Below are 60,948 nucleotides of genomic sequence, written 5' to 3'. Positions count from 1 at the left end.
TAGAAATTAACACCATCACCCTCTACTCCTCTACTAGGCGATGCCTTAGCAGGAAAATAGAAATCAACACCATCACCCTCTAACTCCTCTGCTAGGCGATACCTTAGCAGGAAAATAGAAATCAACACCATCACCCTCTAACTCCTTTGCTAGGCGATACCTTAGCAGGAAAATAGAAATCAACACCATCACCCTCTAACTCCTCTGCTAGGTCATACCTTAGCAGGAAAATAAAAATCAATACCATCACCCTCTACTCCTCTACTAGGCGATGCCTTAGCAGGAAAATAGAAATTAACACCATCACCCTCTACTCCTCTACTAGGACGATGCCTTAGCAGGAAAATAGAAATCAACACCATCACCCTCTAACTCCTCTGCTAGGTGACACCTTAGCAGGAAAATAGAAATCAACACCATCACCCTCTAACTCCTCTGCTAGGTGACACCTTAGCAGGAAAATAGAAATGTACCACCTCCACCCTCTGCTCCTCTACTAGGCGATGCCTTAGTAGGAAAATAGAAATTTTTTCTTCCTCACTCTGCTCCTCTACTAGGCGATGCCTTAGTAGGAAAATAAAATTTTTCACGTTGCTCCTCTACTAAGCGATGCCTTAGTAGGAAAATAAAATTTTTCACGCTGCTCCTCTACTAGGTGATACCTTAGTAGGAAAATAAAATTTTTCACGCTGCTCCTCTACTACGCGATACCTTAGTAGGAAAATAAAATCATGTTATCACTCTCACGATACCACAGCATTCATGAACTAAAAGGAAGAACTTGATTTTATTGAATTCCGATGGATTACACAAGAAAATTCAAGAAATAAAATACATCAATGACAGAATCAAGAATAATACTTCCTAAGGTGATGAGCATTCCAAGGCCTCTTCAAAGCTTTGCCTTGCGCATTCTCTAAGTAATAGGCTCCAGAGCTCAACCTCTCGACCACCTTGAAGGGACCCTCCCACTTTGGGTCCAATTTTCCCCTCTGCTCTTCTGGTACCTTCCTCAGGACCAAATCACCCACCTGAAAGTTTTTTTGCACGACTCTCCGATTATAAGACTGTGCAATGCGGTTCTTATAAGCTTCCAATTGAATGTTGGCAGCCTCCCTCTTTCCTTCCAAAAGATCAAGGTCAGTAGCGCGTCTCGCCCCATTGTCCTCGTCATAAAACATCACCCTTGCCGATTCCAACCCGATCTCAGCCGGGAGCACTGCTTCATTACCGTAGACCAAGCTGAAAGGAGTTTCTTTGGTTCCCTTTCTCGGAGTGGTTCGGTATGCCCATAAGACACTTGATAGCTCATCCACCCAATTGCCTTTGGCCTTGCCCAGTCGAACTTTCAGACCCTGTACTAGCGTCCGATTAGTCACCTCCACCTGACCATTACTCTGCGGGTAAGCTACAGAGGTAAAGACTTGTTGGATCTTCATCTCTTTACACCAAGCTTCGATTTTGGCTCCTTGGAGCTGTCTCCCATTATCGGATATCAGCCTCCTAGGTACCCCGTACCTGCATACTATACTTTTCCACAATAATTTCAGGACGTCGTTCTCAGCGATTCTGGCCAAAGGCTCTGCTTCCACCCACTTTGAAAAATAATCAACTGCTACCAGTAGGAATTTCTTTTGAGCTGGAGCTATAGGAAACGATCCCACAATATCCATTCCCCACTGGTCAAAGGGACATGCGGCCGTGACAGCTTTCATCATCGCGGCCAGCCGGTGATTCAAACGCGCATGACGTTGACAACTATCACAAGACATCACTAACTTTTGAGCATCATGCAGCACTGTGGGCCAAGAATAACCGGCGAGCAGCACCTTCCTCGCCAAGGCATATGCCCCCAAGTGATTTCCACAACATCCCTCATGAACTTCTCGGAGCACATAATCAGCCTCTTGGTAACTCAAACACCGAAGAAGCGGTCCTGCAAAAGATGTTCTAAACAACACTTCCCCAATCATTACATAACGCGAGCATTTCATCTTCAACTTACGAACTTCACGAGGGTTATCAGAAGCTTTCCCTCTTTCAGGTAATCAATTATTTCAGTCCTCCAATCCTCTTCTCCATGCTCAACTGCAGGTGAACTCGTGTGAGGTGTGAGCTCAACCTGAAATACCACATCTCTAGTCTTCCAACTTCCCATCGTTCCAGCCATTTTGGCTAGAGTGTCTGCCTTTTCATTTTCTTTCCTCGGAATCTGTTCAAATGTAATCTCTGTGAATTTCTCTCTGATTCTGTCCACTTCTCGAGCATACTCAATAAGCTTCTCATCTTTCACATCATACATCCCCTTCATCTGTTGCGCTACCAACTGTGAGTCAGAAAAAATAAGTACCCGGGTAGCTCCCACATTTATGGCTACTCGAAGTCCTGCCAACACAGCCTCATACTCTGCCTCATTATTGGATGCTCGAAAGTCCAACCTTACAGCCAACTTCACTTCTTTCCCAGCTGGTGAAATCAGTACTACTCCCACCCCACTTCCGTCCTTCGACGAGGAACCATCCACATACACCTTCCAAGGGTCCTCATTCTCCTGATGTACAGTTTCAGCCAGAAAATCGGCTAACGCTTGTGCTTTAATAGCTGTTCTCGGCTCATACTGGATGTCATATTCTCCCAACTCCGTAGTCCACTTAACCAGGCGGCCGGACATATCAGAATGAGTGAGAATTCTGCCTAATGGACTGTTAGTGAGCACCACAATCGGATGAGATAAGAAGTAAGGCCTCAAGCGTCTGGCTGTCATTACCAACGCCAAAGCCAATTTTTCCAACCCCGAGTATCGGATCTCTGCCCCCTTAAGTGCATGCGAAACATAGTACACCGGCTGTTGAACTGATCCATCAAGCTTGACAAGGACCGAACTCACGGCCCCTTCAGTGGCAGATAAATATACCCACAAAGGCTCCCCCGCTGCCGGTTTGGCTAGAACAGGAAGCTCGGCAAGGTACTCCTTCAGTTCTGTGAAAGCCTTCTTGCAATCCGGCCCCCACTCAAATTTTTTCGCCTTTCGCAGGGTCCGGAAAAAAGGTAAACTTCTATGGGCGGATCTCGAGATAAAACGTGCCAGCGCAGCAATCCTCCCTGCCAACTGCTGAACATCTTTGGGCCCCTGAGGAGAGACCATATTTTGGATAGCTTGAACTTTCTCAGGGTTAGCCTCAATTCCCCTCTCCGTCACCATATAACCCAGAAACTTCCCACTCTTCACCCCAAATATACACTTCTGAGGGTTCAACTTCAGCCCATAGGACCTGAGGGTGGAAAAGGTCTCCACTAAGTCAGGTATGAGCAGGGCTGAATCCTTAGACTTTACCATGATGTCATCCACATACACTTCCACATTCCTCCCCACCTGCTTAGAAAAGACTTTATCCATCAACCGCTGATACGTGGCTCCGGCATTTTTTAGTTCGAAGGGCATGACCACGTAACAGAAAGTTCCTTCAGAGGTGATGAAACTTACTTTATCTTGATCCTCTACGGCCAAGGGGATTTGATGGTACCCCTGATAAGCGTCCAGCATGCACAAATACTGGTGTCCGGCTGTGGAGTCCACCAACTGATCTATCCGCGGCAAGGGATAACAATCTTTAGGACATGCCTTGTTGAGATCTCTGAAGTCCACACACATCCTCCATTTTCCTGAACTTTTCGGAACAAGAACGACATTCGAGAGCCAAGTAGGAAATTGTACCTCTCGAATGTGCCCAGCACTGAGCAACTCTCCCACCTCCTTTTTTATAACTATATCTTTCTCGGGCCCGAAGTGTCTTTTCTTCTGCTTCACGGGACGAAAATTTGGCAAGATGTTTAACCGATGTTCTGCTACATCTAGACTCGTCCCTGTGAGCTCTTGGGCTGACCAAGAGAACCTGTTGAGATTAGATTGTAAACAAGTAATAAGTTTTTCCCTTACCTCTGGGTCAAGGTCAGGGGCTATTCTTAGAGTTTTCTTGTCAGGCCCCAATGTCACGATCTCCAGCTTCTCATCCATCACCTCATGAACCTGCCTCCTTACCACGGGCAACCCGCTTCGCCCCCTTATAATCATATTGACCTCCACACGTGCCCTCTTCCCCTCTTCTTTCACTATCCCCTCATAACACCGACGAGCGAATTTCTGGTCCCCACATAACATTCCAACCTCCCTCCCCACAGGAAACTTCAACTTCTGATGATACGTGGACGCTACAGCTCTGAAATCCTTTAGGGCTGGTCGCCCCAGAATTCCATTGTAAGCGGATGGGGTGTCCACCACAGTAAATGTCGTCATCTTGGTCACCCGCCGAGGCTCATGCCCCAAAGATAAAGGAAGGACAATTTGACCCAGCGGCGGGATGGCATGTCCTGCGAACCCATATAGAGGAGTGGAGATTGGCTCAAACTCAAATCCTTCCACCTTCATCTGATCCAGAGTACTCTTGAACAGGATATTAACAGAGCTTCCATTATCAATAAAGATTCATGCCACATCATAATTGGCAACGGTGGTCGTCACCACCAAGGCATCGTTATGAGGAGCCACAATGCCTCGGAGATCCTCTGGCCCAAAACTGATGACAGGATCATGGGGTAAGTTCGCACTCCTCGATATTTCAAAATTCTCCAACCTCCTCCCATGCGCCTTCCGCGCTCGCCCGGAATCCTCATCAGTAGCACCCCCCGAGATCATATGAATCATTCCTCTCGTCGGGTGATTATCCTCATTCGTTCTCCTCCTCGGTTCAGCGGGCTCCCGAGGGACATCCTGACCTCGACCCTCTCTCTTCGGCGCTTCGATCCTCGGATGTATCCATGGAGGGCCTCGACCCCGCCTAGAAGACGGGCGAGATCTCAGCTCACTCCCGGACGAGGACCCTTCTTGTCTACCCCGTGGCGGAGGTCGAGCACTGCTCTCAACCCTCTGCGACTTCTCCCCCATCTCCCCCGACTCCCTCACCTCCATCACCTTATCCCGACTCCTACTCAGAGGAACATGTGATGAGAATTGTCCTCTACTTTTGGTTATGTCCTCATCTCTTTCCCCTGCACTCCTCTTCTTTCCACCTCTCTCGGCTCCCTCCACCCTACTTCCTCCGGGCCGGTTTTCCATCCTCCTGTATCGTTGATCATCCTCCAAGTTTACATATTTCTCAGCTCGAGCCAACAAATCATCATAGCTCGACGGAGGCTTCTTGACCAACGACTTAAAAAACTCTCCTCCCCTTAGTCCTTGTGTAAAGGCACTTATCATGATGTAAGGGGTAGCCGCTGGTATTTCTAGCGCTGCAGTGTTGAAGCGCTGGACAAACTCCCGCAACGTTTCAGCCTCTTGCTGTTTCATCACAAATAGACTCAAATAGTTCTTTTGATGCCTCTTGCTGCTGGCAAATCGGTGCAAGAAGGCTGCAGAGAAATCCTCGAACGATTGTATGGAGTTGGGCTGCAGGGTATTAAACCATTGCTGGGCTGACCTCACCAACGTGCCCAGAAACACCCTGCACCTGACTCCGTCCGAATATTGGTGCAACAGAGCCGCATTCTCAAATCTCCCCAAGTGTTCCTCAGGGTCTGTATGTCCGTCATACTCTCCAACGTTTGATTGTCGGAAATTCGGAGGAACCCCTTCCTCCAAGATGGCTAGTGAAAAAGGGCTTCCTCTCTTGGGTACCGGCGCCCTGCTTCCCACCTTGCTCCCTCAAACTCCTTATCTCTTTCCACATCTCTCCCATCTCACTAATCTCCCGACTCTGGAGGGGTTGCGTCTCTTCAACCCTGCTATGATGGACCTCAACATTTTCCTCCCGCTCCTGATGGGCGGCCTGTTCCTCTACAAACGTAGACTCTTGATTCCTCTTCATGGCCTCATCCACTGTTCGGGTGATAAATTGGCCCAGCTGTTCCAGGGTCAAGTTTCCCACATTCTCATTGGGACGGGTTTGCTCGACCCTCGTCTCGTGGATGGGCTGCTCAGTTCTGGCCTCTTGACGAGGTTGTTCATGTCTCGTCTCAAGATGCGGTTGTTCCTGTCCCGCCTCAGCGCGAGATGGTTCGGGTCCCCTCCGAGGACGCGATGATGCTGAGGTGGCTCTTCCACTCCCTCGCCTCCCTACCATCGCTACGTCTCAACTCAGATGTTCCCACAGACGGCGCCAAGTGATACTCACGGGAAATTTAGGGTCCGATCCACGCAAGCGTCACTAATCTAGACACGGGCTCCAAAATTACCCTGGGCCTGAAATCACAAATAAGACCGTTAGGAGGGGGCCAGGAGGGTATCCTGGCGTAGCCCCTCTGACGCTCAAGTCAGAGACTGAGGATATATGGGGGTAGCAGCTAAGGGCGCTGCTGAAAATAATATAGTGAATAGCTTAACTGAACAATCAAACCTGGTATTTATAGGAGAATACCTGGGCCCTTGGTGGGCTTGTTTTCCACTTGGGCTAGGGATGAGCCAAGAGTAGTGGGCCCATCCATGTCTTCCATCTAGGCTAGGCCCATCTATGGAGTATCATGCAGTTTTCTATTAAAACTAAACGGTTAATACTTATAAATCAATCTATCAACTGAAAAGATTTTTCAGATTTGGTAGTCTTACCAAAAATCTGCATTAATGTTAATTCATAACCAATGAGCTAGCACAATGGAAATTTGGAGTCTTCATTTTTAATTAAGTAATTTCACAATTCTCAAACCAAATTTGTGATATTAATGACCAAATTTGCGATATATTAAATAAAATATATTTAAAATTTTCTTTTATTTAATAATGAAACAAACATAAGGGTTCTATTTTCATTTTTATGCTGAATTTTGTTTCACTCATGGTACATAGAGCAAATATTTACTTTTTATAATTAATTTTACCTTCAAAGACAATATACTATTTTTGAGTTAATTCACTATTTTAATTTTCAATTAATGATTTATCTTAATTTCAATATTAATGTGAAATTATTATTATTTAAAAGTTGTAACTCTTTTCATAAATTCCTTTCAATGTGATAATAATTTATCCTAATTAAATTGTCAACCTTTCATGTCACTTTTGTGTATTATATAAATCCTCCCAACCCATTTTCATTTTTCTTAAAAAGAGAGTGGAGAGACAAGCCATAAACCCTGTATTTTATCACCACCAAATTTACGAAGTACTATTTCAATTCATTTCATTTTGTTAATTTTCCACAGCCAATTTATTCACTTCCATACTAATATCTACTCATTCTTTTTATTAAATTAGAGTAGTGTAATAAGGATTGAAGTTCACTGAAAATAATCCTCTTTTATGTGGATACATTGGGTATTGTGTACTTGTGGATATTTTAGGATTTCTTTATAAAATATAATTCTTAAGCTATGCCATGAAGTTGATGATAGAAAATGATCAATAATAGTTTCTACTGTATGAAGCTGAGATCAAGTTAACTGAGATTATAATTGGTCAGGAAGCCGGTCGAGCGTGAAAGGGAAAGTTGGTCTCGGGTGGTGTCTTCTTGGGGGCTCTCGAGTGTGTGTGCCTTATGGCGTGCATGGGGCTGAGGATTGGGTTAGTTTGGTCCAGGAGGGCTAGGGAGAGTCGGTTCAGGTCTTGTCCTCGATTGTTAGGTCTAGGATCGATCAAACTCGGGTATGGATGCATCTAGGGTTTCGTGGTTTGTGCGCTGGAAATTTTCAGCAACTTTCAAGCGTGGTTCGTAGGTCCTAAGGGGTCCGGAATGAGTGGTTTAGGGGCTAGTCTAGTAGGTTCAAGTCATGTTTTAAGTTGGAAAAGATTTGATTAAGTTTCGGGTTAAAACCATGACCCTAGTCCAAGTTTTAAAATGAATCATTTAGTTTTTGAAACAGGACTCGATTTTACGTCTAAGAAAGGCTTATTATTATGTTTTGAGGTGTTTTAAGGAGTTTGGTAGGCTGGGTTGAAATTCTGAGGTCCAGGAGTAAAATGATCAATTAGGGTTTCTAGGGAAAAAATGGTCATTTTGCACACAAGTCGAGTTTTAGTCGTGGCAGCTCCCTAAACACGATTTGACATGTTTTAAATATTTATATTATTATGTATATGATTTTTTATGAAATTATGAAAAATATGTTGCATGCTTGATTTTAAGGAAAATTACGTATATGCATGATTTTGATAAGTGATGAAAATAATGACTTGTTTTGAAGGATATGATAACATGTAAGGCCAAGGCTCAGTGGATGGGTAATACTGTCGCTGATGTCCCCGCCACTGGGTACCAAGGTTACGTAGATGGATCCGTCGAATAGAGCTGATACGAAAGTCACAACTAATAAACTGAATTCAATCAAGAAAATGAACACTGTATATGATGATATGTTGAGACATGTATTGACACGTTATGACTTATTACGTTTACGTTTACGCTTTTGAGATCATGAAACATATTTTTTTTACGGTACTTTTACTGTTGCCTGCTATGTATATGTACTTGCTATAACGTTACATGTGTGTTGAGTCTTTAGACTCACTAGGTGTGAATGATATACGTGAGCCTATTGATCAGGAGACTGGAGGTGCCGAAGACTAAGTAGGCAGAGTTGGTAGTGCGCACACAAACCTGAGGACTGTAATTTTCCGCAAATCATGTTTAAGAGATAGAGTGATTTTAGATATTTTCATACTATGTCTTTTTATCATGTTGATGTTTGACAGGATTTTTACACGTTTCATACTTGTTTTATTTTTTTAAAACGTATGCCGACGGTTGACGAATTGTCTATTTTTTTTAAAATACAGTATTTTTTAATATGTTGGTTGATTACTTTTGATTTAAAATGTGAAATTTTTAGAGACTATTGCATGCATGCATAAAGGTATAATTTCGAAAATGAGCTTAAAAAAATTATAATAGTATTTTGAGTAGTAGACGTTTCATTTTCATTTTTTTTATTGAATTCAAATCATTAGTTGTGACTTTCGTATAAATTCTAGTTCGATGGATCCATCTACGTATAATCATGGTACCCGGCGGCGGGGACATCACCGACAGTTTTACCCATCCACTGAGCCTTTTCCTTACATGTTCCTGTTCGTGTTCGTGTTCGTGTTCGTCTTAGCTACAACCAACTCTCCTCCTTAAAAAACATGTCATCGTATTCATCATTTATAAAAATCATGCATTTACGTACATTTTCTTAAAACAAAGCACCCAATGTATTTTCCGTATTTTCATAAAAATTCATATTTATAATAAGCATTAACATTTTAAACATGCAATTTTAGTTATCAGGGCGCAGCCATGACATCTAACTCAAACCGGGGTTAAAATGACCATTTTTCCCCTGGAAATCCTTATTGACCATTTTGCCCCTGGACCTAACAATTTCGACCTGAAGCCAACCAAACTTATTAAAACACCTCAAAAAATATTTATAACCATTTCTTAGATGTAAACTCGAGCCCATACAAGAAGTTCTATAACTCGCTTAATACTTAGACGGGAGTCCGCGTTTTAGTCCGCACGTAACCAACTTAAACCATATTTCAAAGGCCCTAACCAAACTCTGTATGACCCAATTAAACTGTCAACAACCTTGAACACCATGCCATAACAAGACCCCAAACGAACCATGCTCATGAAAATCAAATACTCTCAAGTGCAGGAGCCGCGGCACTACAAGAGCCGAAGCTCTAGTGCTACGTCGCTGAAAGGGCAGCGCTGCGGCGCTAATCCTGCGCGAAAAAACCAAAAATTTCAAACCCAAATCCAAGCCATCCTACGCTCACCCGGTTCGGACTAGGCTCGAACCAACTCCTCCTAGACCACAACCAGACCTTCCTGCATTTCCCTAGCCATGATCCTCAAACCCACGCTCTCGAGTACACGAGACACAACCAAACATATAAAAACCGAGCCCTATCAACGTCTAGCTTCCTCGATTTGATCCTAGCCCAAAACCAGCTACTCGAAACATTCCAAGTCGTGTCCCAGATCCACCTGGGTCGAATCCACGTCCCGGAACATCCCTTGCACCACTGCACCCCTTGAAACAACCGATTGAACCAAAAACCCTAACTCGAAACATGTATTTCCGATCGATCCTTACATGAACATGAACCCGGTTAGATCTCAACCTCTAGACTGCCAAAAATCAGACGTAATTGAGTCCCCTACCAATCGTTCTAGGCGGCCCCTTCAACCAAAGCCAAAACGTGAGAATCATGAGAATAAAAATGCGTATTTTCGTGTAGAATTCACGTTAAACCGATGCATAACACCATAACCACAATATATCATGAAAATACAATTCAAATCACATATTATTATGTGATCAATGTGAGAAGAAGGGAATCGGGCGTGCCTTTGCATATTTACACTCGAAAACAAAACAACAATTACGTAAAACGGGTACCGGAAAGATGGAGAAGAGTTGCTATGATGGTTTCTTACAAAATTTGACCTCAAATACTGCTGTTGGACGTGAAAGGCTGCTGGAATTTATGAGGGGGCGACCGAGAGGAAGTGTGGTGTTTAGGGTTTGGGAGGGTAGGGTTAATTATAATATTTAGTGATGGATTGGTTCGGGCACCTTTGAAGGTGCTTCAAACACAATATTCTCAATGAGCTGCAATATCTTGTATTCTAAAAATGTAAACACCGATTAATTAGATACAGTTTGCTTTTAAACCAAGCGGAAAATACTCGAAATAATCATTCGTAAAGAAAGTTAATCACTTTAAAACTTTTAACTTCTGTAAACTAAATAACTGATATAAAGGGGATCAGTTCTTGCATATATACCAGTTCAGTTATGGTGAGAATTGAACTGATAACAGTTCGAACTGATCAAATCAGTTTTAAAACGAAATTTAAGCAGTTAAATACACAAGATATGTTTATGGATGTTCGAAGATTCAACTGCTCCTACGTCACCCTTTCTACCACCTCGGGTAGGTTTAACTAGAAAACTTTGATTTATACAATACCTTGTACAAACTCACTCAGTTTAGGACTTAACCTACTGCCTAACCTGAACTGTTAGCCTAGACTGAAGGCAACACCTTCCAGCCAACACTTGTTTAACGTCTATGTGTCAAAGGCTACATACACAAGTTTAACGTCTTTGTGCAAAACTCAATCAGCTTATGAGTAAGCTCAATTTCTGTACGTGAGTTATTGTGCGTGTGCGTGTGTGAGAACTGAACTATGAATACAACACGAAGCAGTTGGCATGCCCTTTTTTCTTCTGGACTATGCAGTTGTCATGCCCTTTTTCTCTTCTTTTCTGATCTTCACACACTTGTGTGTTTTTCCACACTTATATATTGATAATCTTGGTCTGTTTTTTATAGAGGCAATGAGATTGTACACCAAGACTCATCAAATATGTTCGTTGCAGTTGAATCTGTTGCTCGATATTTGTCTTTTAATTTTCGACATCCATTCTGGAATGTTTTGGGTTTAAGCTCTGATGCAACGTCTATTCTTGTCCTTTGATTGGACAAAAGCTTTTCATTAATGTGCACAGCTGGATTCCATTGAATGAGCTTGTCGTGTTCTGCAAAATGATTAATTCATAACTGATGTTATGAACTGGTCAGTTGAACTGATCTTATACTGGTTCGGTGAAATCAGTTGGCTCGTCAGCTCAACTGAATTCGCTGCTTCAATTGAACTGTTCAGCTAGACTCTTCATCAGTTGAGCTCTTCATCAGCTGGCCGGGTTTCTGAAGGTCTTCTGCTGAACTGCCTATCAGCTGGACAATCAATTGAACTGGTCTTTGATATAGCAGTTAAACTGGTTCAGTTTGGGTGATCAGTTGGCGCTTTCAGTTTGCGTCTTGATAGCTTTAGTTTTGGCTCGATAACTGATTAGTTTCAGTTTCTGCGAACTTAGGTAAAATCATTTGAAACAAAATAACAAGTTTTGTTAACATCAAAATCAAGATTTGGAACATGACATGTTCCAACATTTAGCCTTAATTAAAAATAATGGGGTTGAGTAAGATTTTAGGCCCAATATATCTTAAAGTAGGCCAATTAAGCCCAAAAACACCCTCGCAAAATATTTCGTTTAAGTACGTCTTTGAAAATATTGCTCGAACCCTCAAAAAGTCCTCGACTTGCTAAAATTTGCGTACTGGTTCAAAATATGACTCGATAAGTAAAAATATCCTACAAAATCTCATTTTCGAAAATCTCACATATATTCATAATATATTAAATAATTATTTTATAAAAACATTTTTCCTTACTGTCCCCGGTCTCCATTCCTCGTTCTAGCGTGAAATACTGTTAAAAGCCCTAATAAATGAAATCTTAATGAACCATGAAATAAAACACTTATTCATGTCATGATCATGCATTTAATGCAATGAAATTAATTAAATACTTATTTTAGCAATACCCTAGATTACATGCAGTCAGGTTTCGTAGTTCGAATTTTCTAGACCTTACAATACAGTATGCTTTCTAATGAGTTTCATGATCTTACGTTGAGAGACAGACCTCATATCATATATTGTATTTTCAAAGATTTTATCTATGCAGCTTGCATGAGTATACAAATAAAGTAAATGTTATAATTGGATAAAATCATAAAATATTATTTAAATAAATATTGTTTTTATATAATAGTCAATATTCCTTGAGCCGCAAGTTGCCTTATCGTACATCAACTATAACAATATCTGTTGTTTGGGATGGTGTCCTTCTCGAAAATTCTGAAACAGCAACGATTCTTTCAGTCGAGGCAAGGATAAATCCTTTATCCGCAAAACGATATTGCCCGTATACAATTTCTTCACGTTAACGGCAATCGTCATCTAAGATACAACGACTTCTATCAAGAGTAGTAGCACAACAAACTCTTGATTTCAACGAACAAAATTATGCAGCAGTTTTCAAGTATAGAAGAGAGAAAAATGCAAAAATATGAGATGATAATTTTCGAACCCCCAACAATGATGTAGTAGAGGATTATTTTTAAATGACTACCGGATTCGTAGAAGAAACGCGTCTTTCTGGACCGGATGCGTAGAAGAGTTACAACTTTAGACAAGGAACACATTGGTTGGTGCAAAATCAGTCAAGAACTGAAACTTTGATGCCAAGGGACGCGCATGATTTCAGAAACAGTGCAGCGCGCGCAGCCGCGCGACAACATGCACAGCCGCGCGCAACTTTCTGTTCGCGCTCATCAAGGTGCCAGAACAATGCGCGCACCCGCGCAAGAAGCTGCGCGCGCACCCGCGCGGGAACCTGCGCTGCCGCGCGCATTGCTCTGTTCGTTGGCCAAATGATTTTACTTGATTAATGGGAGAACTTGTGTGTACTAGCAAACGATTTGGCGTTATTTCATTTGGTGTATTTTATTTACTAGTTTGGAATGGACTGCATCACAGAATTAAATTGACTCAACCTTCTCTTCAGGCAAAAATCTCCGTAGATTCCCGTATGCGGGGCATGTGATGGCGTTGGAAAAAAAAGAACGAAGTAAAGAATATATCAACAAAACTAACGAACTAGACAAGTGTTGGTTCATCGGTTTTTCTCGTGTCCAAAATGTAGCGAAAGTTTTAAAATTTTATTGTGACGTTCAAAATTTTCTTTGGACACTCGTATGGTTTAGATAAAATAAACATACAAAGAATGTTTAAAACTTTAACATTTGGTGAAAGATTCACAAGTCTCCAACTACTCCGATATTAGCGGATATAGCTCTTGTTGTAAATCCCTATGAACTTTCTTCGAGTCTCCTTCTTTAATCTTCGAATCAGGTTCACGATCGGATTACTTGTTCCTCTTCTAATTTGCACTAGAAAATTAGAAGATATTTTGCGTAGAGATAGAACACTAAAAACCGATACAACTCTCAAACTTGGAGTGACCAAATTTTTCTTGCTTTGAAAATGGATTTCGAGAGCTTATGAAAAAAAATTTCTTTTTGATTCCTTGCATGTCTCGGAATGCATACTTGTGCAATAAGAATAAAAAATCCTTATTCATTTTCTAATCCATTCTTTACTTAATTAATTATATTAATTAAGTTACTTATGGATTCAAATTGCATACCATATATTAGCCAATCTCGAATTTTTTTTTAAATGCAAATATTTTGAGAATATCATGCACTAATATTATTTTGCTTTTGTGTGTAAGTTTTTGAAATTATGGTATCAAGAATATTTCCATATTACATAAATCGATACCATATTTTATAAAAACTTAATGGGCTTTATTTTACTCAATTAAAATATAATTTGATTATTAAAGTCCATTTGAACTTTAATAAATTAGCATGATTGGCTTATAATCTTACAAGCCCATGACGCATGCTCTCATTACATTAATCTCATCATAATCCCGATAGGCGATCAAATATCATCGATGTGACAATTTCAACTTGTTTGCTATTATGATGCACACTTTAATTTTGAGATCATCAATGTCTAAATAAGGCAGGTGCACTCCCTTTGACTGTTTTAGCAGTCATGCTATCAAAATTTCTATAAGCTTTTATAAACTTTATTTTTAAACTTATCGATTGATCATATCAAACTTATTTCTTATAAATTCAACTCATTAAATTTATTATCTCAACGGAAACAAGTAAACCAGTGCTTGTCTGACCCTCAATGATTCAGGGATACAGTTAGCCGTGGATTCACAACTCTTTGTGATTCAGGACATAATATTTTTATTCGGGCTTACCCTAATTTGCCTCATTCTATGTATCAACTATTGATCATGAGAATGTCAGAAATCATATTTCTGATTAAACTCATCAAATCATGGTAAGAACGGCTAGTAGCATCGCCCCATTATTCCCTAGGTATCACTGATAGTGCCTGCAAGAACAAGTCGATTATGATTAATGTACAGTATCTTATATATCCCGATCGAATTTGCAACCATTGGTTCATCGAGGGTTGCATAATAATTCGATAACTATGTGACACAACTTTGATAATAAATAGTGGCATCGCGTGTACAATTGAGGAACTCATTCTTTAACGTATATCTCATACTCTGGCCAGAGATTCCATACACTAATATTTCATCATATCACATAGGATATCCACACCCGTAGGTGAGCAATAAACTTCCTACTACAATGCACTGGCACCTACATGTGTCGCAACTGTACCCAATCTCGTCACCTGATGACCCTTCTGGAGTCGGCAAACAAGTCAAAACACAGCCCTAGCATATAGAGCCTCAGTGTTGTCCCGGGTCGTAAGGACTAATGGTGTACAATTATAACCACAGATTTATCCTCTCGATGAACGATAACCACTTGAAAAGTACGAGGGAGGGTAGATCAGTATAATCATCATATCACTACCCATACGCATGTTTGGAAATCTTTATGCCCTTACCAAGAAACGCGGTACACAATATCACATATGGTAGTCTCGAGTTCAAGCGACCTTTATCCACGTTTTAGGCGGTTGAATCGACTAAGAACAAATTTAGATTATACAGTGTTTACAAATGAGTTTCAACATCGAATTATTATTCATTTGTATTGAAGTATAATCAAGGTCTTTATCTATGTTGATCACATGGGTATATAGATAAAGAAATAACAAACCATGAAATAATGAATTATATTAAAATAAAGATTGTTTATTACAACTGAGTCAATAAATTTTCCAGTCAACAGTTGACTTACAGGGCATCTACTCTAACAACTAGCACAAGTGTCTCATCAAGACTAAATGTTATACACATGCCACAAGTTGAAAACAAACAGAACATTATGTTTCATGAAAAGTATTTGTCCAGTGTGGAGGCTTTCAACATATTATAGTTTTGCATTACGTCCCAGCACAGCAAGAAAGTACAAGTTAAAGAAATTAGTTAAGAAAAACTCACGACGGTGAGTAAATGGGCTTTCCACATTTGAGAAGAACCGTGACATAGTTCTCCATGGAAGTGAGAAGCAATCGACTCTTGATCTCAGTATAACCCTGCATAACAAAGAGTAAAACTCGTGTCAACAAACAATTGACAAAGTTTTCCGCTAAATCAAGGAAAAGAAGGAATGAAAACTCACAGAGGCCTTGGCCAGTGCCTTAGCAAGTAGTTCTGCTGGAGATAAATCACGTGAATTAAGCAGATCTTCAGCAGCAGCCTTGAAAACAGGAATGACACTGCAAGTAGTAGAGCATATAAAAATTGTGTTCAACATCAACAATAAGCATTTTCTTAGAACATTCCAGAAGCATACCTAACAGAGATATTTTTTCCGCTGCATCTGCACCAGCAAGTTTAGCTACATCTGCTGGCTGCGGAGCAGATATGTGTTCAAATTTGACACCTGATTCTCTTTCAATCCTAGAAAAGTTCGATTTCCTGGGATCATAAAGCAATACAGCAACACTAGATTTACCTGAAGGAAATAACAATAAGCTCCTTAACAATAAAACCAAAAAATTTACAAAAATTAAAAAATGATGGACACAATATTAATCAACTTACCTGCTCTCCCTGTTCTTCCAGACCGATGAATGTATGCCTCTACATCACGATGAGGCTCACACTAAATCATAACAAGTATTTTGTCAGATGTGAAAAATAATAAATCAATAAAAAGATACTCTTCATCTCTGCTTAAGATGAGAAAAAATTGAAACCTGAATGATTAACTGGACATCATCAATATCCAATCCACGTGCTGCAACATTTGAAGCCACAATTTTTGAAAATTTTCCTGACCTAAATCCAGAAAGTGTAACCTGAAAAAGCGTCAGGGACAATGTCTAAAGAATGCTGAAGTGCGATCTTTATGTTTGATATCGGTTTTCTAATACCCAAACGCAGCAGAAGTTTTAAAATTTCTATTTTATTTTGACAATCAAAATATATTTGTTTTGGACACCCGTATAGTTTATTATAATGAAACATACATAGGATGTTAGAATTTTATACCTTTGGTAAATTAATTCACTTGGCTCCAACTATCCGTGGTTAGCGGATATAGCTCTTGATGAGTTCCCTACGAACTTTCTACAAGGACTCCTTCCTTCAATCTTCGAATCAGGTCCACGACTAGAAGATTTGTTCCTCTTCTAATTTGCACTAGTAAATTAGAAGAAGTTTTTACGTAGGAGATTAAAAACGAGACGCGGTTAAAACTTTTCCTTCAAAAGGAAGTGGCCGAAATTTTGTGGAGAGAAGAAGAAGGATTTTCGAAAATATGGTGGTGGTGGATAGGGTTACGCCATGCTAACTCCTATTTATAATTAAGCAATCACCTAATAATCATAATTAACATTAATGAGCTTGATTAATTAATTGATCTAGTCCAACTAGTTTAATTAATTAATCAAAGTCCATTAAGAACTTCAATTATTTAGTATGTTGGACTTGTACTCCTACAAGCCCATTAAACATACTTCCCACCAATTTTAATTTAATATTTAATAAACTCAACTTTTGAGCTTAATAAATTAAATCGATTATAAATTCAACATTTGAATTTATTGTTTAAATTATAAATTCAATTTCTTGAATTTTATTACCTCCAAAATTTAATATTTAATAAACTCAACTCAGATTTTATAAATTCAACTCCTTGAATTTATTCTCCCAAAATTTAATTATCATAAAATCAACTCCTTGAATTTACTATAATATATATTCAATATTTTGAATTTATTCTCTCAAAATTTAATTATCATAAATTCAACTCCTTGAATTTACTATATCATAATATAAATTCAACTCTTTGAATTTATTCTCTCAACGGGAACAAACGATCCAGTGCTTGTGTGACCCTCAATGGTTTATGGATACAGCTAACCGTGGGTTCACAACTCTTTGTGATTCAGAACATAATCCTTTATTCAGGCTTACCCTTATTTGCCCCATATTATATATCAACAATTGATCATGAGAATGTCAGCAATAATATTTCTGATTAAACCCATCGAATCATGGTAAGAGCGTCTAGTACCATCGCCACATGATTCCCTATATATCACTGATAGTGCCTGCAACAATCAGTCGATTATGATTAGCGTACAGTACGGTCCCTTCATCTCATATATCTCGATCGAATATGCAACCATTGGTTCATCGATGGTTGCATAATAATTTGATAACTATGTTATACATATAAATAGTGGCATCGCATGTACTATTGAGAACTCCTTCTCTAACGTACATCTCATACTCTGGCCACAGATTCCACGCACTATAATTTCATCAGATCACATAAGATATCCACACCCGTAGGTGAGCGGTGAATTCCCGACTACAATGCACTGGCTCTTACATGTGTCGCAACTGTACCCAACCTCACCACCTGACGACTCTACTGGAGCCGGTAAACGAGTCAAAGCACAGTCCTAGCATACAGAGCCTCAGTGTTTTCCCGGGTCGTAAGGACTAATGGTGTACAATCATAACTACGGACTTATCCTCTAGATGAATGATAACCACTTGGAAAGACCGAAGGAGGGTTGTTCGGTATAATCATCATATGACTACCCATCTGCATTTTGGACATCTCTATGCCCTTACCAAGAAACGCAGTACACAATATCACAGATGCTAGTCTCGAACTCAAGCTGCATTTATCCTTATTTTAGGCGGCTGAATCGACTAGGAACGAATTTAGAATATGCAGTGTTTACAAATGAGTTTCAACATCGAATTAGGATTCATTTGTATTAAAGCATAATCAAGGACTTTATCTATGCTGATTGCATGGTATACAGATAAAGTAAAACGAAACCATTAAAAAGTAAATTATATTCAAATAAATATTGTTTATTACAACTGATTCAATAAATTACCTAGCCAACAATCAGCTTACATGACATATACTCTAATAATCTTCGACTTTCCCGAAAGTCAACTACCCATAAACTTTAATCCTATTGCTTCGTGATGCTTTTCAAACAATGCTCCTGGCAAGGGCTTTGTATGTGGATCAACAACATTATCTGCAGAGGGGATTCTTTCGACGGATATATCTCCTATTCCCACAATCTCCCAGATGATGTGGAACTTCCTCAATACATGTTTGGATCGCTGATGAGACATTGGTTCCTTTGCTTGCGCAACTGCACCAGTTTTGTCGCAGTACACCGGGACTGGATCAACTCCATTAGGAATAACGACCAACTCTTGGACATAATTTCTAATCCAAACTGCCTCTTTGGCTACAGAAAATGCAGCAATGTACTCAGCTTCAGTGGTGGAATCCACAACAGTGTCTTGCTTGGAACTTTTCTAAGAGAAAGCTGCACCATTAAGCATGAATACAAAACCAGAGTTCGATTTCGAATAATCTACATCACATTGGAAGCTAGAATCATTGTAGCCTTCCAATTTTAATTCTTCACCCTCAAAGACCACAAACAAGTTCTTAGTCTTTCTCAAGTACTTAAGAATACTTTCACGACCTTCCAATGCATGGGACCAGGGTTCGCCTGATATCTGCTTGTAACACTCAGAGCGTAAGCAACATCGGGACGTGTCAATATCATACCATACATGATACTACCAATGACTGACGCATATGAAATACTGTCATAATCTCTATCTCTTCATCAGTTTTGGGACACATAGATTTAGATAGAGTAACACCATGACATATTGGTAAGTATCATCTCTTGGACTCTTCCATAGAGAATCGCTTCAAAATGGTATCGATATAAGTGGCTTAGGTGACTCCTAGCATCTTTTTTGATATATAGATTTGTATTCCCAAAACATAGGATGCTTCACCAATGTCTTTCATGGAGAATTTACTTGCTAACCATACTTTAGTCGATTGCAATAATCCTACATAATTCTCAATGAGTAGGATGTCATCAACATAAATTACTAGGAATGTCACTGCACTACTACTAACTTTCTTGTGCGGGCATGGTTCCTCAGGATTCTTAGCAAAACCAAACTCTTTGCTAGTGCTATAAAATCTAAGGTTCCAACTCCTTGACGCCTGATTGAGACCATATATTGATCTCTGAAGTTTGAATACCTTATGCTCACTTCCCACTGATGTGTATCCCTCAGGTTGAGACATATAAATTTCTTCTTTGATGTCTCCATTGAGGAATGCAGTCTTTACAACCATTTGCCATATCTCATAGTCATACCATGCTGCTATGGCTAGTAGTAATCTAATGGACTTAAACATAGCAACTGATGAAAAAGTTTTCCCATAGACAACTCCTTGCCTTTGAGTATAACCTTTTGCATCCAGTTTTACTTTGAAGGTCAATACCTTCCAATCCGCCCCAAACTTTCTTTTGTAGATCCATTTGCATCATATGGGAACGATTCCCTCGAGTGGATCCACCAATGTCCAGACTTGGTTTGAATACATATAGTCCATTTCAGACTTCATGGCTTCAAGCCATTTGGTTGAATCAGTATCAGATATTGCTTCTTTGAAATTCATTGCATCAAATCCAACACAATGCTCATCACGGATTGTTCATGAAGAAGCGTATATCTTGCAGGTGGTCTAATAACACTATCAGACCTTTTATGAGCTTGTACTTCAAATATTGGTTGTTGGGAAATGGGTTCAACTTCTATAGTTGAGGGAGTAATTTGAATTTCTTCAAGTTCTATCATCTTGCCTTTTCTATTTAATAGAAATTTCTTTTCCAAAAAAGTGGCATTTCTTGAAACAAACACTTTTGATTCATTGGGATGATAGAAATAATATCGAACAGAATTATTTGGATATCCTACAAAGTAGCACAAAGTGAATCTACTATCCAATTTGTCTCCTTCTGCCTGCTTCACGTAAGCAGGACATCCCCATATTCTCATGTAAGAATATTTGGGAGCTTTTTTCCATCCATATCTCATATGGTGTTTTATCCACTGCTTTAGTATAGACTTTATTCAACAACATTGCCAGCAGTTTCAAGCGCAAAGCCCCAAAATTTTGTAGGCAATTCAGTGAATCCCATCATAGATCGAACCATGTCCATCAAGGTTCGATTACGACATTCAGAAACACCATTCAATTGTGGTGTTGCTGGTGGAGTCCATTGTGAGAGAATCTCATTCTCTTTTAGATAACCCAAAAATTCAGCACTCAAGTATTCTCCACCTCGATCATATCGAAGTGCCTTAACACTTCTTTCTAGTTGATTTTCTACTTCAGATCTGAATTTTTGAACTTTTCAAATGCTTCATATTTGTGTTTTATCAAATAAACATACACATATCTCGAATGGTCATCAGTAAAGGTCATTATGAAGTAGGATAGCCCATATTTTGTGCTAACACTTAGCGGGTCACAAACGTCTGTGTGGATCATATCCAGTAGACCATGCGCACGTTCCACGTTTCCATTGAATGAAGTTTTTGTCATTTTTTCTTTTAGACAGGATTTACAAATAGGTAGAGAATTTATGTCTGACAAGTCAAACATGCCTTCTCCCACTAGTTTGTGCATCTTTCTTTGGGAAATGTGACATAGTCTAGCGTGCATATTTGTGTGGATTTGGATCATCTAACTTTCTTTTGTTTGTTGTTGAAATCATGTTTACTTGGACATTCACTTATCATTTCGAGAACATTTCTGGCACATATAATTTCTTATGTCCAGACTTCCTGCAGTGAAATAAATATGTTCTGATTTATCTGGCTTTGTATGCCTTTTAAGTGTCCTTTAGAGTTTGCCTCTTATTGGGTTTGTTTTTTTTTGTGAGGGGTAGAACATTTCTTTCCCTTACATTGTGGGCCATTTTTCGTCTGACAAGAGGCCCATTAGAAAAAAAAACAATTCCCTGTTTTATGGTAATCTTATAAGTTATAAACGTATTGACTAATTCTTCAAGGCTATCATCTGTCTTATTCAAATTGAAGTTCACCATAACCCCGTCAAATGAGGAAGAGAAAGACAACAAATTGATGTTATCTAGTAACTTGTGAGGAATCACATATTCCAGGCCCACCACATTCTCAATAAACCCACTCATACGTACACCACGCTCATGGGCCAATTGTCCATCTTGCATACGTGTAGTCATGAGCTCCTTGAAAGTAATGTGCATCATTGTATGAGTTTCATGCACCATACAACTCTTGCACGTGCATTCGAATGTCAGCAGAATTCAACATTTCCTCAAACTGTCCCTACAGTTCATTTGACATAGAAGCGAGCATGTTACACTTTAGCTTGCACACTATGGTCCTACCATCTTGCATGCTTTGTCAGTTCAGCAGGACTGACAATAGTGTGTATGTCATTTTCTCCGAATTCAGAACAATTTTCCCAACCAGTTTTGAAAATTAGATTCGATTAGCTTGTTAATAATAAAAATTGATTACGTGACGAAATCGAAAATATACTGATACGGAAACAGAATAATTGTTGCTGATAATTTTAAGATATAAAATATGGATTTTTATTTTATAAATTTCCCTCCCACTATTTTGACATTTCCACCACCCTCTGATGAATCAAAGAAATCGTATTTCCTTAGTGGGCACGTAGAGTCCAATTATCCAATTATAATCCCGAATAATATCAGCCAATTATAAATTCTAAAAGGTAAAATCCAATTGCATCCCTATGCAACCTCCGCGTGTTTTGCCTCACGTTTAATAATGACCCAATAATATGACGCGGTTTATTTACACGTGTCAAACCAACCCATCAATATTGAACTGTAATGGACGGTCGCCATGAGTTCCCCCAATAATATGAACCGAAGTCATGGGAGTTCCACTCAATTCACATCATATGTCTGGTGGAAGTAACAGCTTTCCGAAGTCTAGCCTCCCCAATAATGTGAGCCAGATACTGTCCGCGGGTAGCGATTAACATGCAACCATGGTTGATGGAAGGCAAGGAAAAATTAAACTCTTTTAATTTTTACTTTTTCGGTTTATTATAAATTTAGAATCATATTCAAAATGAGAGATTTTAATTTTAAAATTGTCTCATCATTTTAATTTAAAAATCGCGCGCCATGTTTGTATGTTTGCAGGATTCATGCAACTATATTATTTAATAATATACATACATGCATAGTACTATATATCGCATATATCATAATATGACATTCAACAATAGATAAGGATGATCGATCGCCAATACTATTAATCCATGTGAGACAAACATGGATCCAGGTCTAAAACCTAGGTGAATGCAGGGATGCAAATGCAACTATTACAAGAGCTTCCAATATTTTACATGTCTTCATCTTGTTCATCGGACCTACCATCTTCCAGTCTTGATCTCCCACTATTTCTAATAATTACATTTAAATATCCATGACACATAAGGGATACATCTTAAGGGATGAGAACAGGCCATAAACCAAGCCTACTTTAATAATATCAAATATTAACAAAATTAATAAAACAATAAAATATCCTAACATACACCTAACACATTGGTCAAGGCTCTCGATCATCCTTCATGCATTTAATATCAAATATTAACATCAATTAATTAAAAAAATATAATTAGCTGACAAATCATATATCTAATAATTTTATCACTAACCACCACAATTATTAAAGAATTTAATAAATTAAATGAACGTCTTTATTTAATTTTCAATTAAATCAATAAATATTGTCTTCTTGTAAAACTCATTTTTACCATAAATAATTAAAATCATATTCTAATTATTTATTTTACAAGAAAATTATTAATTTTCCAAGAATTAATTTTCAAAAAGAAAAATTGAGCCAATTTTCAAAAATATCAATTTTACCCAAAAATTAAAAAAATCAGAAAATTACACCCTAGGCCCAAACAATTCAAGCCCATCATCCAGCACGATTCCCGAGACATTCTCGGGCAGCCGCTTGCGCTGTCCGAACGTTTCGAGCAATGGCAGCAGCCTGTCCGCACGCTGCGCTGTGCGCCGTGCAGGGCGGCGCACAGCGTGCGGAGTCCGCACGCTGCGCCGCGCTACGCGCGGTTTGCCCGGAACAGTTCCGGGCAGATCCGAAATATATATATTTTTTGTTTTCTGGAAAAATAATTTAATGGTGCTACAATATTCTGAAACATTTTCTTGTGTGGCTTTGAAACAAATTATTCAATATCAAAACCATACGATTTAGAAAAACCTTGGCTCTGATACCACTGTTGGATCTCGGTTTTCACATACCCAAACGCAGCGGAAGTTTTAAAAATTTTATTTTATTTTGACAATCAAAATGTATTTGTTTTGGGCACTCTTATAGTTTATTATAATGAAACATACATAAGATGTTAGAATTTTATACCTTTGGTGAATTAATTCACTTGGCTCCAACTAATCCGTGGTTAGCGGATATAGCTCTTGATGAGTTCCCTACGAACTTTCTTCAAGGACTCCTTCCTTCAATCTTCGAATTAGGTCCACGACTAGAAGATTTGTTCATCTTCTAATTTGCACTAGTAAATTAGAATAAGTTTTTACGTAGGAGATTAAAAACGAGTGACGGCTCAATTTTTTCCTTCAAAGGAAGTGGCTTAAATTTTGTGGAGAGAAGGAGGATTTTCGAAAACATGGTGGTGGTGGCTAGGGTTATGCCATGCTAACTCCTATTTATATTAAGCAATCACCTAATAATCATAATTAACATTAATGAGCTTGATTAATTAATTGGGCTAGTCCAACTAGTTTAATTAATTAATCAAAGTCCATTAAGAACTTTAATTATTTAGTATGTTGAACTTGTACTCCTACAAGCCATTCAACATACTTCCTACCAATTTTAATTTAATATTTAATAAACTCAACTTTTAAGCTTAATAAATTAAATCGATTATAAATTCAACATTTGAATTTATTGTTTAAATTATAAATTCAATTTCTTGAATTTTATTACTTCCAAAATTTAATATTTAATAAACTCAAATTTTGAGTTTAATAAATTAAATTATCAGATTTTATAAATTCAACTCCTTGAATTTATTCTCCCAAAATTTAATTATCATAAATTCAACTCCTTGAATTTACTATAATATATATTCAACATCTTGAATTTATTCTCTCAAAATTTAATTATCATAAATTCAACACCTTGAATTTACTATATCATAAAATTCAACTCCTTGAATTTATTCTCTCAACGGGAACAAACGATCCAGTGCTTGTGTGACTCTCAATGGTCCAGGGATACAGCTAGCCGTGGGTTCACAATTCTTTGTGATTCAGAACATAATATTTTATTCGGTCTTACCCTTATTTGCCATATTCTATATATCAACAATTGATCATGAGAATGTCAGCAATAATATTTCTGATTAAACCCATCGAATCATGGTAAGAGCGTCTAGTACCATCGCCACATGATTCCCTATATATCACTGATAGTGCCTGCAACAATCAGTCGATTATGATTAGCGTACAGTACGGTCCCTTCATCTCATATATCTCGATCGAATATGCAACCATTGGTTCATCGATGGTTGCATAATAATTTGATAACTATGTTATACATATAAATAGTGGCATCGCATGTACTATTGAGAACTCCTTCTCTAACGTACATCTCATACTCTGGCCACAGATTCCACGCACTATAATTTCATCAGATCACATAAGATATCCACACCCGTAGGTGAGCGGTGAATTCCCGACTACAATGCACTGGCTCTTACATGTGTCGCAACTGTACCCAACCTCACCACCTGACGACTCTACTGGAGCCGGTAAACGAGTCAAAGCACAGTCCTAGCATACAGAGCCTCAGTGTTTTCCCGGGTCGTAAGGACTAATGGTGTACAATCATAACTACGGACTTATCCTCTAGATGAATGATAACCACTTGGAAAGACCGAAGGAGGGTTGTTCGGTATAATCATCATATGACTACCCATCTGCATTTTGGACATCTCTATGCCCTTACCAAGAAACGCAGTACACAATATCACAGATGCTAGTCTCGAACTCAAGCTGCATTTATCCTTATTTTAGGCGGCTGAATCGACTAGGAACGAATTTAGAATATGCAGTGTTTACAAATGAGTTTCAACATCGAATTAGGATTCATTTGTATTAAAGCATAATCAAGGACTTTATCTATGCTGATTGCATGGGTATACAGATAAAGTAAAACGAAACCATTAAAAAGTAAATTATATTAAAATAAAGATTGTTTATTACACTTGAGTCAATAAATTCCTCAGCCAACAGTTGGCTTACATGATATCTATTCTAACACTTTAAATATTTTTCATTTATCTATTTACGTGCATCTTCCACTATAGACCAAAAATATCATGGCAGAAACAATTTGAATGACCAAGTAGGAAAATCGAGGAGAAGGAATAGTACGAAGTCCGGAAATGAAAGTACGAAGTCGTTATTGGAGGATTATACTATAAATAGAGCAACAACTAATGGGAACCAAAAACAATTTTTAACATCAATAATGATTTTTTAAGCAAACAACCAGAGAAATCGGAGACCAGAACAAGAATCTCACCTCACGTGTGGCCTGTTGTATGTCACCATGCTAAGCATGAGCTCCAGGCAGTAATCCAGCAAGCGTTGAAGCGGAATCCTTTGTCTCCGTAAAAATAATAGTTCGTCCTCCACTAAATTATTTATTCCATGAAAAGAAAGGGGAGTGGAAAATAAAACGGAAAAGATGATGAGACGCTTACAACTGACCAAACATATCCAAACTCTAATAATATAGATAAAATATTTCTTAAAGTTTCTAGAAAAAGACCAACCTACTGTAGCAGCGAATTATATCAGGTATAACCTGTGATCTGACAGAACTTGAACAAGGAAGAACTATATGTCTAACATTGGTGCTAGCCTTCATTTTCTCATTGCCAACAAGGTCAGCGGTCTTCTTATCCGGTTATTAAAATTTAGTTGAAATCTGGCATTCAAGTACAGGTTTTGTCAGAATACTAAAATAACACTACTAACAGAAACAAATGCGGGCAATCATAATATTAATAAAGTAATGAAAAGATTTTTCAACGAAAGAATAAAATACCTTCTTCACCCAGTCTGGTAAAGTGGCACTAAAGAGAAGCGTCTGGACTCTATTTGCATCCTGTACCTTGCCTTCAAATTATATACTAACAAGAGAATAAGCAAGAAATACTTTTAAAGTAGGTCACACCCCACCAAAAATGTTGGGTTATCGTTTTTCTCGTGTCCAAAACGCAGCGAAAGTTTAAAAATTTTATTTCGACATTCAAATATTATCTTAGACACTCGTATAGTTTAAATTAAAAGAACATGCTTAGGAGTTTACAATTTATCTTTAGTGACTAAATCACTTGACACCAACTACTCCGTTATTGGATGTAGCTCTTGTTGAATTTCCTACGAACTTTCTTCAAAATCTTTTTTTTCGATCTCCTAATCCTGTCCATGACTGGATTATTAGTTCCTCTTCTTACTTGCATTACAAAGTATAGAAAATATTTTTCACGTTGGAGAGCAAAAATTGAGAGGCGACTCAAAACCTCGAAATTATTCAAGGTGGCCGAAAATTTGAGAGAAGGGAGTGCTATTTTCGAAAATTGCAACGAAGAGAATGGAGGCTAGGGTTATGGCTCTCATTCCTTAAAACAAAAGCCTTAACCTAATTACCTTAATTGTAGATTTATGTTCCATAATTAATATTAATGGGATTGATTAGTTAATTGTACTAGTCCAACTAGTTTAATTAGTTATATCACACACTACAACAAAAATGGCTTTCCGCAGCACGCATATGGGCTTTCCGCAGCGCGCAATGTTGCAAGCTGTTGAAAGTTCAAGATTATCCGCGGCATACATGTGCATGCTGTTAATACTATTATTCACGGCGTGCATATGTACGCCGTTAATACAACTATCCGCAGCATGTAATGTACGCTGTTAATATTCATAGAACATCTAAAAATTAGCGACGATTTTTGACAAAACCGTCGCTAATCTGCGACGGTTCATACCGTCGCTACTTTAGTGACGGTTTATAATCCGTCGCTAAGTTAGCGACGGTCTTTAAATTTAGCGACGGTTATATAACCGTCGCTACATTTCGTGACGGTTCAAAAACCGTCGCTAAATTTTTAGTAAAGAAGAAATACTTTTATAATTTAATACATTATAAAAAAAACTATGATAACTAACACTTAAAAAATTAACCAAAAATTGAAACGAAAAAACGTACCTAAATCGAAACTAAAATCGTATAAGAGAGAAAAATTTGAAGTGTTGTAAAGTGGTGTGGAGGAAAATGGAACGGAAATCAGATATTTATAGATAATTTGCGACTATTAGCGACGGTTATCCACTAAACCGTCGCTATTGGTGACTGTTAAAATAGAACCGTCGCACATAGTGTACACAAATTTTTTTTAAAATAGAACTGTCGCGACTGTTAATGTATAAACACAATTTTTTTTAAAAAAAATACTTTTATTAACGACGTGCTTTTAATGTGCGCTGTTAATAGTGCACACGATTTTTTTTAAAAAAATTAATACTATTAACAGCGCTCATAAACGTGCATGCAGTTAATAGTGCGCTGTTAATAGTGCGCTGCGAAAAGCCATTTTTGTTGTAGTGAACCGTCGCTAATATAAAAATTCGAACCAATTTTCCGCAGCGTGCTAATAATATGCATGCCGTTAATAATACTATTGACGGCGTGCGATTAATGTACGCCGTTAATGTCTAAACACGATCTTTTTTTTTAAAATGATTTACTTTTAACAGCATACTTAAACATGCACGCTGTGAATAATACTATTAACAGGCTGCCTTTATTGTGCGCTGCGAAAATTGCATAGGTTATTAACAGCGCACATATAACTGCACGTTGTCGTTTATATAATTTATTAACAACACACATAAATGCATGCTGCGGATATTACTATCCGCAGCGTGCTTTTAATCCACGCCGTTATTTTTTTCAAGTGCAACACTATTAATAGCGTACATATGGGTGCACGCCGTGAAAAGTAGTATTCGCAGCGTGCTTTTAATGCACACTATTGATGACGTGATGCGGAAAATCATTTTTCTTGTAGTGACAGTCCAATAAGAACTTTAATTATTTAATATATTAGACTTGTACTTCTACAATCCTATTGAACATACTTCTCACTACATTTAAATTAATATTTAATAAACTCAACTTGTGAGTTTAATAATTTAAAATCTCAAATTTAATAAATTCAACTCATTGAATTTATTCTCTCCGAATTTTAAATATCATAAATTTAACTTTTTGTATTTATTATCTCATAAATTCAACTCCTTGAATTTATTTTCTCAAAATTTAATTATCAAAAATTCAACTTCTTGAATTTACTCTCATAATTATATATAAATTCAACACCTTGAATTTATTCTCTCAACGAGAACAAAATAATCAAGTGCTTGTCTGACCCTCAATGGTTCAGGGATACATCTAGCAGGGGTTCACCACTCATTGTGATTCAGCAGATTCTCCTTTATTCGGGCTTACCCTAATTTGACTCATTCCATGCACCAACATTTGATCATAAGAATGTCGAAAATCATTTTCTGATAAAATCAATCGAATCATGGTAAGAGCGTCTAGTAGCATCGTCCCCATTATTTCCTAGGCATCATTGATAGTGCCTGTAAGAACCAATCGGTTATTATTAACGTACAGTACGGTCAATTCATCTCATTTATCTCGATAGAATCTGCAACCATTGGTTCATAGGCTTGCATATTAGATTCGATAGCTATGTGATACAATCATGAAATATTCATAGTGTCATTGCATGCACAACTAGAAAACTCTTTCCCTAATGTAAGTCTCACACTCTGGCCAGAAATTTCATGCACTAATATTTCGTTAGACCACGTAGGATATCCACACCCAGAGGTGAGCGGTGAATCCCCGACTACAATGCACTGGCTCCTACACATTTTTCAATTGCACCAAACCTCGCTACTTTGTGACCCTCACGGAGTAAGTAAACGAGTCAAACCACAATCCTAGCTAGTATGTAGAGCCTCAGTGCTGTCCCGGGTCGTAAGGACTAATTGTAGAGCCCAAAATCAGTACAAGTAAAACTCATGCATTTATTTAATTGATAAATTATTTAATTAAGTATAAAATGATTTCAGATATGCATGATTTATGAATTTATAATATTTTTAAATTATTTATGTTTATGTGATGCACGTTAAAGTATTCTCTTGAGTTTCATGTTTCAGGCGATTATTCGATGTGGGATCGAGGAAAAGAGATCGGCGACGATTTTGGCGATTTTAAAATGTGGTATTTTATTTTAAGTTATGATTGAGGCATTTTAAATGATATATTAAGCTTTCAGCATTTTAAAAGCTTAATTTAATTAATAGGTGTTTTTTAAGATTTTTAAACTTTTAAAGTTAACATTTGTGAGTTTTATTTTAAATTTAGTGATGCTATTATTTTAGGGTGGTAATAGTATTTGTTGTAGTGAAGTTTATTTGTTATTAGCATTTTAATTAGTCAATTAACTCACTAATTACCCCCTAATTATGTTAAAACACAAGTGCGCACACACTTTAACACACACTCACCTACACGACATACACACATATTTTTCCTTCACTTATATTTCAATTTTTGAGAGCAAAAGCTTAGGGTTGTAAGAGCTTCAGCAGCCGCCCCTCCCTCTTCAGTTTTCCAGCAAATTCTAGTCCACTTTTCTTTAAGAAAATTTGTGGAGGCCCGAAAATCCTTGCTTTGAAAATTTGCGGAAAATTAAAAAATTTTTCTTTTAAAATAAATGGAGTGCCTCATCCATAAAATCAACTGATGAATCAAGTTCAATGTTTAAAAAAATATATATAGCAGCGGAAGAAAATAAAGTTTGCCAAAAATAACAATTCAAAGAATGTCCAACAACTGGTAAAAAATGTTTGAGCATAAAATGACATGTGCTGAAACTGAGGTCCTCGGGTGCCACTACTGCCGACCCAAGCTGGCTCACTGGTCCCCGCCCTCGGCCCCATGCTCATTAGTACCTACAACAATCAAGTCTAGTGAGCCTAAAGACTCAGCATGCAAATATCGTAGGTAACGAGTAAATACTAAAGTAAAATTTGCATGGGATAATATATCATGTCATGAGGCATACTGAAAATGACTTGTACTGAGCAATTATAATACGTGCATGACTGAATTAAATATCATAGTAAAAATGTTTGCTCCTTGGAGCCCTGCACTGAAATGACTGATAATAATTTTCTGTTGAGATTATGGTCTACGCCTGTGGCCCCTGCACTGAACTGAACTGACCGGTCACTGGCGACCGGGTGGTACCAAACTGAACTGATCGGTCACTGGCGACCGTATAAAATAATGCTCTCATAATAGTGAATTGACCACAAGCAATATCGCATAAATCTCAAAAATAAGTATTTTCTATTTTCATGCACGTAATATAATTAAATGGCATAATGAAAATATCCTGTATGTTTTACCAACTGGATTGGATCGCTCCCAGGCTCGCTGCAACCTAAATATGCCATGAAAAATATGCAATAACTTATACTTGACCAAACTATGCAATTAAGTTTGAAAATGCGACAATTACGTCTAACGACTTCGTATTTAATTATGACTCCGAACCAACCCGAACCAACACTGAACCGACGTATAGTCATGATTAAAATACGCTTAAAATTATGAAATAATGCTCCTAAAATGACGAGGGTCGAAATCTAGGTGAAATGGAGGCCAAAACAAGAAACGCTCTTTCGAGAGTCAATTTGGCACATTGCACCGTAAATTCTCGTACGACCTCAAAAATGATCCGAATCATAAACGGTCAAAAACACAACCTTCCTAACTCAATGAGGCACTGTCTAGTCCAAGGACATAGGCTAAAAGTCAACCAAGAACTCAAACGAGCCTCCAAACCAACACAACAACTTGCTGTGAATTTCCAGCAGCTGTACCATCGCGTATCTTGTGTTTTTTTCGAGACTACCGGCCATTGGGGCATGAACCACCGACCAGAGACTCTTACCAACATCCCAAGGAATTATTTGAACCATGGCTAAGGGCCCTAGGCCAGCCACAATTCGAATTATTCCAGCAACATCAGAAAAGTTACACCCGAGAGCACCTTTGCGCGCATGAGGGGTGCTTTGCTTTGCTTGCTGTCTCGACTCGTTCCATTGGCCATTGATTGACCATGGCATGATCTAGACATCTAGGGGCATGGTATGAACCATGGCTAAGGACCATAGGCCAACCAAGATCCATACCAACCCAACCAAAGCCGAACTCATACATGCTGTCAAAACAAAGGGGGCCGAGAGGGGAGGGGGCTGTTCTTGCATTTGATTTAAAAACCGATGAACCATGGACCGAGCCACCAAAAGGACGACTTAGTCACGTCTTAGACATGCTAGGGGAGTGATCTAACCATGGCTATAGGCCCTTAGGGCAGCCAAGATCAGATCCTTTCCCTTGACCTCAAAACAGAATTTTTGAAGCTCAATTTGACACTCATGGGCGATGTGCTGTCATTGACGAATTCTAGTGTGTATGGGGCTGTAACCAACGTTCTATCATGACCCTAACATGTCCTAGTACATGTTCATATGCAGCTTCGAGCCCCTGGAACGAGCCATCCCTGAAATCGAAACAAAACATACCAATCGTGAAGCATGGTAGAACCAAAAATCTGCATGTTATATTTTTCTGAAAATTCTTGATGTGTTTCGGTTTTTGCATTGAAATTATGATCATGTAATGTAAAAATAATGATAATAGGACTTGATTGAGGTTTGAAAGAATCTAAACATGCCTTGGTTTTCGTTTGAATGAAAAACGAAAGAATACGACGACTCTGCGCGGAGGAGGTGGAGCGCTTCTTTCTTTTTCTTTTCTTGCTCTTGACTTTCACTCTTGTTCTAGGCTATGGTGCTCACGATTTTTAATCTGAAATGGCTGCTGATTTCGGTGGGGAGGGAGAGGAATTAAGTGGTTAGGGGAGTGAGGGGAGATCCCATAATAAAGGGATACAAAGGGTGACCAAGTCTACCATTATTTGAATTTTGAAATGTTGTTTGCTATCAAGTGAATTGTTGGAGGGATTGGATGGGGTGGCCGATTATCCTTCATGCTAACTAGACTAGGATAATACTAATTGGTTAATTAAATGGTGCTAAAAAGATTGAAGAATTATCCTTCTTATTAAATAACAAAGAAAGGGTCAAATGTGTTGAGTTGGCAAGGGATAATCTAGCAACTAAGGGGGGCCGAAAATTCACTAATAAATGGAGGGGAAATATTGATTATCTAGTAAATTAATAACCCTTAAAAGCCTCACTAATCCTTTAAATAATTCAGTGAACTAACCCCTTAATTAAGGAACTCAAATGAATTTATTTTCTACTCACCTCAAGTAATTAAATTAAATTCTCAAACCTCCTTATTAACTTAAATTAACTTACTTGCTAGCTAAAATAAAGTCTGGAAATATTTATCGAATCTTAAATTCTATCTCAAAGCTCCAACTCCAGTCCGGCCTCACTGAAATAACTGAAAAATCAAACTAATGTATGAAATAATAAAATAATTAACTTTAAATACTCAAGCAACAAAATCATTTAAATACTAGAATTATGCATGGCTCGTACGTAGTCTAATTACGGGTTCTACAAAATTTTTCACGGTCGTCCCGGATAAACCTTCGCACCTTCCCCGCTTCGGTATCGTTGTTTCTGAATTTTTAAATATCAAAGGCATGCATAATCTTTTGTTTCTGTATCGATCTCGTTATATTATGTGTTGTGATGTTTATTATGCGTAAAAATCCATGTATGTTTTGAAAAGTTTGAGCAAAAACGTTTGAAACGATTTTTGGATCAAAATTTTTAGATCTGAAAATGTGTCTGCTGTCATTTCGATTTTTGTGAAATATTGGTAGATTTTATGGAAAAGTTTTCAACATATAAAACGTAGTACTTTTTAATAAATTCGATTTTACTGTAAATTCGAAATTTTTGGATAAGAAACGAGTGAGTTATGACCGTTTTTGTGGGACTGCTCAAACTGCGATTTTATGAAAAATGTGTTTTTGAATTGTTCGTGAAGTTTATTGTTGCAGGCTTTGTTGGGGATCGTTGGATGATCGCTGCTGCGTTTAGGTATATTAAGTATGATGTGTGTTCGATTTTTGGTGCTTCATTTTGTGTCAATTGGCACTTGGTTTCATTAGAAGTCGTAGGAAAAGCTTTGTTGTCAAAATGTCGTATTCATGAGTTGTGTTGCAGTGCATGTTGTGTTTCGTTGTTTCGGGGCGTTTTGTGTGAGTTGAATCATTGCCATAGTGTCCTAGGATGAGTCTTGAAGTGTTGGTTCGAGTCGTTTGGGTGTGGCAGAGTGTTTGCATCAAATTTTGTTCTTTGGAGTCGAGTTTGCTCAGAGTTAGCGCCGCAGCGCTCACCAGGGAGCACCGCAGCGCCCGTTCTGAGCAAGTCTAGCGCCGCGGATCTGCCCTTGTGGCGCCAGAGTGCTAGACCTGTGAACTGGCTGGCGCCTAGGCGCTAGGCGCTAGGCACTGCCGCAGCGTTGTCCAGCGCCTAAGAACTTGTCCATGACTTTTCAATCACTATTTTAGGCCCTTGTCTTCTATGTTTTGAGAAATGTTCACAAATCATTTTTAGGATTTGTGTCGGGGGTTGATGTCATGTTTAGTACGATGATTAATCGAGATCAAGTCGAGTGATTTAGATTGTCATAAGAAATTTGTCGTTTCAGGTTGTGAGTACGACTATTACGTCTAAGCTATGGAAAATTAAGTGCATGTAATCATGTTAGTATGTGCAGCAGTGGCCCCAAGCGAGATCCAACGAATCCCTTAACTCCATGTAAGCATGTTCGACGAGCAAAGAAAAATATTTTATTTTTGAGGTATGCTAAATGTCTTGTGACCAATTGAACGGGTTTGGAAGTCGGTGAACATGGCCGAGTACTTCTCCACCCCGGTAAAGCATGACCGAGTTTAGATAAGGATTGGGAAGCGGTGAAGCATGACCAAGGACCAATCCACCCGGTAAAGCATGACCGGGGTTCTCATGTATGTGGTAGTGTATTTTCCATGCCAGCCAGTACTCTGGTTTAGTATGATCAGGCACATTTATGTATGAGTCACTTGCTTTGAAACATATATCTACTCAAAATGATGAAGTTTATGCATGTTCAAGTATGTATGATGCAAGCATGTTTTTGAAAAGTTTTATGATGATGGCACGTCTATGTTTATGTTATTACGTTCAAGTTTATGTATGTACGCTCTACTTTTAAGTTGCATGTGGTTTTATTACGTATTACTTGTTATCTCCAGTTTATACGTGTTGAGTCTTTAGATTCACTAGACTTGATCGATGCAGGTGAGGACGGGTATGAGGAGACAAGGGGTGGGGTCCAATGAGCCGACTTGGACTGCGTAGGAGGCTAAACCCGAGGACCGCCCATGTTTTAAGAATTTATGATTGTTGATTCAAATACTTTGATTTTGAAGAGATTGTTTACGTTGTTTAAATGTTTACCTTTTAGCAACATTGTTGGTAATTGTTTTATTCCAAATATTTTTAGACTAGAAATTTATTTTTAAAGCAATTTGAAATATCATTATTTATTTAAGAAAATTTTTATTTTTCGCAAATTTTAAAATAGTTAGAAGTACGGTATGTTACACTAATCATATACAATCACAACCACAAACTTTTCCTCTCGATGAATGATAACCACTTAGAAAGTTCGAGGGATGGTTGCTTGGTACAATCATCGTATGATTACATATCTCCATGATTGGACATCTCTATGCCCACAGAACAAGAAATATAATATTTACAGCACAACATTAACGGCGTACACTAAAAGCACGTTGTTGATATCCTTATTCGCGGCGTGCCCGTACATGCGCTGTTAATATTATTAGAGCTCAAACAAACAACAGCGTGCAATAAAGGCACGCCGTTAATATTATTATTTGCGGTGTGCCCATGTATGCGCGCTATTAATATTATTAGAGCTCACACTAACAACAGTGTGCAATAAAAGCAAGATGTAAATAAAATTTTTTTACAGCGAACTAAAAGAATGCTGTTCAAATGTATTATTGACAGCGTGCTTTGACCGCTATTAATAATAATGAAATAAAATTGCTCCACTTTCCCAAATACTCAATCGATTTCCCAAATACAACTGAATGTTCTTTACCTCCACGTTTCTCTGAATCATTCTCTACCTCCACGCTTCTCAATTTATCGTCTTCCCTTCACTCTATCGATCTTCTCGATTCACTCAATCACTCAATGTCTTCTCGCTTGACGCAAGTAAGGTTTCTTTTCTCAATCGAGAATTTTTGTGGATGCATACATACTATTAGGTTTAAATTTTTTTTCGGTTTTGCTCAGTTTTTTTTAAACCACGTTATGTTGTTCTTGTTCATTATGAGAAAGTTGAGAAATTGTTGGTATTATTTAACTATGTAAAGTGTTGTTAGTGGTTACCCTGTTAAGTGATTTGTCCAATAGCATTTCTTAAGTTCTTAGCCGTGGGCTGCTGTTTCCATGAAGTCAGTAAGAATTGGAATGATCAATTAGGCTGTTGATTGTAGGATGAAAGTGAAAGGATGCAATCTTGATATTGTTCATTACAACACTGTAATTTTTGGGTTTTGTAGAGTAATTTTGCAAGTTATACAACTCTTTATTTATAGTTGCAATAAATTTGTGTGCTTGTTTATTTTTAGCTATATATCATGTCATACTACATGTTTGATCAGGTCATTACATAGCATTGAAAAAATGAGCAAAATGGGCAAAAAACGTAGTGAAGCATCTGCAGATGAAATTCAGGTGATATCTTATATTTTACATCGTTGTTTATTTTAATAAATTACACTTGTATATTTCAATACCTCTTTTTGTCATTTCACAGGAACACATAGCTAGTAGGTTATCAGGAATGAACTCTAACAATTCAGCTAATTTATTCCAAGATTTGCATGATAATGAACCGATTGATTACAACAAAAATTAAAAGAAAAAATGTCGGGGAGCATGAAAGTTGAAAATGATTAGTGGTCAAGACAAGCGCAAAGAGGTGGAGCGTAATGAGTTAGGACAGCCGATTGGAGATAATTCAGTTAAATACGCTTCTTTTCTAGGTTGCATGATAAAGGAATTTGTGCCATATACATTGGATGGATGGAATGATATAGATGAAGAAGTAAATGATAGGATGTGAAGTGGTCTTCAAGTAATATCTTCAGTCAATTAATATTTCATTCAATATTTATTACAAGTTGTAGAAATATTTTCGTGTTTCTTTGTAGAAATGACTTATAAAGTTGAGGATTGGGAAAAAAATCAATTTTTCAAAAGTTAGCTAAACTGTGGCGCGATAGAAAATCCAAACTGCAGATACTTGTACGAGAAGCTAATACAAGTCAAGTGGCTTCACAAAATCTCAGTCTTTTGAAGCCCGAATTTATGGACCAAAATCAGTGGGACTTGTTTGTAAAGAAGACACTATCACCTACCTTTCAAGTAAGTATTAATTCACTTTTCTTATAGGTATGAAATAATATAAAGAGCCTAAGGCTTTTAGCCGAGCTCGTGTGATTCGCAGATTTGACCCTTTGTTGGAAGACATATTCTCGTTATTCATGCCCGTTTGCTTCATGATATGACAATTTGTAGAAGCTAACTGACATGCCTTCATAATTGCTGCAATTAGAAAATAAATGCAATGTTATAACAGACTATATCTACTGTAGAAGCTGTATTTATGCATTATAGTTTCTGTGAGAAATATTAGAAGTGGAACTCAATTGAAACAATAATAGTTTCTGTGATAAATATTGGCACTCCAACCATGAAAACAATAATAGTTTCTGTGAGAAATCTCGGAATCCATTTTTAGTTTTTACCATTTTGTTACAAGAAAACATACTTTTGGTCGTCATTATCAAAAAATTTCTGCCTGGTGCGATTCATTCTTTCTGTCGTTGAACTTTTGGTGTGATCTCTTTCGACTTACCTAATTCATTGAAATGTTATGATAAATATTCTTGTATGTTGTTGTTGCTTAGATGCTTCTCTCTCTTGTAACATTTATTCTCTATTGTTTGATGCCACTACTTGAATTTTAGCATTGCTTCATCCTGTGTTTTCAATATGTGTAATGAAATTCAGGCATTGCTTCACAGAACTCTAGATCTCAAAGTTTGTATCCACACAATATATTATGCTTTCCAACTTGGTCTTACCAATATACACTTTCATATGTTATACATTGCTTCTTTTTGTTGCAATTAACATGATAATATTTGTAATTAATATCTTGGTTATGTTATATCTTAGGAAAAAAATGAAAGATTTAGAGCAATGAGGGTAAAACAAGCCACATTCACACAATGAGTCGGAAAGGTTATGCTCGTTTGACTCACATTATGGTATATATTATTTTTTATATTTTATAATTTAAGTAATAAGTAATGGTATATATATATACATTTTTTGAATTTATATATTTCTATTTTTAAGGAGAAGAAAACTTAGGGAGATACAAATATTACAAGATCGCAAGTTTGGATTGAAGGGAACAAGAAAAAAAATGGGGAACCTAGTACTCAAGCTGCTGGAGAGAAAATGGTTATAAAATTATGTCTTTTTTATTTGCATCAGATCCTAAGAAAAAAATGACCAACCTAAATTTGTTATTTTCTCAGAAATTATCTTTGTTATTTGCAGAAAAAAATTACAAGAATATCCAACAGAATCTCAAAACACAACTAATATTGCTGATGATGCAATTAGCCTTGTGTTTGGCAAGAAATTTTGGGGTAGTGTTGCGACTTTGATTGTTGCACTCCCAAGAGCAGGTTGTCCACAAGTAGTATAATTCGGTGAGTCCGAATATCGTATCCACAGGGAAGCTAAGGTAATTTAAGTTCACTACAATATCTTTTTGTTTTTTTTTTCTTTTAATGGTTTGAATCTTTAATTGATAATTTTTAATTGTTCAAATTTTAATTTAAGTAGTTGTGATTAAATGATTCACTCTTGGTATTTTAATAAAGTTATCATTAATGAACATTATTGAAATCCACTTAATAAAATGGTTCCAATATATATTAAATAATCATATTTATATTATGTTAAATAGTATTATCTTATAAGTATATAATATATACCAGAACTTGTAAATGTTATCAAGTATTTATTGTGCTATATATATATTTGTAAACACTAAATCAAGGTTCCCACTTTAAATGGTTGGTAAAACCAAACAAACATTTAAATGGCTTGCATCTGCTGGTGTGGCTTTGGTTCGAGCTTGTGGTCGGTTCCTAGGGGTGATAAGGGTCCAGTAGGGTCCATAGGGGATCTAGTTTGAGGTTGGCTCATGATGGTTCGAGCTTGGCTAGGGGAAAAATGAAAATGGCTCAAGGGTAGGCTATGTGGGTTTTTGGGACTGTTTCTGCAGCTTATGGTTAGCTTTGGTTCTGGAGCTTAGGGGTAGGTCCAATTGGTTCTAATGGTCCAAAAGGGTACTAGATGGGTTGGCTCGGGTTTGGCTTGAGGTGACTTGGGCATGGCTCGAATAATTTGGGAGATGGTTCGGTGTGTTTGAATATTTGTCAAAAATGAAAGTTAAAGAACTAAAATTGAAACCATGGGTCCACGGGTTTGGTTCATTACTCACTAGGATAGAAAAAATAATAAAAATGTTATGTTTAAAATTTGGGAAGAAAATAATGAGTTTTGGATTTATCCGGGATTTAATCGCCGCACGAAACGTTAATTAAAGAATTAATTGAAAAGCCTAGTTTTAAGTTTTATAAAATTATGGAAAATTATATTTAAGCTTTAAAAGTCTAAATTTTTAATTTGGGAATTGTATATTAAGGTTTGGTTTAATTCGGGATTAAAACACAATAATATGTTATATTTAAATAATAAATTAAAAGCCCTCGATTAAGATAAATAAAAATATGAAAAAATTCATGTAAGCTTAAATAATTATTTGGGACTTGTTAGAGTCAATAGAATTAAGAAAATGTCAAAAACGTGAAATTTTACGTGTAGGGGAAAAACGATAATTTTACGCACGAAAATTAGTAAACGTCATCGCGTTGCTCTGATTGCTGTTTTATATGTTAATATGATTATTTTAAATTTTCATGGACATGCAAATGTTAAAATGTTATTTTTAAAATGTTTATGGATTTCATGATTTAACGTGGACATTTGAAAGACATGTTGTATGCTTAGTTTAAAAGAAAAACCTTATAAGCATGTTTAAATTTTATAAAGTGATGAGAATGTGAAGCGTTGAAGGAAGTGTAGTAATTGTGACTAATACGATGATACGTTGGAAATATCGTGAGGGTAATGGTTCCAGTGGGAGCCCGACGATCGTGTTTCCATGGATACGAATATGTATACGATGATATGTTAATACGTAAGCCTAGGGCTCAGTTGACGGGTGAGAGTGTTGCTGATGTCCCTGACGCCTAGTACTGTGGTTAAATGTAGATGGATCCATCGCCCAACACGTAGACGAAGATGAACACGAAATTCACAATTAACGATCTGAATTCAACGAAAAGGAAAAGGATTATGTATAAGTTGATGATAATATGTATATGAATATGTTCAGGATGATATGAAAATGTTTATGAAAATGTTCAAGTTTTGATGTTTATGCATGTCATGAAATGTTATTTTTACGTAAAAGTATTTTCACTGTTGCTTGTGGTTTTATACGTATTATTTGGTATCAAGAATATGATGGATTGAGTCTTTAGACTCACTAAGTGTGATTGATGCATGTGAATGTGATAATAATGTTGAGGGAGGCTTAGATGCCTGATTTGACTGGACTGGAGGTGCACATGACCCGAGGACCAGCGCTTATACTTTTCCGCACTTATGATTTTACGTTTATGATTTACGTTAAAATTTTTTAAGACTATTTATTTATGCTCTTTGCGAGATTTTTGCGAGGTTTAGTATGGGCTATACTTTTCAAATTATTGCTATTTACGTTTGGTAAGACGTTTAATGATTTCATTTGACGATTTCCTTTGAATTTTTAAATACTAGTTGGGTGTTTTATTTAAAATGGTGTCAAGGTATTTTAAAGTATATATATGTGTATTTTCGAATTATCAAGTTGAAAAAAAAATTCTAATACTTTTTAAGCAAAACGAATAGCAGACGTTTCAGTGAATCCTTCAGGTTGAGACACATAAATCTCTTCCTTAATATCACCATTAAGGAACGTTGTATTCACATCCATCTGTCATATTTTATAGGCATACCATGCGGCTATGGCTAGCAGTATCCTAATGGACTTGAACATCGCGAATGGAGAAAAGGTTTCTTCATAGTCAACACCTTGTCTTTTGAGTATATCATTTTGCTATCAATCTAGCTTTGAAGGTCACCACCTTCCCATCCGCTCCAAGTTTCTTTTGTAAATCCATTTGTATCATATGGAAACAATTCCCTCAGCCTCAGGTGGATCTACTAAAGACCACACTTGGTTCGAATACATGTAGTCCATCTCGGACTGTATGGCTTCAAGCCATTTAGATGAATCGGCATCAGACAATGCTTCCTTGAAATTTCTCGGATCACATCCAGGAATGGGCTCATCTTAGCCCTATTCAAGAAGCAGACTCAACCTATTAGGTGGCCTTGGGATCCTTTCGGATCTCCTAGGAGCTTGTGTTTCTATGATTGGCTATTGGGGTGTGGGTTCTACTACTTGTGTAGTGGGTGGTTCTCAAATCTCATCAAGTTGTATCATCTCAACTGGTCTATTTAATAGAAACTCCTTCTCTAAGAAGGTGGAGTTCCTTGAAACAAACACATTTGTTTCACTCGGATAATAAAATTAATATCCAACAGAGTTCTTTGGATATCCTACAAAGTTGCACAACTTGTCTCTATTATTCAATTTGTCTCCCACCGCCTGCTTCACGTAAGCAGGGCATCCCCATATTCTTAAGTAATAATATTTGGGCGGCTTTCCTATCCATATCTCATATGGAGTTTTGTCTCTGTTGATAAAGATAAAAAATTGTATATTAATTAAATGTTTTATAATATAAATATATAATTTTTGTTTTATTAAATGTTTAAATATTATATGTTTTATAATAAATTGTATAAAATATAAGTTGTTGTGTAATTATAAGTTTTTACTATTTTTTACAGGTTCGATAAAACAAGAATAACCTTGGCGTTGCAAATGGGATTGAGATGATTCTTGGACCTGTAGAAAGTTGATATTAATATCTACAATATTGGTGGCAAGCATGAGATAAAAATATTCTCACAAGTGGGATCAAATTAAGCAACAAATAAAGTTACCAAATAAGTGGCAGTTTTACCATGCACTAGCATTTTGACCATATCTCTCAAATTGCTTGATCAAATGGTTTAAAAAAAATACCACAATTCAAACAACTCAGATATCTACATGTTTTGATTTATGTGGAGAAGAAAATTCGTATGGGAAGATTTTCAAAAGTGATGTGTATTAAAATATTAATTTCTTGGAACACCAATGAAGACTTATGTATAAAAATAATATTTTATTTGTGGTTGTCTCCCCAAATTTGGCTATAAATAGGGGTGCATTGTAATGTATTGAGATATCCCTCATTTTATGAACAAACCTTTGAGTTCATAATATTTCTCTCTTTGTTTTTCCTTTATTTCTTCATTTAAATATAATTAGCATGTTAAATTCATATTCAAAGTTTTACACTTGAATAATGAGTAGCAAACTTCCCAAAGTTGAGATGAAAAGGTGAAACTCTTGGCATGATAATAAGGTTATTGAAAGGTAAGAATCTATTTTTATATTATTTAATCATTATTTATTGTTTATGTTATTTTTATTTCTTTAAGTATTATTATACCGTACTTATAAGTGTGAGTTTTAATTTATTGTTGCTATATGTTACACTAAATTTTTGGAACTATTTAAATATTAGATTGGTATTACCAACCATTTAAAGTGGATGCCTTGATTTATTATATATGATTATATCATAATATTAATTTCTTGGAACCATTTAAATGTTAGTTTGGTATTACAAACCATTTAAAGTGGATGCCTTGATTTATTATATATGAATATATCATAATATTAATTTCTTGGTACAATTTAAATATTTGTTTGGTTTTACCAACCATTTAAAGTGGGAACCTTGATTTAATGTTTACAAATATATATAACACAATAAATACTTGACAACATTTACAAGTTTTGGTATATATTATATACTTATAAGATAATAATATATAACATAATAATATATAACATAATATAAATATGATTATTTAATATATATTGGAACCATTTTATTAAGTAGATTTTAATAATGTTCATTAATGATAACTTTATTAAAATACCAAGAGTGGATCCTTTAATCTCAACTACTTAAATTAAAATTTGAACAATTAAAAATTACCAATTAAAGATTCAAACCATTAAAAGAAAAAAAATCAAAAAGATATTGTAGTGCACTTGTAATTACCTTAGCTTTCCTGTGGATACGATATTCGGACTCACCGAATTATACTACTTGTGAAGAACATGCTCTTGGGAGTGCAACAATCAAAGTCGCAACATCTATTATCCAATTTGTCCCCCACCACCTGCTTTACGTAAGCAGGGCATTCCCATATTCTTAAGTAAAAATATTTGGGCAGCTTTCCCATTCATATCTCATATGAAGTTTTATCCATTGCCTTTTCATGGACTTGATTCAACAACTTTGGTGTTGTTTCAAGAGCATATCCCCAAAGGGATGGCGGAAATTCCGTTAATCCCCTCATAGATCGAACCATGTACATCAATGTCCGATTCCGATGTTCTGACACACCATTCAACTGGGGTGTGGTAGGTGGAGTCCATTGTGAGAGAATCTCATTCTCTTTAAAGTAGTCTTGAAACTCAATACTCAAGTATTCTCCACCTTGATCTGATTGTAGTATTTTAATACTCTTTCCTAACTGTTTCTCTACTTATGCTCTGAATTCTTTGAACATTTCAAAGGCTTCAGACTTGTATTTCATTAAATAAACATAATCATACCTCGAATGATCATCGGTAAAGGTAATGAAGTAGGAATGGCCAAATCGTGCTAACACTTAGCGGGCCACACACATTTGTATTGATCAAATCCAACAAATCATATGCACGTTCCACTTTCCTAGGAACGGGGCTTTGGTCATTTTTCTTTTATACAGGACTCACGTGTATATAGAGAGTTTATGTCTGACGAGTCAAACATGTCCACTCCCACTAGCTTGTGCATCCTTATTTGAGAAATATGTCATAGCCTAGCGTTCCACAATTGTACTTGTTTTAGACTATCTTGTTTTATTTTGTTTGTGATTGTTGAAATCATGTTTACTTGGACATTCACTAATCATTGCCAAGATAATTTCTGGCCAAGATAATTTCTTATGCCCAGACTTCTTGCAATGAAATATACATGTTCTAACTTATCGGGCCTTTTGGGCAATTTAAGTGTCTTTTGGAGCTTGTCTCTTATTGGGCTTGTTTTCTTATAAGGGGAAGAACATTTCTTTCCCTTACCTTGTGGACCATTTTTGTCCCTGACGAGAAGCCCACTAGAAAACAACATTTCTCTTATTTATGGTGGTTTCATAAGTCATAAGCGTATTGACTAGCTCTTCAAGGCTATCATTTATCTTATTCAAATTGAAATTCACAATAAAATCGTTAAATGAGAAAGATAATGACAGCAATTGATGTTATGAAGTAACTAATTGGGAATCACCTATTCTAGGCCCACCACCTTCTCAATAAGCCAAATCATATATACACCACGCTCATGGGCCAGAGCCCCATCTTGCATGTGTGTAAGCATGAGCTCCTTGAGGGTGGTGTGTATTATTATTCGAGTTTCATGCACCATGCAACTCTTGTATGTGTATTCGAATGTCAACAGCATTCAAAATTCCTCAAACTGTCTCTATAATTCATTTGACATAGAAGCAAGCATATAACACTTTAGCTTGCATACTTGAAAGTCCACTACTTTTAAAATTTAAAATGCTATTAATTTTTTTCGAAACTTGCATACTAAAATAACTCAACAATTCGAACATCCAAAAATTAATTTAACATTTAAAAATTTTAAGTGCATAAAAATCTCTAAATCGTCAATTAAAAAAATCATATGTTCACTTTTAACATGATCAAAACTAAACTTCAAAATAAAGCATAAAAAAAATCTCTAAATAAATCATTCTCAAAATATTTATTTCAAAACTTTAACTATCAAGCTAATGCGGAAATAAGTGTCTCTCGTGAGTGTATTGTCGGACTCAATCCACTCAAGCGTCAGCGCGTCCCTCAATCTCATCCTCACCTACAACCATCCAAACCTAGTGAGTCTAATGACTCAGCACGTTCTAATTATGAATAAAAAATAATACATATATATACACATGCATAAAATCATACTTTTATTTTTAATAGCTAGAATAAATTTGTAATCATAAATAAATCATAAATCGTTTAGTCGTAAAGTTTCCATCTTCATATATCATTTTCTGGTGAAATTTGATCCTTTAAAGTGACTAGCTATAATCGTATCATGTGGTCGACTAATGAGTCTTAGCTCACCATTGCGTATGGGACAGACACTAGGTACCGTCGTAAATGGCAATACGATCGTCGGGCTCCCTCTGGGGCCTTATCCCTCATGATATTCCCAATCATATCATATTTGTTACATTCAATTCACATCCTTCAAAATATTTTTCTTTCTTTTTTATTCCTTAAATATCGTGTCCTTCATAAATTCGTAAAATAGCGTTTCGACATGAAAAATCGTATAACTTTAGCATAAATAATAAAATTCCATATTTTCATCATAAACGCTTTAAAATATCATTTAGCGTGTATTATGATTCTTAGGACACTACCATACCCTTCGAACTACCAAAGACGTAAAATGATCATTTTGTCTTTGGACTCTAAAATTCTAGATTTGACCTTTTACCTTAATAATTTGACCCGAGCCTATTCCAATTCATCCTATAAGCCTAAATTAGACTTCTAAACATTCCTTAACATAAAATCGAACCTTAGAACCTATTTTTACAATTCGACTTAAAAACTTAACCCGAAGTCTCATTTTAACCTGAATCGACTCAAAACTTAAGGTAATTTTCCAAAATTCGAACCATGACTTATCAAAACATATCTAACCCATATAACACTTAAATCAAACCCATATGAACTAATTAAAACTCAGGAGGCTCTTCTGCCCCTATGACACTTCTCGGCCACCTAAGAACTTCCCTCAACCATGAGCTAAACTCACTCCAACTTGAACCGGCCGCTACCAAGCCTAGACCAGAACCCAGCCAGATCTCCAAGAGACCCTACTTGACCATCTCGAGTCATCGTACATGCTGCACACAGCCATAAACACAGGCCATGCAGAAATCACAGCAAATCCATGCGCCTTCCCCCTTGCGCCCTAGCCCTTGCCCTCTAGCCTTTAACCCATGAATCCATCCTAACTAGGACACCCTAGGACCATAACTCAAGCCTCTGGTATGAGCCCAGGAGCCTGTGTACAGCCCCTATTCCAAACCCGACCAAAACGTGCCCTATGCTCCATGAAAAAAACATGCCCATGACTCAATCAGTTCCCATCTGTTCCAAGGCTCCTCTCATGACTCAAACCCTCTTAAATCCTTCTAGACTTCATCACAAAGAGCCCTAAGTACAGCAGCTACCCTCGACCCCTTGAACCCTCCAAAAACATGACCACTAAGCCTCACAAAACCCTAGCTGCATCCTAGGTTCATACCAGCCTGAACCAGTCGAATCATGACAATGTTAGCATCCATAAAACACTTCATATAGCCTCTGGAAATCACTCCTCAACTCCCCTAATGGCAGCAACATCCTTCGGCAATCACAACACTTCAAAACATGCAAGTATCTTTGAAAAATAATGGAAAAATCAGTAAAACGCGATCTGAACATAAAATTCTGGTTTTTCATCAAAAATTTCATGACCATGCATAATATGATCTGAATGGTGCAAAATAATAGTTTAGAGATGTCCATTTGTGTTTAAAACACTTGGAATACGAATATCTTTGCGAGGCAATCGGTGGCCGATCGTAGCGACGTTTGCAACTATTTTTCTTGCGTAACAATTGTGTGAACCAATAGTGCTTTAAGATGTGGGGGATCGGTGATGGGTAGAGCCAAGGAAAAGTGCAAATATCCAAACTCCAAAACTTGAAGACTCACGACTGTTTGTGTGTTTACAATGCGCTTGTGTGTTAAGTGAATTGTGTACGTGAGTTTTTTTCTTGTGATTATTTTAGGGTTAAATAATCTCTATTAAATAATTTAAGCATTAGTTAGGTAATTGAATTAACGGTAAATTTCAAAAAATACATCTGCCAATCTTTCAATTAAGATTCAGTACCTAGCCATAGTTTTTTAGAAATCAGTACATGACAAATCAATACTTTTAGTTTTAACTCCTCAAAAAGCAAAAATTACATTTTTACCCTTTATTATTTGAATAAATATATTATTTAGTCACAAAAATTACATGTATCTTCTCCATTTAATATATAATTTTAAAAAAATTTTGTTTCTCAATTATCATGGAATAAAAGTAAATACTTATTTTGATATATAAAATACCTAATATGGGGTTTTAGATACTTGATTTCGCTCTTTGAATACTCCAAATATATAAAAAATACTATATTTTCGAGCATTCACCATAAATTCAATCATTGTTAGTCTTTTCATGAAAAATGCATTAGGATGACTTATTCATGTTGTTAAAGAAAATATTATTCCCAAGAATTTTGGCATATGACAAAAACAAGACAGCACTGCGGTTCATATGTGTGACATATATCAGTTCAACTGTCCAGCTCAAATAATGGTGTATCTTTCTAACCGGCCAAAGCTAAAAGGAGTTTCAACCGCTTATCAGAACCGGATCATTTAATGACCATTTATTACTCAAAACATTATCTGGCCGGTTTAATACATTCAAAGTATTACACCATCTTGAAGTCAACGTATATACATCTGCTCCAAGATTGATCTGCATTTATGATCCTATCCCAAAGAAGAAAGACCAAGTATAGACTGCATGTTCTGATGCTAAATACAGTTACTATAAAAGGAACTCCTCAAGAAAGGCACTTCAGAACGGTGCTGAGCAAAATGAAGATTAAATGCGTTCATTAAAGAACATTTAATGCTCATAAAGACGACATCGACTCATCTGTTCAGAGAATCAGGTTAATGTTGCTATATCCTTCCCGACCGTGAAGAAAATCGTGTATATTAACGGAAGAGTGTGCTAGCAGAAACGGGTCTTTTTCAGCTCACAATCGAATCATAACAACTTGCTTGCATACTTGAAAAGATCTCCGAGCGCTCCAAAAAGTTCACATACTTCTTCGCTTAATTAGCACGCCTTCAACAGAAAATCATTTGATCATCTTAGGATCATTTTCGTGCTACTCACACCAAACCGTTTATTCTCATCAGTAACCTTTTGGTTATTAGATCAAGTCTTATTATCTGGTGAACTGAGTGTTCTTAATATCCAGAAGTGTAAAGTGATCACTAAGAGTTCCAATACAGGCAGTGTGATAAGTCCTGATTGGAGTGGGATGTTGCAAATACATTGTAAAGCCAAAGTCTTTTAGTGGAATCCTTCCTGGAAAAGGAAGAAGGGGTGACGTAGGAATATTCAATCTCCAAATATACAAAAAAATATTGTGTTATTTACTTATCGCAAGCTCTTACCTTTTTAATCGCAATTTGTTAAGTTTGCTAAAAGTGTTTGAACTGTCATTGGAAATTGTGAACCGTTTTCCGCACTCATCAGTGGTTCAAGTTTCAAACCGTTTGAGAAAGAATTTTCAACCGTCTAAAAATGTTTGAAAAACTTATTTTAAATAAGAAAATTTGAAAGAGTTCATTCACTTCCCCTCTAAACTCTTTCCCGATCCCAACAAGTGGTATCAGAGCGGGGTTTTCTCAAACACTTATGGCTTCTTTCAATAAAATTCCAATGTTCTCTAAAGAAGATTATGACGATTGGAAAATTTGCATGCAGGCACATTTAACAGCCCAAGATGACGATATGTGGTATGTCATCACTGACGGGCCAATGAGAATTCTGAAGGTGAATACAGCTGCAACAATAACTGAAGGTGAATACAGCTGCAACAATAACTGAAGGTGCTCCTCAGATGGTTGAAAAGCACAGATCTGAATGAACAACTGAGGATAAAAAGAAGGCAAATTTGGATAACGTTGGGAAAGATATTCTCTATAAAACTCTGGACAAGAATATGTTCGCCAAAATCAAGACCTGCACTACTGCGAAGGAAATATGGGAAAAACTTACTCAACTATGCGAAGGCAATAATCAGACTAAGGAAAACAAGTTGCCTGTGGCTATCCAGAAGTTTGACAACGCAAAGATGAAGCCAGGAGAAACTCTTGCAGAATTTGACGAACAGTTCAACAGTATCATCATCGAAATCACCTCACTCGGGAAAGAATATTCCAACAGAGAAATTGCTTTAAAGGTTATGCGAGCTCTTCCCAGAAAATAGGATGTAAAGACTATAGCAATGCGAGAATCAAAAGATCTGAACAAACTGGAACTTCATGATCTCTTCGCCGACCTTAAAGCGTATGAGTTCGAGCTAGGAATACGAACTGAAGAGGATCCATCCACATCGCAACAAACAAAGGCACTGCCAGCTACCATAGTGACTCTTCCAGTCGAAGAGTCCTCAAGTAAGAAATCGGCCGAGCAATTAAGCTATAAAGCCATGTCTTTATTCGTTAAAAAACTCAGTAAATTCATGCGTAAGAATCAATCACAGATGAATAAACCTCACTTCAAAAAGGACCATACTGATGATGGTCAAGCTTGTTTTAATTGTGGAAAGAGAGGACACTTTATTGCAGAATACAACAGGCCAAGAAAAGATGAAAAAAAATTAGGTGACAGAAGACGAGTTAAAGACAACAAAAGATTCATCAAAAAGAAGAGTCAGCGAGTCCTAGTTGCAGAAGAAGACAAAGGCAAATAGGCTGAATCAAAATCTGAAAAATCTATTTCTGAAGAATCTTCAAGTGAAAGCGAAGATGAGAAAGTAGAGTGTCTCATGGCCAAAGAGGATCAAGAATCTACTGATGAAATGGTATTTGACTTTAACTCTGATGAATTCACATGAGTAAATCTTGTCACCGCACTTCATGACATGGTAGATGAGTTTAAGAGGCTATCACAGAAGTTCAATGAAGCCAAAATAGAAAAACAAAACTTGGAAAACAAGTTAACTCTCTCTAGCTGTTCGCAGCAAAAAGAGTGTAAAGGCCCGTATTTCGTACTCGTATTTTTGCGGGATTATAAAAATTTTTCTAAATAAATAATCATCTCGCCTCATTTATAAAATTAACATGTAAATAATTTTAACTTCAAAATAACAGCGGAAGCAAATATTGTTTTCAACCAACAATTTAAAAACAATCCAACGTAAACAACAATTTAAAAATACTCCAACGTATTAAACTGAGTTTGAATAATAAAAGGTGCATAAACTAAATCATGAGGTCCTCGGGTTTACTACTGCCATCCCAAGATCGCTCACTGGTCCACGCCCTCCGTCTCGACCTCACCCGTACCTACAACAATCAAGTCTAGTGAGTCTAAAGACTCAACATGTATATATCGTGAATAACAAGTAAATATATCATAAAATCGCATGCAACGTAAAAATAGAATATCGTAAAGCGTACGGTGAATCGTATCATGAATAATTATAACTACGTGCATATCTGAAAATTCATACGTAAAAGCTTTGCTCAATAGAGCTCTGTCATAACATATCATAATTTTTCTAGTAGAGATAATGTTTCTAAGCAAGTGGCTCATAACATAGCGTAAGCGCCCGATCAGACTAAACCACAGTATACTGGGCGGTAGAGATCAATCACAGCCCTTGGACTGGATGTCCGTACCCATACATAATCATAAACCGGTCGTAAGTCACCGGGCGGAGAGTTCCTCGATTGCGCCTACCGACTTCCAAACCCATAAACGTAAGGTGGCCACAAGACATATAACATATGTAGAACCCGTAACTTAGACTACGTATAAGCCATGCATAATTCTAGTATTTTAAATTAAATTGACTTCATTGCATGAATATTTAAATGCTTTTCTTTGAAGTTAATTATTTTAGCCAGCAGTTTAATTTTATTCTTTCAGTTATTTCAGTGAGGCCGGACTTGAGTTGGAGTTATGAGATAAATTTAAGATTTAGAAAATATTTCCAGGATTTATTTTTTTGCTAGCAAGTAAGTTGATTCAAGTTAATAAGGAGGTTGAGGATTTATTTTAATTACTTGAGGTGAGTAGGAAATAAATTCATTTGAGTTCAATTAATTAAGGGATTTATTCACCAAATTATTTAAAGGATAAGTAAGGCTTTTAAGGGTTATAAATTTAGTAAATAAGCAACACTTCCCTTCATTTCTTTATTTCAAATTTTCGGCCCCTTAATTGCTAGATTATTCATTTGCCAACTCACTCTTTTGACCCATTCTTTGTTAGTTTAGCATGCATGTTTTTTTTTATTATTTTGATCAACCTTAATTAATATTAGAGCTTATCCTAACCATTCCTAGTCTTGTAGTATCGGCCACCTCATTCTAGAATCACCCAACAAATATTTGATAGCAAACAAAAATTCAAATTTCAAAATGAGGTAGACTTGGTCTTGATTTGTTCCATATATTGTGCACCCATCTCCCTCACTCCCCTAACCACTTAATTCCTCTCCCTCCCCACCAAATTCAGCAGCCTTTCAGATTAAAAAATCGTGAGCACCATAGCCTAGAACAAGAGTGAAAATCGAGAGCAAGAAAAGAAAAGGAAAGAAGCGCTCCACCTCCTCCGCGCCGAGTCATCGTATTCTTTCGTTTTACCTTCAAACGAATCAAAGACATGTCTAGATTTCTTTCAAACCTCAATCAAGTCCTACTATTATTTTAAACATCACTTTTACATGATTTTTACACAAGAAAACCGAAATTTACATCAAGCATTTTCGAAATGCATGTGCAGAATTTTTCGACTTTCATGATGCTCTTCACGGTTTTCTCTTGTTTCAGTTGCTACAGGTTATGGTTCGACTCCAGGCTCCCAAGGCGGCTCCTAGACATGTAATAGGATGCATTAGGACCATGTTGGTCCATTCGTTCAGTCCCCATGCTTGCTGGAAAACCGAAATCACAGCAAGCTCCCCATAGGTGCAGAATTGTGTTCGAAAATTCAGTTTGCTGTCATAATGGAAATGGATCTTATCATGGCTGCCACAAGGCCCATAGCCATGGTTGGATCACTTCCCTAGCATGTCTAAGACGTGAATAAGTTGCCCATTTGGTGGCTTGGTCCATGGTGCGCCGGTTTTTTAAATCAAAAGCAAGAACAGCCCCTCCCCTTCTCGGCCCTTCGGTTTTTGACAGCACTTGTGCTTCGAGTTTTGTGGAATGGTATGGATCTTGGTTGGCCTATGGCCCTTAGCCACGGTTCATACCATGCCCCTAGATGTCTAGATTGTGTCATGGTCAATCAAATGACCACTGGAACGATCCGTGACAGCAAAACAAGGACTAGAGCCCGACGTGCAGAATTTGTTCTCGGGTAGGAACTTTCGGTTGGTTGCTGGAATGAGGCGAATTTTGGCTGATCTAGGGCCCTTAGCCATGGTTCAAATCATTCCTTGGGATGTTGGTGAGAGGTTTTTGTCGGTGGTTCAAGCCCCAATGGCCATTAGCCTCGAAAACGACGCAAGCAAACCCAGCACAGTTGCTGTATTTTTGTACAGCAACTTGCTGTGTCGGTTCGGTGGCTCGTTCGAGTTCTCGGTTGGCTTTTATCCTATGGCCTTGGACTGGACAGTGCCTAATTGAGTTGGGAAGGTCATGTTTTTGACCGTTTGTGATTCGGATCATTTTTGAGGTCATATTAGAATTTACGGTGCGATGTGCCAAATTGACTCTCGAAAGAGCGTTTCTTGTTTTGGCCTCCATTTCACCTAGATTTCGACCCTCATCATTTTACGAGCATTAGTTCATAATTTTAAGCGTATTTTAATCATGACTATACGTCGGTTCAGTGTTGGTTCGGGTTGGTTCGGAGTCATGATTAAATACGAAGTCGTTAGACGTAATTGTCGCATTTTCAAACTTAATTGCATAGTTTGGTCAAGTATAAGCTATTGCATATTTTTCATGGCATATTTAGGTTGCAGCGAGCCTGGGAGCGATCCAATCCAGTTGGTAAAATATACAGGATATTTTCATTATGCCATTTAATTATATTACGTGCAGGAAAATAGAAAATACTTATTTTTGAGATTTATGCGATATTGCTTGTGGTCAATTCACTATTATGGGAACATTATTTTACACGGTCGCCAGTGACCAATCAGTTCAGTTTGGTACCACCCGGTCGCCAGTGACCGGTCAGTTCAGTTCAGTTTGATACTCCCCGGTAGCCAGTTACCGATCAGTTCAGTTCAGTGCAGAGGCCACAGGCGTAGACTATAATCTCAACAGAAAATTATCATCAGTCATTTCAGTACAGGGCTCCAAGGAGCAAACATTTTTACTATGATATTTAATTCAGTCATGCACGTATTATATGGCTCAGTGCAAGTCATTTTCAGTATGCCTCATGACATGATATTTTATCCCATGCAAATTTTACTTTAGTATTTACTCGTTACCTACGATATTTGCATGCTGAGTCTTTAGGCTCACTAGACTTGATTGTTGTAGGTACTGATGAGCCAGCTTGGATCGGCAGTAGTGGCACCCGAGGACCTCATTTGCAGCATGTTACCATTTTATGCAAACATTTTTATCCATTGTTGAATATTCTTAAATTGTTATTTTTGGCAAACTTTATTTTCTTCCGCTGCTATATTTTTAAACATTGAACTTGATTCTTCAGTTGATTTTATGAATGAGGCAATTTAAGTTCTTTAAAAAGAAACTTTTTAATTTTCCTCAAAATTTTCAAGCAAGGATTTTCGGGCCTTCACAGCATATATCTCAAAAATAAACATTTTATATTTTTATGCACGTAATATAATCATAATCTTATTTTTACCAGATGAGTTGGATTGTTTGCAGGCTTTCTGCGACTTAATTCTAATATGTGACACATGCAATAAATCTTAACTTGACAAAAACTTAACAATAAAACCAAAAACTAGATGATTCGGACCAACAACCTGATTTTTGACCATGGCTTCGTACCAACCCGAACCAACACTAAACCGACGTTTAACCATGATTAAAAATACCCCAAACATACTGAAAAATATGTATAATAACTGTAAAGCACGAAAATAGGTGAAAGGAATTCAAAAACATAAAACACTCTTTCGAGAGTCATTTTGGCACCTTTCACCGTAAATTCTCGTACGACCTCTAAACTCGACCAAATCACAAATGGCCAAAAACATGACTTTCCTAACTCATTGAGGTACTGTCCAGTCCAAGGCCATGGGCTAAAAGCCAACCAAGAACTCAAACCACCTCCAAAACCGAAGATGAAAGTTTCTGTCAAAAAAATCCAGCAGTGGCACTTGTGTGTTTGTGGTGTAACTCTGAAATTTATTGACCAATGGCTTGAATCACCACCCAAGGACTCTTACCAACATTCTAAGGCATGGCTTGGACCATGGCTAAAGGCTAAAAGCCAACCACAAACCAAGCCACTACCTAAGACAATGCACAGCTCAACCCGAGAGTACCCAGAAATTCTGTGATGTAGTATTCGAATTAATTTGTTGTCTTGTTTCGTTCCAGCGGATATATGATCAACCCTGGCACGATCTAGACATGAGGGAGTGTTGTATGAATCATGGCTACAGGCTAGGAGCCAACCATAATCCACACAACATCTAAAAACCGAAAGTGCATATACACATAATTTGAAGAAACCGAAATGCATTTGTGTTGTTGTTGTGAAATTCTGATGGATCCGTGTACCAAGCTTGAAAAGGACACCTTGGTCATGTCCTAGACATGTTAAGGGAGTGTTCTAACCGTGGTTACAGTCCCTAGGACAGCCAAGATTCGAACACCCCTCAAACAACTCAAGGACAAAAATTGTGACTCATTTCTGCAGCTTATGTAAAGTTGCTGTCATTGCTTTGTTCTTGAGTGTATGGACTGAAAAATCTGACCCAAAAACACCCTAACACATTCTAAATTATGTCTAGAAGCAGCCATGTGTGCCTGGAACCGAGAAACTCCCTGAAAGCAACAAAACACACCCAAACCGTGACATGAAAACAAAGAAGCCGAGAACTTTTGTGTAGATTTTTGCTTGGACATTTGCTGTCATTTTCGTGACGTTTTTTGAATCATGCATATATAATGGTTTGAAAATATCTATAGGACTTGATTGAAGAGAAATGAAACAATATATACATGCCTGGAATTTGTTTTGACAAAAACAAATCAACACGACGAATACGAGCGGCGAAACGGAGTTGAATCTCTTTTCTTATTCCTGCTGCCTTTCACTCGATTCTATGCTGCTGTTTTCTGCTAATTTTTGAAGTTGAGGTTGTGGGGAATGTAGGTGATGAAGGTGAACAATATAATAGGTGTTAAAGGTGCAATAATATGCCTTTAGTTTGGGAGTTACAAGTCAAGAAGTTGAAGGAGTTTGAATTGTTTCTTATTCTCTTGTTTATTGCTGCTGTTGTTTTTCACGATTTCTCAGCTGTTTCCTTCTGATTTTTTTCTAGCATATGAGTGTAGGATATGTGGGTAAGGAAGAGGAAATGTTATAAGTGGTGTTAAAGGATCATAATATACATTAAAATGGGAGTTACATGTGAAGGAGTTGAATGGATTCAAATTGTTTCTAGCTTTCTTGGCTGCCGATTCTTTGCTCATTTTCTTGCTGTAATTCACGTTATTTGCTAGCATAAAGGGGTTGAGGAGTTTGAAAGAGAATTATGGTGCATGTATTACCCATAATTATGGAGATTAAAAGTAGGAAATGAATACATTATAAAACCATTTAGTGGTAAATTTGAATGAGGTTTACTACAATTTTTTGAATTGTCTTAACCAAATATTATTACTACTTCTTGCATGGTATAATAGTGTTTTAATCTTGCATTTTAAATTCTTAAGGTCTAATACACTCATTATATATATTTTTAATGAATGACAAATTAATTTAGAATAGAATATTGCATGGCATGTTTGACTTAAAATTTAAGTATTTAAATGTTATGTTTAATTTCTTAAATATATTAAGCCTAAATTAATTCCTCCTCAATTGTTTACACATTTTAATTTTAGCTTTAATTAAATATTGAACCTAAAAGAATTTATTTAATAACTTGGTTACAAATAATTTTAATAAATTCTAAAACATTCTTTTTCTTTAAATTAAATTGTTCCTTGACTTAAATTAAATTTAAGAATATTTTTCTTATTATTAATCTTATCTCAAATCTCCAACTCCGGTCCGACCTCGCGTATTTATCCTGAAAAGATAAAACTATACATCTACTTTTAAAATAAATAGAACACTTCCTATTTTCTTAAAAATTTATTTTTTATTTAAATAATAGAAATTATGCATGGCTTATACGTAATCTGATTTTCGGGTTCTATATAGAAATTATGCATGGCTTATACGTAATCTATGAGTAACCCGTACGACGCCTATGGAAAGTCCGTGAGGGAAAGAGTTCCATAGATGGGCTAAGGCCCATAGAGCAGAGCCCAAGATCGGGATAGCCTTGGGTCGATCGGGGCAGTGGGCCGTATGGGCGGTCCATTGGGCCTGTAATGGGTCGTTACAATAAAAGGCGCCAGGATTGTGCTAAGTACCTATATATCCATGTGGTCTTAGGTTCGATCTTGGGAAGGCACAGACTCCAGTTCATGGGCTGGAGGAGTTCTATGAGTAACCCGTACGACGCCTATGGAAAGCCCGTGAGGGAAAGAGTTCCATAGATGGGCCAAGGCCCATAGAGCAGAGCCCAAGATCGGGATAGCCTTGGGACGATCGGGGCAGTGGGCCGTATGGGCGGTTCACTGGGCCTATAATGGGTCGTTACAAAGAGGTTAACGGTTTGAAAGTAAAGTTAAGTCTGCTAATGGTTGAGAATGATGATCTGCGACATTGTTCCCTGCTACTTTGAAAGAAAACAAACGGTTGATAAATACAGTTAACACTTGGAACAAGTCCTCTGTTTCTCTGAATAGGATGCAGGAAATGCAGAAGCCAGCCGGAGACAGAACCGGGCTAGGTTATAGCATTAATGAATGCAGTACCTCAGGAGCACAAACTCAACCGCTACTAGAAAAAGGCAATTTAAAACCAATTAAATTTGTCAAATCTAGTACGGTATATGAACATGATAAACATGAAGATCAAGGAACTCAGAATGTAAATCTTGAAAATAACAGAAGGCGATGTGATTTAGGATACGTCGAAATTGAGAATGCTAAACCAACCGATCATGGCTCAGACGCAGACCTAATACAACTGTTCACAATGGTTCAGGTTGGGCCAGCAGAAAGTCAGGTCAACAAGAAATCATTTAAAAACTAGACCGAACCATTACCACAATAGCCGCCGACCTGTTCAAAAGAGATACCGGTTGAGTGACAATGACAGATGGTCTAAACAACATATTGGAAAGAAAAAGACACTGCATACACCACCTGATTATGCACATAACAGCTCTCTCCTTAGGACACATCATGAAAAATCCTTCAGGATAATTCAAGTGTAGATCCCTAAGGGTCTAATAAGCTCAAGACCCAAATAGGAAAGGGTACCGATTTCTCTTTTCAATAATGTTAGGTGTCAAAGAAAAGGAACTTGGAGGAATCAATCTGGTTCTTGGATAGTTGCTGTTCTAGACACATAACTGGAAGCAAAGATCTCCTGTCAGAAGTAATCAACTACAAAGGTCCAACAATCACCTTCGGTGACAATTCTAAAGGTAAAGCTGTTGGTAAGGGTAAGATTATCCACGGAAAAATTATTATTAGAGATGTACTTCTTGTAGAGAATCTATGTTATAACATGATAAGCATAAGCCAACTATGTGACAGTGCTTACACCGTAGAATTTCAAAAACTCATATGTACTGTCAAAACCGCGGCATGTAATATCATGTTAATTGGTCATAGAGAGCAAAATGCATACAAAGTTAAATGGAATGATGACTGTCTTAGCGCACCTACTTGTTTTGTCGCCTTAAATGGAAATAAAAATTGGCTTTGGCATAAACGGCTCAATCATCTTAATTTCAAATCCATTGCCACTATCATCAAACTTAAATTATTATCTGGATTGCCTAACATTGATTTTTCCAAAGATAGAATTTTCAATGCTTGTCAGTTAGGTAAACAAGTCCGGTCAACATTCAAGATCAAAGGAAGAAACTCATCAGCAAGATGCCTGGAACTTCTTCATATGGACTTGTTAGGACCAATACCCATAACAAGCTTAGGGGGAAAGAAATACACTCTCGTAGTAATTGATGATTTCTCCAGATTTACATGGGTAACATTTCTAAACTCCAAAGACCAAACCGCTGATCAACTAATCAAGCTGCTCAAAAGACTTCAAAACGAGAAAAGTGAAGCAGTTGACAGAGGAACTGAATTTCTAAACCAATTCCTGTCATCCTATCTTGAAGATCATGGCATAAAACATGAATTATCAGCAGCAAGATCCCCTCAAGAAAACGGAGTAGCTGAAAGAAGAAACCGCACATTGAAGGAAGCAGCTAGAACCATGCTAGCCGAATCTGGTATCTCACAAAGGTTTTGGGCTGAAGCCATCAACACAGCCTGTTATACTCAAAACCGGTCCATGATCAATAAGAATCATGAGAAAACTCCATATAAAATTTGGACCGGCAAGCAGCCAGAAGTTGGATGATGCGGCATCTTTGGTTGTAAGAGTTTTATTCACATTAATGGCAAAACACATCTCGCCGCTTTTTATGTTAAAGCTGATAATGGCGAGTTTATAACCAAAGAACTCTCACTGTTGAAGAATCTATACACATCGTATTTGATGAATCATCTATATGTCATGACAACAATAGTAACAGTATACATGATTTAATAAATAATCTTGATGCAACTAACCTTGAAGCAAGCAGTGATGATGAAGTAGATCTGAGAAAAATATGGGGAATCACATCAAAAGAAAATCCAACCGCTCAAGAACAAACTCAACAGGTGAACGAACCAGAGGACATCCAACAAACGCAGATGGAAGTAGCACTGGAGCAAGAAGAAGGAATTATTCAACCTACCGAGCTAAATCCATATAGACCATGTCTTCAGTGGAAAAAAGGATCATCTACTTGAGCTGGTCATTGGTAACCCTACTGCTCCTCTTAGAACTAGAAATCAAATGATAAATGAAGTTATGCATGCTGCATTTGTTTCTCAGATAGAACCTAAGAAAATTGATGATGCATTACTTAACTCAAATTGGATAGATGCCATGCAAGAAGAACTTAATCAGTTTGAAAGAAGTTAAGTTTGGCATCTAGTCCCTCGGCCTAATAACACTCATGTGATTGGAACTAGATGGGTATTCAGAAACAAAATGGATGAAAACGGTTTGATTATAAGAAACAAGGCTAGACTTGTAGCTCAGGGCTATAGACAAGAAAAAAGTATAGACTTTGATGAATCCTTTGCCCCTGTTGCCAGGTTAGAAGCTATAAGAATATTTCTGGCATTTGCAGCATTTAAGGATTTCAAAGTATATCAAATGGATGTTAAATCTGCATTTTTGAATGGATTATTAAATGAGAAAGTTCATGTAGAACAACCATCTGGTTTTATTAATCACACTTTTCCTGATTATGTTTACAAACTGGACAAAGCTCTGTATGGACTGAAGCAGGCACCAAGAGCATGGTATGACACATTAACCAAATTCTTCCTTGAACATGGTTTCTCAATTGGAACGGTTGATAAAACATTGTTTACATTCTAAAAAAATGATCATTCATTATTTGTACAAATATATGTGGACGATATTATTTTTGGATCAACTAACCCTAAGCTATGTGAGAGATTCTCTAAGATGATGCAGGAGCAATTTGAGATGAGCATGATGGGAGAATTAAATTACTTTTTAGGACTGCAAGTCAAGCAGTCCGAAAATGGAATATTTATCAATCAAGCCAAATACACTCGAGATATGCCAAAAAAATTCGGCATGGAAAATTGCTCTCAAGCTTCCACCCCAATGAGCTCATCAATTAAACTGGATAAAGATGAAGGGGGAATCTCTGTGGACACAAAACTGTACAGAAGGTTAATAGGTTCTTTGCTATACTTGACTGCCAGCCGACCGGACATTATGTTTGCGGTTTGTTTATGCGCACGGTTTCAAGCTAAACCTATGCAATCTCATTTTATTGCCTCTAAACGTATCCTTAATTATCTTAAAGGAAATGCTAATGTGGGTCTTTGGTATCCCAAAGATTCAAGTCTTTATCTTGTAGGGTACTCAGACGCAGATTATGCTGGGTGCAAGGTCGACAGAAAAAGTACGAGCGGTTCATGTCAATTTTTAGGCAAACAGTTGATATCATGGCTCAGTAAGAAACAAACGTCAATTGCTACAACAACCGTTGAAGCGGAATACCTCGCGGATGGAAGTTGTTGTGCTCATATGCTTAGGATACAACAACAATTGAAAGATTATGGCATCCAAGCTACTGAATCACCCATTTTCTACGATAACACCAGCGCAATAGCAATCACATACAACCCAGTTATGCACTCTCGGACAAAACATATTGATATCAGACATCACTTCATCCGAGAACACATCATGAAGAAAGAAATAAGGCTTGAA

General features: G+C 37.1%; 1 protein-coding gene, 1 long non-coding RNA gene and 1 pseudogene across 2 annotated transcripts; 1 reads left to right on the top strand and 2 right to left on the bottom strand.

Annotated features, from left to right (window-relative positions):
• Nucleotides 1-1,996: 1,996 nt before the first annotated feature.
• LOC142532266 (uncharacterized) lies at nt 1,997-5,861 on the bottom strand. The gene is made up of 4 exons (XM_075638584.1): nt 5,589-5,861; nt 5,217-5,443; nt 4,523-5,117; nt 1,997-4,441 (listed from the first exon to the last, which is right to left on the bottom strand). The coding sequence occupies exons 1-4, from the start codon at nt 5,859-5,861 to the stop codon at nt 1,997-1,999; spliced, it is 3,540 nt and encodes a 1,179-aa protein (XP_075494699.1).
• Nucleotides 5,862-15,841: 9,980 nt separating this feature from the next.
• LOC142532265 (DEAD-box ATP-dependent RNA helicase 7-like) lies at nt 15,842-27,300 on the bottom strand (annotated as a pseudogene).
• Nucleotides 27,301-36,099: 8,799 nt separating this feature from the next.
• LOC142533338 (uncharacterized) lies at nt 36,100-38,315 on the top strand. Its single transcript, XR_012816725.1, has 3 exons — nt 36,100-36,241; nt 36,694-37,459; nt 38,276-38,315. It is a non-coding gene; the product is annotated as an uncharacterized LOC142533338 (long non-coding RNA).
• The last annotated feature ends 22,633 nt before the right edge of the window (nt 38,316-60,948 follow it).

The sequence above is a fragment of the Primulina tabacum genome, chromosome 18, assembly GCF_025594145.1.
Source record: "Primulina tabacum isolate GXHZ01 chromosome 18, ASM2559414v2, whole genome shotgun sequence".
Lineage (NCBI taxonomy): Eukaryota > Viridiplantae > Streptophyta > Magnoliopsida > Lamiales > Gesneriaceae > Primulina > Primulina tabacum.
Note: the sequence above shows the minus strand (reverse complement) of the source record. Positions and strands in the feature narration are given on the sequence as shown.

Excerpts from the sequence above, each read along its gene's own strand:
- LOC142532266 (XM_075638584.1), bottom strand. The coding sequence starts at position 5,861 with ATGAAGAGGAATCAAGAGTCTACGTTTGTAGAGGAACAGGCCGCCCAT. Across the intron at positions 5,118-5,216 it reads CAAGGACTAAGGGGAGGAGA|GAGGATGGAAAACCGGCCCG; the intron begins GTTTTTTAAGTC and ends TCAACGATACAG. Across the intron at positions 4,442-4,522 it reads CTCCTCATAACGATGCCTTG|AGTACTCTGGATCAGATGAA; the intron begins GTGGTGACGACC and ends ATCCTGTTCAAG.